At 38.7% G+C, this 67,073-nt stretch overlaps 1 protein-coding gene and 2 pseudogenes across 1 annotated transcript; 2 read left to right on the top strand and 1 right to left on the bottom strand.

Annotated features, from left to right (window-relative positions):
- On the top strand, nucleotides 1-86 carry LOC116890357 (annotated as a pseudogene).
- A 6,632-nt stretch (nucleotides 87-6,718) lies between these two features.
- On the bottom strand, nucleotides 6,719-25,173 carry LOC116890264 (zinc finger protein 25-like). The gene is made up of 5 exons (XM_032890985.1): nucleotides 25,095-25,173; nucleotides 20,954-21,158; nucleotides 20,425-20,636; nucleotides 8,871-8,996; nucleotides 6,719-7,982 (listed from the first exon to the last, which is right to left on the bottom strand). The coding sequence occupies exons 1-5, from the start codon at nucleotides 25,171-25,173 to the stop codon at nucleotides 6,784-6,786; spliced, it is 1,821 nt and encodes a 606-aa protein (XP_032746876.1). The 3' UTR covers nucleotides 6,719-6,783.
- An 8,576-nt stretch (nucleotides 25,174-33,749) lies between these two features.
- On the top strand, nucleotides 33,750-44,303 carry LOC116892990 (annotated as a pseudogene).
- Nucleotides 44,304-67,073: the final 22,770 nt, after the last annotated feature.

The following is a 67,073-nucleotide window of genomic DNA, read 5'->3' as shown; positions in this document are numbered from 1 at the left end:
ATCCTAAAATTGGAACTATACAGAGAAGATTAACATGGCCCCTGCACAAGGATAACATGCAAATTCATGAAGCATTAAATATTTTGAAGCCCTTAAAGAGGAAACACAGAAATCCCTTAAAAATTACAGGAAAACACAGCCAAACAGGTGAAGGAATTGAACAAACCTATCCAAGATCTAAAAATGGAAATATAAACAACAAATAAATCACAAAGGGATACAACCCTGGAGATAGAAAACCTAGGAAACAGATCAGGAGTCATACACACAAGCATCTGCAACAGAATACAGGAAATAGAAAAGAGAATCTCAGAGGCAGAAGATATCATAGAAACACTAACACATCTGTCACAGAAATTGTAAAACGCAAAAAGATCCTATCCCAAAACATCCAGAATATCCAAAACATTATGAGAAGATCAAACATAAGGAAATGGGATATAGAAGAGGTGAAGATTTCAACTTAAAGGGTCAACAACCATTCTTTAACAAAAATTATAGAAGGAAACTTCAACCAAAAGAGAGAGATGCCCAGAAACACGTAAGAAGCCTACAGAGCTCTGAATAGATTAGACTAGAAAAGAAATTCTACCCATCATATAGTAGTCAAAATACCAAATGCACAGAAGAAAGAAAGAATATTAAAAACAGTAAGGGAAAACGGTCCATTAACATATAAGGGCAGACCTATCAGAATTACACCAGACTTCTCACCAGAGACTATGAAAGCCAGAAGACCCATGTCATACAGCCATGAAGAGAACACAAATGCCAGCCCAGGCTACTATATTCAGCAAAACTCTCAATTAACATAAATGGAGAAACAAAGATATTCCATAACTAAAACCAAGGTTACACAATATATTTCCACAAATCCAGCCCAACAAAGGATAAAAATGGAAGACTGCAACACAAGGAGGGAAACGATACCCTCAAAAAAGCAAGAAAGTAATCTTGCCATCATCCCAAATAGAGACACACAAGCATAATTCCATCACTAACAACAAAAACAACAGGAAACAGCAATCAATATTCCTTAATATCTCTTAACATCCTTAATTGAGGACTCATTCCCCAATAAAGAGACATAGAAGAACTGACTGAATACATAAAGAGGACTCAGCATTTTGCTGCACACAGGAAACATACCTCAGTGACAAAGACACAATAACTCACAATAAAAGGTTGGAAAAAAATGATCCAAGCAAATGGTCCGAAGAATCAAGCTGGAGTTGCCATTATAATTTCAGGAGCCTGATTTAGCTGTCCCCTGAGAGTATCTGCCAGAGCATGATAAATGCAGAGGCAAATGCTAGTAGCCAACCTTAGAACTGAAAACAGGGTCCTCATTGGAGGAGTTAGAGAAAGGATTGAAGGAGCTGAAGGGGCTTGAAACCCCATAAGAACTACAATAACAACCAATCAGTTCTCCTAAGGACTAAACCATTGCCCAAAGACTACCATGGACAGACCCATGGCTCCAGCTGCATATGTACCAGAGAATGGTCTTGTTGGGAACCCTGGGAGAGGCCCTTGGTCTGGCCAAAGCTGTACCCACCAATGTAGGTGAATCTCAGGGAGGGGAGGTAGGAAGGGATGAGTGGTTGGGTGGCAGAACACACTCATTAAAGAAAGGTTATGGGATATGGGGTTTATGGAAGGGAAACCAGGAAAGGGGATAACATTTGAATAAAATGTAAATGAATAAAAATAAATATAATTAAAAAACAAAAAGAAAAACATTTTCAATAAAAATACTTTTAAGAGAAAAACAAATCTCATTCGATGCCAAAAACATGTTTGATAGAATCCAACCCCCTTTATCATAACTCTTGGAGAGAAAAGGGATGCAAGGGGCATACCTAAATAAAATATTGGCAACATACTGCAAGCCAATACCCAAAATCAAATTAAATGGAGAGAAACTTAAAGAACTTTCCATAAAATCAGGGACAAGGCAAGGGTGTCCACTCTCCCCATAATTCTTCAAAACAGTACTAGAAATTCTAGCTCAAGTAATAAGGCAACTAAAGGAAATTAAAGGGATATAAATTGGAAAGGAAGAAGTAAACTTATCACTATTCGCAGATGATATGATAGTATATACAAGTGAAATCAAAAATTCTACCAGAAAACTACAGTTGATAAAAAATTTTAGCTAAGTGGCTGGATAAAAAATTGACATGAAAAAAATCAATAGCTCTCCTCTATAAATTCAATAAACAGACTGAGAAAGAATTTATGGAAACAGAACCCTTCACAAGTGACACAAAAAAAATGAAATACCTTAATTTACCTCTCACCAAGCAAGTGAAAACTTGTCTGACAAGAACTTAAAGTATTTGCAAAAAGAAAAAATAACTGAGATGTCAGAGGCAGAAAGATCTACCTTGCTCATGTAACCTGAGGATTAACATAATAAAAATGTCCATCTTACCAAAAAGAAACCTAGATTCAGTGCAATTTCCATCAAAATTTCAACACAGTTCTTCACATATTTTGAAAAAATAAAACCTCCATCTCATTATCAAAATAAATAAATAAACAAAAAATAAACACAGGATAGATAAAATGATTCTGTACCATAAAAAAACTTACTGAGGTGTCAATATCATTGACTTTAATAAACACAGGATAGATAAAATGATCCTGTATCATAAAAAAACTTACAGAGGTGTCAATATCATTGACTTTAAGCAATAGTGCTGAACAATAGTAATAAAACTTGCTTGTATTGGTATAGATACTGAGAAGTGGTTCAATTCAATACAGCTGTAGATCCAAAAATAAATCCATGTACCAATGTACACTTGATTTGTTGAAAAAGAAGCTAAAACCATACAATGGAAAGGAGAGACTATCTTATATGAATGAGGCTGGTATAACTAGATGTCTTCATGAAGAAGAATGCAGATATTTATCACCCTGCAAAATACTCAATATTTTGATCCAAATGGATCAATGACCTCTTTACAAATCCAGATGAAATCTAAGAACAGAGAAATTGGAGAATAGCCTTGAAACTATGTGAACAGGAGGAGAGAACTTCCAAAAGAGAACACCAATGGCTCTGGAACTAAGGTCAAGAATTAATAAATCGAAACTTGTGAATGTGAAAAGCTTCTGTAAGTCAAAAGACACCATCTTCAGGATACAAATAGGTGAAGAAAAGATCTTCACTAACTACATCCAATAGACAGGGACTTGTGCTTCTAATGGAAACGGGGTAAAGAATTCAGTTAGGGGTACTGGGAGGAGAGGAAAGGTTGTGTACTTTTATTTTTTTTTAACTTTTTTTTTACTAGATACATTTCTCTTTCCCCCCCATCTTTATAAAATTGGGTACTTCTTACTTACATTTCAAATGTTATTCCCTTTCCCCGTTTCCAGGCCAACATCCTCATAACCACTACACTTGCCGATCAATATGGGTGTTCCCCTCCCCATCCTCCCGCTATTACTGCCCTCCCCCCAACAATCCCGTTCACTGGGGGTCCAGCCTTGGCAGGACCATGGGCTTCCCCTTCCACTGGTGCCCTTACTAGGCTTCTCATTGTTACCTATGCACTTGGAGCACATGGCCAGTCCATGTATAGTCTTTGGGTAGTTGCTTAGTCCCTGAAATCTCTGGTTGGTAGGCATTGTTGTTCATATAGGGTCTCAAGTGCCTTCAGCTCTTTGAGTCCTTTCTCTGATTCCTTCAACAGGGGGCCCATTCTTAGTTCAGTGGTTTGCTGTTGGCATTCACCTATGTATTTGCCGAATTATGGCTGTGTCTCTCAGGAGAGATCTATGTCCAGTTCCTGTCAGCCTGAACTTCTTTGCTTCATCCATCTTATCTAGTTTGGTGGCTGTATATGTATGGGCCACATGTAGGGCAGGCTCTGAATTGGCGTTCCTTCAGCCAATGTTCTAAACTTTGCATCCCTTTCCCCTCCTAAGGGTATTCTTGTCCCCCTTTCAAAGAAGGAGTGAAGCATCTGCATTTTGGTCATCCTTCTTGAATTTCACGTATTCTGTGTGTCTTGGGTAATTTGAGCATTTGGGCTAATATCCACTTACCAATGAGTGCATACCATGTGTGTTTTTCTGTGATTGGGTTATCTCACTCTAGATGATATTTTCCAGTTGCATCTATTTGCCTATGATTTTGATAGTCACTGTTTTTGATAGCTGAGTAATAGTCCATTGTGTAGATGTACCACATTTTCTGTATCCATTCCTCTGTTGAAGGGCATCTGGGTTCTTTCCAGCTTCTGGCTATTAGAAATAAGGCTGCTATGAACATAGTGGAGCACGTGTCTTTGTTATATGTTGGAACATCTTTTGGGTATATGCCCAAGAAAGGTATAGCTGGGTCCTCAGGTAGTGCAATGTCCAATTTTATGAGGAACCTCCAGACTGATTTCCAGAATGGTTGTACCAGTCTACAATCCCAAGAACAATGGAGGAGTGTTCCTCTTTCTCCACATCCTCGCTAGCATCTGCTGTCACCTGAGTTTTTGGTCTTATCCATTCTCACTGGTGTGTGGTGGAATCTAAGGGTTGTTTTGATTTGCATTTTCCTTCTGACTAAAGATGTTGAACATTTCTGTAGGTGCTTCTCAGCCACTCAACATTCCTCAGCTGCTAATTCATTGTTTAGCTCTGAACCTCATTTTTTCATAGGGTTGTCACACTGCAGTTTAATTTCATGAGTTCTTTGTATATTTTGGATATAAGTCCTCTATCTGTTGTAGGAGTGAGAAAGATCTTTTCCCAATCTGTTGGTTGCTGTTTTGTCCTAACAACAGTGTCCTTTGCCTTACAGAAGCTTTGTAGTTTTATGAGATCCCATTTGTCGATTCTTGATCTTAGAGCAGAAGCCATTGGTATTTTGTTCAGGAAATTTTTTCCAGTGCCCATGTGTTCAAGATGCTTCCCCACGTTTTCTTCTATTAGTTTGAGTGTATCTAATTTGATGTGGAGGTCCTTGATCCACTTGGACTTAAGCTTTGTACAGGGTGGTAAGAATGGGTCGATTTGCATTCTTCTACATGCTGACCTCAAGTTGAACGAGAAGCACTTGTTGAAAATGCTATCTTTTTCCATTGGATGGTCTTGGCTCCAAAAATCAAGTGACCATAGGTGTGTGGGTTCATTTCTGGTTCTTCAATTCTATTCCACTGGTCTATCTGCCTGTCTCTGTACCAATACCATGCAGTTTTTATCAGTATACCTCTGCAATAGTGCTTGAGGTCAGGGATGGTGATTTTCCCGGAAGTTCTTTTATTGTTGAGGATAGTTTTAGGTATCCTGGGTTTTTTGTTATTACAGATGAATTTGCGAATTGTTCTTTCTAAGTCTATGAAGAATTGGATTGGAATTTTGATGGGGATTGCATTGAATCTGTAGACTGCTTTTGGTAAAAAGCCCATATTTTCTATATTAATCCTACCAATTCATGAGCATGGAAGACCTATGCATCTTCTGAGATCTTCAATTTCTTTCATCAGAGACTTGAAGTTTTTATCATACAGATCTTTCACTTGCTTGGTTAAAATCACAACGAGGTGTTTTTTATTATTTGAAACTATTATGAAGGGTATCGTTTCCCTAATTTCTTTTTCAGCCTGTTTACCTTTTGTGCAGAGGAAGGCTACTGATTTGAGTTAATATTATACCCTGACACTTTGCTGACATTGTTTATCAGTCTTAGTAGTTCTCTGGTGGAACTTTTGGGGTAATGTACATATACTACATATCATCTGCAAATAGTGATATTTTGACTTCTTCTTTTCCGATCTGTATATCCTTGACCTCCTTTTGTTGTCTGATTGCTCTGGCTAGAGCTTCAAGAACTATATTGAATAAGTAGGGAGAGAGTGGGCAACCTTGTCTAGTCCCTGATTTTAGTGGGATTGCTTCAAGTTTCTCTCCATTTACTTTAATATTAGCGACTGGTTTGCTGTATATGGCTTTTACTATGTTTAGGTATGGGCCTTGAATTCCAATTCTTTCCAGGACTTTTATCATGAAGGGGTGTTGAATTTTGTCAAATGCTTTCTCAGCATCTAATGAAATGATCATGTGATTTTTATATTTGAGGTTTTTTCTATCGAGGATTATCTTGATGGTTTTCCATATATTGAACCATACCTGCATCCCTGGGATGTAGCGTACTTGATCATGGTGGATGATCGTTTTGATGTGTTCTTGGATTCGGTTTGCAAGAGTTTTATTGAGTATTTTTCATCAATATTCATAAGGGAATTTGGTCTGAAGTTCTCTTTCTTTGTTGGATCTTTGTGTGGTTTAGGTATAAGAGTAATTGTGATTTCATAGAAGGAATTTGGTACTGCTCCATCTGTTTAAATTTTGTGGAATAATTTGGACAGTATTGGTATGAAGTCTTCTATGAAGGTCTGATAGAATTCTGCACTTAACCCATCTGGACCTGGGCTCTTTTTGGTTGGGAGACTTTTAAGGTCTACTTCTATTGCTTTAGGAGTTATGGGGTTCTTTAAATGGTTTATTCGTTCCTGATTTAACTTTGGTACCTGGTATCTGTTTAGGAAATTTGTCCTCCCGATTTTTAAGTTTTGTTGAATATAGTCTTTTTTATTAGGATCTGGTGATTTTTTGAAATTCCTCTGATTCTGTTGGTATGTCTACCTTTTCATTTCTGATATTTGTTAATTTGGCCACAGTCTCTGTGTCCTGTGATTATTCTGGCTAATGGTTTATCTAATTTGTTGATTTTCTCAAAGCACCAGCTTTCAGTTCTGTTGATCTTTGTTTCTTTCAAGTATGAATTCTCTGATGAATTCTCAGACTACTTTTGTAGCCAAAGCATTTGTCACATTCATTGCATTTGTAACGTTTATCTCCTGTATGTACTCTCTGGTGAATACTACGATGGCATTGTAGGCGAAAACATTTGTCACATTCACTGCATTTATAAGGTTTCTCTCCTGTATGAATTCTCATATGGCTTCTCACAGTGCCTTTCTGAGTAAAGCATTTGTCGCATTGACTGCATTTGAAAGGTTTCTCTCCTGTATGAATTCTCTGATGATTACTAAGATGGGATTTGTGGCCAAAGCATTTGTCACATTCACCACATTTGTAAGGTTTCTCTCCTGTATGTATTCTCTGATGAAATCTCAGAGTGCCTTTTTCAGTAAAGCATTTGTTACATTCACTGCATTTGTAAGGTTTCTCTCCTGTATGAATTCTCTGATGAATCCTAAAATTACATTTGTCAGTAAAGTATTTTTCACATTCACTGCATTTGTAAGGTTTCTCTCCAGTATGAATTCTCTGATGAATATTAAAATGGGATTGTAGGCGAAAGCATTTGTCACATTCACTGCATTTGTAAGGTTTCTCTCCTGTATGAATTCTCATATGTCTTTTCAGAGTGCCTTTTTCAGTAAAGCATTTGTCACATTCACTGCATTTGTAAGGTTTCTCTCCGGTATGAATTCTCTGATGATGCCTAAGATAGGATTCTCGGGCAAAGGATTTGTCACATTTACTACATTTGTAACGTTTCTTTCCTGTATGAATTCTCTGATGCAAATGAAGGTCCCTTGTTTTGGTAAAGCATTTCTCACATTCACTACATTGGTGAAGGTTCTTACCATTAATGTTTTGTTTCAGTGTCAGTTTATCTTCATGGACAAAATCCTTATCAAATTCTTTATTTTTGTGTTCTTTGTTCTCTATGTGGATTCTGGAATTTACACCAACGATAGCACATTCATTTGAAAACTGTACACAGTCTCTATATTTGTAAACTTCTCTGGTTTTCCATGCTTTATGTCTTTTCAGGTTTGAGGACTGAAGAGAGGGATCTCGGAGATGAGTCTTATAAGGTGTACTTTGGGTGGATTCAAGCGTCAGTATGCTAATTTCTTCCCATTTACAAAACTTCTCTTGGATATTCACATGCTCACGGACAATGCACTTCCCACGTTTTTCACATATCACATGATTTTCTGAAAAATACAAGTGCAATTAGGGATGACAAGGGTTACTCCACTGGGCAGAAAGAGATTCAATAATGGGTGTCTGCTGAATTATCTGGTAAACTAGACCATCTCAAAAATTTATTTTTCTCAAAATTGGTTTTCTTTCTTTTCATAATCATTCTTGATCCTCAGAAAACACCCCAATTCTGGATCTATATCAACTGAAAGGAATGAAAATATTTAATATTGTCTTAAAAACTATACCTTGCAGAAGCTAAGAAAAATAAGTCATCAATCAATATTGAACATACACAAAGTAGATCTCTAAATAACATCTCTAATTTTTTTATTACATTTTGATTCAGAGTGACATTGTATACATGTACTCAGCTACAAATTCATAATGATAAATGAATCCTATACATATGCTTATGTCAGTATCCAAAATACTGAAAATAAAGAACATGCTGTCTGAATATAAAACTCAGAGACCACATCTCAAAATGCAAAAGAAATAGTCAAAATTAAAATTCTCCAAACCAACAGCTCTATATTTACTTAAACCTTTTGAATTCTTAAAAATCGTAATTAAAGAGATTAATGTAATAATAAAATGAATGCTCCAATTATTATGTGTCAAGAAATACAATTCCTTGTTCTGAACATTATATATTTTTAACCAGAAGTTTCCATTTAAAGCTAGATAAGAGGTATTGGAAAGATCTTGGAGAATATAACGCTGGTTATTCCTCCAAAGAAAGTGCAGAAATGTAAAGGAAATGCCATGGAAAAATTATCATGCTAAGAGGAGCTCCCTTATCCTAGTGCTTTCCAGACATTTCAGAGAGTTACATAAAAACACAATGGAAAATTCAAAGTAAGATTCAGGAATTCTACAAAAAAGTGCATTCTTACCCACAGACAGTAGATTGTTGTAATTCTCCAAAATCACATCCATGTACAGTGTCCGCTGAGCAAAACTGAGACTTTCCCATTCCTCTAGTGTGAACTCTGGAACCACATCTTGAAAGTTAAGAAACCCTGTAATAGAAAAGTACCTATGTACTTTTACAGAATCCTAATGTCAGATCACAGATGGTCAAGTTATGATGAGGAAAAATATGCTATCAATTCTACAATATCTACAACCATACAATATGGACAATAGCTCAATCTTTGTGTGCAGTGGGCCTCACATGCCTGTATTATAACATATATATTTGACATTCTGAAGTCTAGCTACAATGCAAGAAACTTTCCATAAGGAAGAAGTAGAGTATTAAATGGAGAATTAATGGATGAGTCAAAAGTTAGAGTTTTTCTTTAAACAGAAAATGAGTGCATCAGGACATATATTAAACATTCCAAGTGACACACAGAATCAAATACTTAGGGCAATTATTTTATGTAAGTATCTTCATAACCAAGAGAAAAATGTTATAGGAATTAAATTATTTAAAGTTCTATAAAGCTAGCACAAGCAATATATATAACACAGATTTCATAAGTTCCATATGATATTTCACAAAAGAATACTTAGATATATGTATGTTAAAATGAATGCTGTACATGACAATGCACTTCAATGAACTAGAATAATTTTCTTTTGATTAAATCTTTTTTAATGATAGGATAATTATCCTAATTTTTCATAAATATGGAATACATTATTCTCATGTGATTGACTTAATTGAAAACTTCAATGTTGTAAATTTTAGCTTTATCTTTTTCTCTTTGCAATATAATCTCATTTGAGTATCAGAATGGACATGTGTGCAGATAAGTGTGATGTACAATTCTTTCTCTTTTTAAAAAAATTATAATACTCAGGTTATATATTATTTCTACTACAAATGGGCACCAGATATATAAACCTGTGGCATGAGAAAATGACTAAGAGATAAAGATATTTGCTGTGACGTCAATCTCAAGGGTTTGGTGCTGAACTCAGGGACATAGAGGAATAATTTATCATTCAGTGCATCTAAAAATATGCAGATCGGGGTTGGGATTTGGCTCAGTGGCAGAGTGCTTGCCTAGGAAGCAAGGCCCTGGGTTGGTCCCCAGCTCGAAAAAAAAGAATTAAAAAAAATATGCAGATCAACACTTACATACTTAAAGAGAAAAATATTAGAAAGAAATAAACATGGTCAAAACCCTTCAGTTTTTTCCTATGTATAACATCATTTCAGGTAAGAGGAAAGAGAGCAGTGAACCATTCTTCCTGCTAAAGAAAAGAAGAAAACAAAATGGGGGAAAAAATTCCAAGCAAATAGTCTCATGAAACAAGCTAGAGTAGCAACACTAATATCAAATAAAACTGACTTTCATCCAAAAGTTATCAAAAAATATGAGGAAGGACACTCATCAAAGAAAATAAAAATCCTAGATGAACTGTCGTTTCTGAACATATATGGTCAGAAAGGGCACATTGATAAAAGAAATGGTACTGAAGCGGAAAGCACACATTGATCCTCACACAATAATACTAGGAGACTACAACACCCACTCTCACCAATGGACAGATCATGGAAACAGAAACTAAACAGAGACAGAGTGAACCTAACAGAGCTTATGAATCACATAGATTTAACAGATATTATAGAGTATTTTATCCTAAAACAAAATAATATACCTTCTTCTCAGCAATTCACAGTACCTTTACTAAAACTGACCATATAATCAGACATGAAACAAGTCTAAATCAATACAAAAAGACTGAAATAATTCCATATATTCTATCACATCACCACCGACTAAGGATGGTCTTCAATAAAAGCAAACAGCCCACAGACATATGGAAGCTGAATGATTCTCTACTCAAGTGGTCAGGGAAAAATGTAAAAAAATTGAGGATTTTTAGAATTTCATGAAAATGAAAAACAACATACCCAAACTTATAGGACATCATGAAAGCACTGCTAACAGAAAAATTCAGAGATCTGAGTGCCTCAATAAAGAAATTGGTGAGATCATACACTAGCAGCATAACAGTGTATCTGATAGTTCTAGAACAGAGAGACGCAAATACACCTAAGAGGAGTAGCCTGTAGGAAATAATCAAATTCAGGGAAAATATTAACTGAGAAGAAACAAAGGAAACTATCCAAAACCAACAAAACCAAGAGATGCTTCTTTGAGAAAAATAACAAGATGGATATACCCTTAGCCAGACTAACCAGAGGACACAGAGGCAGTATCCAAATTAAAATCAGAACTGAAAATACAGACATAAAAATAAAAACTGAAGAAACTCAAAAAATTATGAGATCCTACAACACAAGCCTATACTCTAGAAAACTGAAAAATCTAGATGAAATGGATGATTTTTCTAGACAGATGCCAGGTACCAGAGGAATCACGATCAGATAAACCATATACACAGCCCCATAACCCCTAAAAAATAGAATAAGTCATTAAAAGACTCCCCACAAAAATAACCAAGGACCAGATGGACATAATACCTGCAAAGTTTAACTAATACCAATGCACTTCAAAATAGTCAACAAATAGAATCACAATTAACACTACCCAATTCATTCTATGAAGGCACAGTTATGCTCATACCTAAACCACCAGAAGAAACAAAAAAGAAAGCTAACATCAGACTAATTTCCTCAATTAATATCAGTGAAAAATATTCAAATTGAATCCAAAAGCAAATCAAAAATCATCATTCGTCATGATCAAGTAGGCTTCTTCCCAGGGAAGCACAGGTGGTTCAATATACCAGAAACCACTAGCATAATCCACTATATAAACAAACTCAAAGAAAAAAAAACACATGATCAACTCAGTGGGTGTTCAAGAAGCCTTTGACAAAGCACTCCTTCATGTTAAAAACATTGGAAAGATCAGGAACTCAATGTGCATATCAAAATATAATTAAAGCAATAAACACTAAACCAATAGCCAATATCAAACTAAATGGAGGGAAACATGAAACAATCCTACTAAAATCAAGAAATAGATAAGGATGCCCACTTTCCCCTACCTATTCAACACAGTATTCAAAGTTCTAGCCAGAATAATTAGAATAAAGAGGAGACAAATTACACAAAGGTACACAAATTAGAAAGGCAGAAGTCAAAATAACACTATTTGCGATTGATATGGGAATATACCTTGTGACCACAAAAAATCAATCAGAGAACTCCTAGAACTGGTAAATAACTTAAGCAAAATATCTGGGTGTGTAAAATTAACTTCAAAAAATTAGTAGCATCCCTCTACTCAAAAGAAAGAAGGGTGGGAAAGAAATTGGAGAAATGACACCCTTCAAAATAGTCACAAACATTCATAAATACGTTTGTGTGACCCTAACCAATAAGTGAAAGATCTATTTGACAAGAATTTCAAATTTCTGAATAAAGAATTACAAGACTGCAGAAAATGTAAAGATATCCCAGGCTTGGGGATCAGCAGGATTAACAGAGGAAAAATGGCCATCTTATCAAAAGCAGTCTACGGGCTCAATGCAATACCCATTAAAATTCCAATGCAATTTTTTAGAGGGAAAGAACAATTCTCAAATTCATCTGGAATAACAAAAAACCCAGCATAGCGAAAATTATTCTTGAAAATATAAGGATTTCAGGGGTAATCACCATCCCTGACCTCAAGCTCTACTACAGAGCAACAGTAGTAAAAAAGAAAAGTATGGTATTGGTAAAGACACATGCAGGTAGATTAATGAGCTAGAATTGAAGAAGCAGAAATAAACCCATACACCTACAGTCATGTGATCTTTAACTAAGATGCCAAACTATCCAGTGGAAAACAAACAAGATATTCAACAAATGGTACTGGTTCAAGTGGCAGTCTCCATTTAGAATGATGCAAATTGATCCATTCTTTTTTTTTTCTTACACAAAGCTCAATTGCAAATGCATCTAGAACTTCCACATAAGAAGAGATACATAAATCTGATAGAAGAGAAATGGGAAAAATCCTCAAATACACCAGCAATTGGGGAAATTTCCTTAACAGAACACCAACGGTTCAGGCTCTAAGATCAACTATTGACAAATGGGACCTCATACAATTGAACATTTTCTGTAAGGCAGAGAGAGTTAATAAGACAAAACAGCAACCTATAGACTGGGAAAGATCTCTACCAAGCCATATCTGATAGAGAGTTAATATCCAATGTATACAAAGAATTTAGAAAGCTAGACTACAGAGAATCAGATAACCTTATTTAAAAAATGGGGTACAAAGCTAAACAAGGAATTCTCAACTGAGAGATCTGGAATAGCTGAGAAGCACCTATAGACATGTTCACATCCTTAGTCAACAGGGAAACACAAATTAACAAACTTTAGATTCCACCTCACAGGAGTCAGAATGGCTAGGATCAAAAACTCAGGTGACAGCATATGATTGCTGCGATGTGGAAAAAGGGGAACACTCTTCTGTTGCTGGTACAATTGCAAGCTGCTACAACCACTCTGGAAAAGTATGGTCGTTCCTCGGAAAAGTGGATATAATTTTACCTGAGGACCCAGCTATACCACTCCTGGGCGTATGACTAAACAATGGTCAAAGGTAAATGTTCCACTATGTTCATAGGAGACTTATTTATAATAGGCAGAATCTATAAACAATCTAGGTGTCCCTCTGATGTAGAATAGGTAAAGAAAACATGGTATATTTACACAATGGAATATGAATCAGTTATTAAGAATGAGGACATGATGAGCTTAGAAGGCAAATGAATGGAATGAGAAAATATCATCCTGAGTGAGGTAACCATTCACACAAGGACACACAAGGTATGAACTCATGGAAGAGTAGATATTAGAACAAAAGGTTTATGTACCCATGATAAAACTCAGAGACCACATGAAGCCAGACAGGAAGCCCAAACCATGAATGCCTTTGCCCAAACCATGGATGTTTAAGTCCTACTTCAAAGGAGTAACAGAAAATCACAGGAGGGAAAAAGGAAGGAGGGACCTAGGAGGGAGAGAGGATGGAAGGGCAGGATCTGGTGCGGGAGGAGATAGGGAGATGTACAGAGGGTAGGAAATTTAACAGATGTGTGTGGCAGTAGAGGTGGGAAACTGGAGGTAGCTATTACAAAGTTCCAGATACCTGAAAAGCAAAGGGTTCCCAGGACAAAACACAGATGTTGTTAGCTGAAATATACAACAAAGCGGGAAGAGAACCTGTAGTAACCATATCCACTGGATAGGATCAGCTCCCAGTTCAAGGATGGCATTAACTACCCATCTCTAAAATATCAACCCAGATTAGTTCTTGTCAAATGAAAAGCAAGGATAAAGAGTGGAACAGACACTGAAGAAAAGGCCATTCAGAGACTACTCACCTAGGGATCCATCCCATCTCTAGGCATCAAACCCAAACAGTATTGCTGATGCTAAGAAGCCCTTGCTGTGAGGAACCTGGCACAGCTATGCACTGAGAGGCTCTGACAGTGTCTGACCAATGCAGATGTGGATATGATGCTCACCGCCAACTATTGGACTGAGCAAGGAGACCCAAATGGAAGAGTTACCCGAAGGACTGAATAGTTAAAGGAGAATGCAACCCATAAGTAGAACAACAGTATCAACTAACCAGATACCCTGAGCTCCCAGGAACTAAACTAGCAATGAAATAGTATAACTAGAGGGACCCAAGTCCCCAGCAGCAAGTGTAGCAGAAGATTTTCCTGTCTGGCTTCAAAGTGAGTTGAAGACCATGAGGAGGCTCAATGTTACAGCGTAGGAGGATGCAAGGGTATTCAGGCAGCAATGGTTCCAGGACTGGAGGACTATCCTCATACATGAAGGGGTAAGGGAGCAGGGGATAGGAGATTTGAAGAAAGGGAACTGGTAATTGGGAGAACATTTCGAATGTAAATAAATACAATAACCAATCAATAAAGCAATGTAGAACCATCCTCACATCCCTTCAGTATGTCACTATGTGAAACATAGTTCGTAGAACAGGAAACAAAGAGTAGATAAAGCATTCTACCTTCTAAAGAAAAGAAGAAAACAAATTAGAAAGGACATTTATTTAGGATTGAAAATTTATATATCATGTACAACACCATGCTATATGCCCCAGAAAATTTTTACTAATATACTAAATTGGGAAAAAAATAGAATATAGGACTTATACTACTTTGAAACGCAGAACAAAAGACAAAGGGAAGTAACAATTTCTATATTGAGAATTTACCACACAGCACCATACTGGGCAGTATGTGTCTTGGAATCTCTATGGAACAAAAAGATTTCATGTCTATACACACTCATAATCTCCATGTGACATAAAATGCCAAGAAAATTTGCATACTGAATTCTGCATTTCCTCACAAACACATCTATTATGCTACTGCAAAATAAAGACACATATAGCTCCCTGTGCCTCTAAAGAGCTAATATATTTACTATTGGGATTCAAGACAGTGAATCCCTTATAATTTTATTCTTCTCCAAATTCTTCTCTTCCATATATTGCTTAGTGATATCAGAGTCCACATAATTCCATATCCACATTCACAAGCTTTTTTCTGGAACAGTGACCATCTCTGAAATGCACCTTCTATGACACATGTGACCTTCTTTCCACACTAATATAATAGCACACAAATCCATCCAATGTACAAAGTAGCCATCACTATACTTTTTGAGAACATTTACAATAGTTTCGTTTTAAGACCTGCATGTATATAGTCCTTGAAAACTGTATGTCCTCACAGTAGAAAACCCAGTAAAAATGTAATGGTATCATATATGTGAAAGACCTAAATATTAAATTTTCATTATTCCAGAAGAAAATGAAATTATAGAAAACAAGCCCCCTTTTTCTGCAACAAGCGACCTACCTGGCGGACTCAGGACACCCAGAGGCAAAATTCCTCTGCGACCGGAAACTTCTGGTTTTTAGCTGGAGCCCAAACCTTGCTGATCCTGGCCCACAGCTCCCTGCTCCCAAACCCCTTGGGAGAGAGAGCTCACTGCCCGGACAGGTGGGCACTCTGAGACTGCAGAGCGGGAGAGACCACCAGTACTGCGCACCCCCTCCCACATCCCTGGCCCAAGAGGAAACTGCATAAGGCCTCTGGGAACCAGAAGATAGGGCCACTGGAAAGGGAGGACCCCCCCCCCCCCCGCAGTCCAGACACCAACCAGACCTGAAGGGAGTCAACAGTTCTCTGCACACAAATCCCTTGGGAGGGACAGCTAAACCTTCAGAGGGGCAGACATGCCTGGGAAGCGAGAAGACACTACACTCTGCCCACATTTCTGACTCCAGAGGAAAACACCTAAGGCCAAATTTGGAGCCCCCTGCATGAGGGCTCCAGGAAAAGGCAGCTCAGGCCTTCCTGGTTTCCGCCCTCACAGAGAGCTCAAAAGCAGCCCCCCACGAGCAACTTGAGCCCTGGGACCACAGGTAAGAACAACTTTTCTGCTCCAAGCGACCTGCCTGGTGGACTCAGGACAAAGGCCCACAGAAACAGTTGAAGACCAGTAGACAGGAAAGACTACACGCCCGAAAGCAGAACACTCTGTTCCCATAACTGGCTGAAAGAAAACAAGAAAACAGGTCTACAGCACTCCAGACACACAGGCATGTAGGGTGGTCTAGCAACTGTCAGAAATAGCAGAACAAGGTAATACCAGAGACAACCTGATGGCGAGAGGCAAGTGCAGGAACCCAAGACTACATGGAATCATCAGAGCTCAATTCTCCCACCAAAGCAAACATGGTATATCAAAACACACTAGAAAAGCATGTTCTACACTTAAAATAACATTTGATCACGACGCTGGAGGGCTTCAAGAAAGACATGAAGAACTCCCTTAAAGAAACATAGGAAAACATAAATAAACAAGTAGAAGCCTATAGAGAGGAATCACAAAAATCCCTGAAAGAATTCCAGGAAAACATAATCAAACAGGTGAAGGAATTAAACATGGAAATAGAAGCAATAAAGAAAGGACACAGGGAAACAACCCTGGATATAGAAAACCAAAGGAAGAGACAAGGAGCAGTAGATACAAGCTTCACAAACACAATACAAGAGATAGAAGAGAGAATCTCTGGGGCAGAAGATTCCATAGGAATCATCAACACAACTGTCAAAGATAATGTAAAACGGAAAAAGCTACTGGTCCAAAACATACAGGAAATCCAGGACTCAATGAGAAGATCAAACCTAACCATAATAGATATAGAAGAGAGTGAAGACTCCCAGCTCAAAGGACCAGTAAATATCTTCAACAAAATCATAGAAGAAAACTTCCCTAACCCAAAGAAAGAGATGCCCATAAACATACAAGAAGCCTACAGAACTCCAAATAGATTGGACCAGAAAAGAAACTCCTCCCGTCACATAACAGTCAAAACACCAAATGCACAAAACAAAGAAAGAATATTAAAAGCAGTAAGGGAAAAAGGTCAAGGAACATATACAGGCAGACCTATCAGAATCACACCAGACTTCTCACCAAAGACAATGAAAGCCAGAAGATCTTGGACAGATGACATACAGACCATAAGAGAACACAAATGCCAGACCAGGTTACCTTATCCAGGAAAACTCTCAATTAACATAGATGGAGAAACCAAGATATTCCATGACAAAACCAAATTTACACAATGTCTTTCTACAAATCCAGCCCTACAAAGGATAATAAATGGTAAAGCCCAACATAAGTAGGCAAGCTACACCCTAGAAAAAGCAAGAAAACAATCGTCTTGGCAAAAAAACAAAGAGAAGGAAAGCACACAAACATAATCTCGCATACAAATATGACTATATCAGGAAGCAATAATCACTATTCCTTAATATCTCTCAACATCAATGGTCTCAACTCCCCAATAAAAAGACATAGATTAAGAAACTGAATACGCAATAAGGACCCAGCATTCTGCTGATTACAGGAAACATACCTCAGAGACAAAGACAGACACTACCTCAGAGTGAAAGGCTGGAAAAAAACTTTCCAAGCAAATGGTCTGAAGAAGCAAGCTGGAATAGCCATTCTAATATCGAAAAAAATCGATTTTCAACCAAAAGGCATCAAAAAAGATAAGGAAGGACACTTCAAATTCATCGAAGGAAAAATCCACCAAGATGAACCCTCAATCCTAAATATCTATGCTCCAAATACAAGGGCACCTACATACATAAAAGAAACCTTACTAAAGCTCAAAACACACATTGCACCTCACACAATAATAGTAGGAGATTTCAACACCCCACTCTCATCAATGGACAGAACATGGAAACAGAAATTAAACAGAGACATAGACAGACTAAGAGAAGTCATGAACCAACTAGACTGAACAGATATTAATAGAACATTCTATCCTAAAACAAAAGGATATACCTTCTTCTCACCACCTTATAGTATTTTCTCCAAAACTGACCATATAATAGGTCATAAAACAGGCCTCAACAGATATAGAAAGATAGAAATAATCCATAGAGTCCTATCAGACCACCACGGGCTAATGCTATGAACTCTCTTCTTAGCTCTGCTTTCTTATTGTCTCAAAAGTCTGGTTGTGCTATGTCCACATTTACATTGAATTCTAGAAAGTCTTCAATGTCTATCTTTATTTCTTTCCTGACCCAATCAGTGATCACCTGAGATTCTCTCTTCCATCTCCTGAATTCTCTTTGTGATGCTTACTACTGTAGCTCTTGTTCTCTTTCCTAGGTTTTCCATTTCTAGCATTGCCGCAGTAACATTTCTTTATTGCTTCCATTTCCCTTTCAGGCCTTGGACCGTTTCATCATAGCCTTCTCCTGTTTGTGTTTTTCTTTGCATCGTTACATTTGTTTGTGTCATCTCTTAATGTGGCTATCTGTTTTCTGTGCTTAATGATAGGAGCCCAGTATAGCTGTGCTCTGAGAGGCTCTATCAGTCCCAGAAAAATACAGATGGGGATATACACAGCCAAATATTGGAACAAGAATTGGGATCCCAATGTGGAAGTTAGGACAAGGACTGTAGGAGCTGATAGGGGTTGCAACCTCAAAGGAAGAACAAGAATATCAACCAAGCAGACCCCCCAAATCTTTCAGGACTTAAACCACCAACTAAAGTGTACAGAGGGGGTACCCATGGTTCCAGCTGGATATGTAACAGAGGATTGCCTTATTTGGTATCACATACTAAGGAGCCCTTTGGTCCTTTAGTGGTTTGATGACACAGGATAGAAGAATGCTAGGCCACTGAGGTAGGAGTGTGTGGACAAGAGGGGGAGCAAGTCATGTGGATGGGGGAAGGGAGTAAGGTATAGGGGGCTTATAGAGGGAAAACTGGGAAGGGGGATAATATGTGAAATGTAAATAAAATAATTAATAAAAATAAATGCATCTGAGGAAATGGTTTTATTTCTTTCCTTAACTAGTCTCAGATGAATTATTAATGACTATTATGTTTAATGTATTCACATATGCAGAATCAGTTAGCTGTGGAAGTTATTTTGTTGTATACCAGCCTTATGTGGGAAAGAATAAAACTCACCACAACGGAAAACATGTAGCTCTGCCCTTTCACATGTGTCCATGGGCTCAGAACCCTGTAATTTAAGGACAGACACCCGAGTCTGTGGTTGTGTTTCTGAGCTCTCTCTCCTATGCTTAGCTGGAATCCATTTTAACTTGCCATAATCATCACAACAGTTTTTGAATGACAGGAGACTTCTGAGAATCCTAGAACTCATTATAATCATGAAAAGTGTTGATTTCTTAGCTATATTCCCTAAAGAGACTTGGGTAATTCTGGAGTCTCCTTTCCCCAGCATATGCAAATGTGGACGGGTGTATATAATGAATTGTAGGGACCAATCTAGAAAGTATCTATGACCAAATGGCTAAAGAATGCCATATGTTTTATAGTTCTATTTCTATCTTCCTTCTCACTTTCCTTTTTGACAAAAATTTAGACAGTTTTCAAAAGGAATTTCTCTTTTTCACCTCACCCATCAAGCAGTAAATAATATTGTACCTTAACCTAACGTCATTTTAATTCTTCATTTTCTCTGACTGAGGCGTCCAGCTCCTCCAACTTTTCTTCAAGTCTGATAATCTGTCTCCAGTGCTTCTCTATGCGTTATTGTTATTTTTCCTATTGCATTTTCCTTTTAGGGTCTTATGTTTGGTTTTTGTAACCTCCTATTGAACTTAATTTTCATATCCTGTGTTGCTGTCCTCATTTCCTTCAGACATCTGCTATTATTTTCTTGCCCACGAATCATTTTGTTCCTGTCCTCTTTGAGTTGAGTTTCTCGGTTTACAAGCCTTGACTCTGGGTATTCAATTCATTATATTGGATATCACGTAAATCACCTTCATTTCGAAGTTCATATAAGGTTTGTGGTTTTTCCCAAGGGCATTTTAATTTCGTCTTAGTTTTTGGGGCTATTTGTTCTGAGCATCAGAATTCAGAGGGATTGCTATCTTTTGTGTATCTTAAGCCCAGCGCACTAGACTCACAATGTGAGCTGTTAGGCAGACGACCTTGGGTGTAATTGGTCAGAACCCAGGCGCAGTGTCCTACTACATCCACTTCTGGTCTAGACTGGCAGCAAGCTTGATGCGAAGCTGTGCAGAGAAGGTCCTGCGCTCCTGACAGCTGCAGTGGTGTGGAAGGCAGCCTGCAACAGAGCTGGGGGAGTGGTTCCGACCGGGAGGACGTGCACACCTGCCTGATCGGATGAGATTAAGAAAAAGACAAAATAAAAACAAAGGAAAAATCAAGGAAGCAAGCAAGCAAAAATCCAAACCGATAAAAAAAAAATCTGTGAAGAATTTGGACGGGAAATAATTAAAATGTTCCGAAGTAGGTGAGCTTAGAAGATTTGCGTAACAGGAAGCTGCTGAATGTTGGGCGGGTCCAGAAGGAGTTGCTGCGAGAAACCCACAGAAGTGACAGGAAGTTCCGCCCTTCCAGCTCTCTCCGTGTCTTGGCTTCCTCACGTTCAGGAAGTCCTGGTGGGAGACTCGTCCCGAGTCCTAGAGGTACCTGAAAACTTCTTTAAGCTGCAGTTGCGGTGGTGGCTTCCTAGGACATTCAGCAGCTGGTCCTGTCACCTGCCAGGTCAGAGGAGCTGCTGCGACCGGGAAACAGGCAGGAGCGGGGCAGCGCTGTGGAGCGGGGGTGCATTTTCTGCCGCCACTCTTATAATTCTGTCGTGGATATCTTAGCGTTGTCAGGAAGTTTGAGATCTCTGAATTGGGGTTTTAAGTGGTGCTTTAATTAATTTGGTGGTGGCCAGAATATTTTTCTAAAATAACCTCGTAGATTCTTGGCTGCATCTGTAGTTTGAACAGCAGGGTTTTCTTTCAAAAAGCCTTAGTAAAGTTCTTCGAGTTCAAAATCTTGGATGCTTTCTTAACTCCCCTGTTCCTCCGTTTGCCGTTCCATTTCCCTTTCTCTAGCGGACTGAAGGTATTCCAAGAGAGCTTTGTAGATCTTTGACATATGAGGAACCAGTGCAGATTTGATTGAATTAGAAAATATTTGTTAAAAAGCCCCATAATGTGACTGTAAATATTAACATTTCTTGAGTAAAGTTATACTCTCCATTAATTTTACACTGAGGTATATGCAGGCTGTGATGTAAACACAGCATTCAGAAGTGTGAATTCATCGACTTAGTTATTAATATTAAACCTTAGGGGGCTGGAGAGTTGGCTCAGAGGTTAAGAGCACTGACTGCTCTTCCAAAGGTCCTGAGTTCAATTCTCAGCAACCACATGGTGGCTCACAACCATCTATAATGGGATCTGGGGTCATCTTCTGGCCTGCAGGCATGCATGCAGACAGAAAGCTATATGATGTATACATAAAAAACAAAACAAAACAAAACAAAACAAAAATACCTTAGGTTTGTATGAAAAATGAGGACAGGATTGTAGCAAGGTATGGCTGAAGAGAAGACATATAGTAGGTTCGGTTAACCCTGAGTATTGCCAGAGAAAATCCAATTCCACCGTGCGGACAAGTTTTCTTAAATATTACATCCTGACCAAGTGATGGACTTTGGTCACATGCTACAGGGGGTTGTATAGCCCATTGTAATTTCTGACCAGGCTTTATTTTCCCAAGACATGCAACATATAGCAGTGCAAGAAGATACCTGGGTCTTGGGTAGTGGTGAGGTCAATTTTTGACTTTTTAAGATTGAGGGAGAAAGCAGTCAGAGTTTTGTGGTTGGGTCCAGACCGAACAATACCTTGACATTGGGTGGTGGGAGAGTTGTTGAGGATTAGAAGGGAGGATAGAGGGGTTGGCCCAGAGAGAACCAAGAACCAAGAAAGCACCTAGGGAACAATGTGTGCATTGATATGTTAATAGGCATCACAGTTGTCTATTCCTCCCGAATTTCTTTGAATCCTTCCAAGGTTCAGTCCAGGGAGAGGATGCTATCAGGAGAAGGTATGTTTATAAGTGGAAAATTTACTGTAGATTGAGACAGAATTAGACAGCACCTTTTGAATAATTATAATTCCTCACTTAAGTTAAATGTCCCCTTGGTTTATGAAAAGCTCTCTGACCATGCACATTCATGGTTTGTTGAGTTCTGCAATGTTCACTTCTTGCAGGTGTGGGAATGCTTAGTCCCTGCCCTCAGGGCTTTTTTCAGAGCCCTCTCCTTGGAGGAGTTCAACAGTCTGGATTCTGTGGGCCACAATAGTTTTCTGGCAGTGTTTCTTTCTCTTCCTCAATGTTGCTTGGAAAAGGACTCTGAGTGAATGTTAACTGTGACTACCTGTTACATCTCATAGGGAAAACTGAAATCCTCAGAGAAAAGAGGCATTTTCATGATATCTTCTCTTTCCTTCATACTTATACTTTTGCTACTTGTTCCCATCTTTCATGTTTGTCCCATGAAAAGTTCCAGGTTCTTTCTCAACAATATTTTCCCATTTTCAGGTCTTCATATGTTCAGCAAATCTGCATAATTGTAAATCAAAACCAAGAGCCCTGGACGGTAAAGGCCAAAGAAACTTCTAACAAAGGATCCAGGTATCACCACAGAATACACTGTCAGTTTTTATGTCACCAATTTATGCTGCAGAATTTCTTCTTCCTGAACTGAAAACCAAGATTCACAAAAAATATGCTTCATTATGTAGATACCGTTTTCATCTGTTCTCACTTCCAGCAAGGATTTTATTGTGAATTTCTTTGAAGATTGTTCAATGAAATTTTGCTGGTTGTGAGGTTGTGTTCCTTAGGACTTTTAATTTGGAAGGTTTTGCTGGCCTTGTGAGTAGGAACTTACGGTTCACATTGTTCTCCATTCCTAGTGTGGGTTAGAGCTTTACTGTGTTGTTCATGAGGAATCATTCCTAGTTTTCAGGTACTCATTCATTCTTCACAAGAAAAGTTTTATTTCCTATGACCTCATGAAAAATGTATGTAGTATTCTTTTGTGCATGTTTTATTCAGTTTATTGTCTATGTAGGATTTTGATTAAAAAACATGTCTTAATGAATAATGACATTCAGCTGTACCTTATCTATTGTCAATACTTGTAGCTACTTTTCTGAATTCAACACTACAATTGCCAATTATTTTTCTCAGAACCAGAAAAATATTATTCCATGCTCTCCTGATTTTAATCTATGCATAACTTTTGATTACTGTATGCTATTATAACGTCCCCTCTTTTGATGTTAAGGGATAGGACAACTGGAAAGAGATATACATTGTTACAGCTCTTAGATATGATAATAGCCAGATACATCTGGGAGTAGAGGAAGTCAATCTCTTTAATATTTTCCTAGGGATGCTAGGCTAGAATGCTATAGTCTTAAGAGTCCCAGTATCTGAACACTACACATTGCTATTTGAGTTTATCTACTGTAAAAAGACTGTGGTGAAACAAGTGACAGTAAACTTTGACTGAAAGGCTCGAAAGTACAGAATTATGTCTTTTAAAGAATCAGGTGTGTATTTGAGGAAAAGTCAGTTCCAAGGTTTAAAGTTGAAGCCCTAGTGTTGATGATGACTTCATGATGGAAGCATGCAAAACCATGGGGCTATCCTTCCCATCCTAGAATGAGCTCTTGCTCTGTCTCCATGAAATGGAAAATGTACTTTTCCTGTTTTACACATAGACAAAATAGTTCCATGACACACATTCATTTTCTGTATTTACTATTGTTGGAGCTAAAGCCCAGCGTCTATCACTGGACCAGGAATTTATGATCTATTGCTGTTAGAAATGAAAACCATGCTCAGCCTGTGTCACAGGCACAAATCATAAAGTAACATGCTTTGCAAAAATTCCCTGATTACTCCATGGAAATTCATGTATTCCTCTGCCCACCTTTTATTACCCACTCGATGCTGTCCTCAAATGCCTGGGGCATCAAGTCTTACATATTTTAAATTTATGACAGCATTATATTTTTCCCTGCATCTCCATTTTCTGTGGTACATAAATTCCTGTTGTCAGTAACTTTGCTATCATATAAACTAGGGATTAGGTTCATTTTTTCATGCATATTACAATTGTTAGAATATTTAGAGAGAAACAATCTGGTAGTGTATTTGCATTATCTGTTTTCTTTGCTATTGTTGGTATTCAGAGCTCTTAGAGTTTACTTTAATCTGTGTTGTCTAAATCCCCTAGTATTTGCATTTTTGGAGGAATGGCCTTTGCATCCAAGGTGCCCTAGTGCACTTCCACAATTAGCCTGTCTTCATTCTCTGTCCCATCTCTTGTTATTCATGTTTTCATTATATCCTTGTGTTCCATGTATGTTTTGAGGCAGGTTTTGGATGGGTATCCACACTGTCATATATTCATAATTCCATCTTCCATGGTAATGACAGTGTGTGTTCCCACACCTCCACTTCCTCCATCTTTTTCAGCCTTACCTTTCCCCCAGTGCATGCTGTTTACTCAGCACTGTCTGAACTGCCATCTTCCATTTACCAACCACATGTGTCTGAAAGCATCACGATGCTGTGGTGTAGACAGAATGATATAAATGATTTCCTAGCATTTCTACAGATAGCCAGTGTGTCAGGTATAAATTCACTTTTGGGCCTGTGGATCTTTAGAGTGACTTTTGACAGCTTCCAGTGCCATGTGTGTATTTCCTTATTAGGCTGACTCTGTTCAAACAGGAAAGTTTCTGTTACCTACTTGGTCCGTTACACTGGCAGTCATCCACTGTCAGAGAGGTTGGTGTTTCACCAAAAGGGTCAGCACTTGGGAGAGCCATTCATGACTCTTTTTTTTCTTATTTGAGTTTTTTATTTGTGTGTAAATTCCCTTCTATGGTTTCATTTCTTCTTTTTTCCCCTACTTTATTAAATTGGATATATCTTATGTACATTTCAAATGTTATGCCCTTTCCCAGTTTCTAGACCAACATCCTCCTAACCCCTCCTCCTCCCCTTCTTTATGGGTGTTCCCCTTCCCATCCTTCCCCCATTACCGCCCTCCCTCCAAAAATTTCGTTCACTGGAGGTCCAGCCATGGCAGGATCAAGGGCTTCCCCTTCCACTGGTGCCCCTACTAGACTATTCATTGCTACCTATGAATTTGGAGCCCAGGGTCAGTCCATGTGTAGACTTTGGATAGTGGCTTAGGCCCTGGAAGCTTTGTTTGGTTGGCATTGCTGTTCATATGGGGTCTCAAGCCCATTGAGCTCTTTCATTCCTTTCTCTGGTTCCTTCAGTGGGGGTCCCGTTCTTGGTTCTGTGGTTTGTTGCTGGCATTCGCCTATGTATTTGCCATATTCTGGCTGTGTCTCTCAGGAGAGATCTACATCCAGTTCCTGTCAGCCTGCACCACTTAGCTTCATCTTATCTAGTTTGGTGGCTGTGTATGTATGGGCCACATGTGGGTCAGGCTTTGAATGGTCGTTACTTCAGTCTCTGTTTTAAACTCTGCCTCCCAGGCTGGAGAGATGGCTCAGCTGTTAAAGGCTAGGCTCACAACCAAATATATAAACTCTGCCTCCCTATCCCCTCCTGAGGGTATTCTCGTTCCCCTTTTGAAAAAGGAGTGAAGCATTTGCATTTTGGTCATCCTTCTTGAGTTTCATGTGTTCTGTTCATCTAGGGTAATTCAAGAATTACAGTAATATCCACTTATCAATGAGTGCATACCATGTGTGTTTTTCTGTAATTGCGTTACCTCACTCAGGATGATATTTTCCAGTTCCATCCATTTGCATAGGAATTTCATAAAGTCATTGTTTTTGATAGCTGAGTAATATTCCATTGTGTAGATGTACCACATTTTCTGTATCCATTCCTCTGTTGAAGGGCATCTTGGGTTCTTTCCATCTTCTGGCTATTAAAAATAAGGCTGCTATGAACATAGTGGAGCATGTGTCTTTGTTATATGTTGGGGCATCTTTTGGGTATATGCCCAAGAGCGGTCTAGGTTGGTCCTCAGGTAATGCAATGTCCAATTTTCTGAGGAACCTGCAGACTGATTTCCAGAATGGTTGTATCAGTCTGTAATCCCACCAACAATGGAGGAGTGTTCCTCTTTTCCCACATCCTCTCCTTCATTTGCTGTCACCTGACTTTTTGATCTTAGCCATTCTGACTGTTGTGAGGTGGAATCTAAGGGTTGTTTTGATTTGCATTTCCCTTATGACTAAAGATGTTAAACATTTCTTTAGGTCCTTCTCAGCCGTTAGATATTCCTCTGCTATGAATTCTTTGTTTATCTCTGTACCACATTTTTAATAGGGTTATTTGTCTCTCTGCAGTCTAACTTTGTGAGTTCTTCATATATTTTGGATAGAAGTCCTTTATCAGTTGTAGGATTAGTAACGATCTTTTCCCAATCTGTTGGCTCCCATTTTGTCCTAACAACAGTGTCCTTTGCCCTACAGAAGCTTTGTAGCTTTAGGAGATCCGCTTTGTCAATCCTTGATCTTAGAGCAGAAGCCATTGGTGTTTTGTTCAGGAAATTTTCTCCAGTGCCCATGTGTTCGAGATTCTTCTCCACATTTTCTTCTATTAGATTGAGTATATCTGGTTGATGTGGAGGTCCTTGATCCACTTGGACTTAAGCCTTGTACAGGGTGATAAGCATGGATCGATCTGCATTCTTCTACATGCTGGCCTCCAGTTGAACCAGCATCATTTGCTGAAAATGCTATCATTTTTCCACTGGATGGTTTTAGCTCCTTTGTCAAAAATCAAGTGACCATAGGTGTATGGGTTCATTTCTGGGTCTTCAATTCTATTCCACTGGTCTATCTGCCCGCCTCTGTACCAATATCATACAGTTCGTAATCACTATTGCTCTGTAATACTGCTTGAGTTCAGGGATAGTGATTCCCCTGGAAGTCCTTTTATTGTTGAGGATAGTTTTACCTATCCCGGGTTTTTTGTTATTCTAGATGAATCTACAAATTGTTCTGTCTAGCTCTGCGAAGAATTGGATTGGAATTTTGATGGGGATTGCATTGAATCTGTAGATCACTTTTGGTAAAATGGCCACTTTTACTATATTAATCCTGCCAGTCCATGAGCATGGAAGGTCTTTCCATCTTCTGAGATCTTCAATTTCTTTCTTCAGAGAATCAAAGTTCTTATCATATAGATCTTTCTTTCATGTGCTTGATTAAAGTCACACCGAGATATTTTATATTATTTGGGACTCTTATGGAGGGTATCATTTCCCTAATTTCCTTCTCAGCTTTTTTCTCTTTTGTGTAGAGGAAGGATACTGAGTTATTTGGGTTAATTTTATACCCAGCCATTTTGCTGGAGGTGTTTATCAGGTTTAGTAGTTCTCTGGTGCAACTTTTGGGGTCACTTAAATATACTATCATATCATCTGTAAGTAGTGATATTTTCACTTTTTCCTTTCCAATCTGTATCCCTTTGATCCTCTTTTGTTTTCTGGTTGCTCTGGCTAGTACTTCGAGAACTATATCGAATAAGTAGGGAAAGAGTGGGCAGCCTTGTCTAGTCCCTGATTTTTTTTTTTTTTTTTTTTTTTTTCGGAGCTGGGGACCAACAGGGCCTTGGCGCTTCCTAGGCAGGCGCTCTACCACTGAGCTAAATCCCCAACCCCCTAGTCCCTGATTTTAGTGAGATTGCTTTAAGTTTCTCTCCATTTAGGATAATGTTAGCTACTGGTTTGCTGTATATGGCTTTTACTATGTTTAGGTATGGGCCTTGAATTCCACTTTTTTCCAGGACTTTTATCATGAAGGGGTGTTGAATTTTGTCAAATGCTTTCTCAGCATCTAATGATTTGATCCTGTGGTTTTTATCTTTCAGTTTGTTTATATAGTCGATTATGTTGATGGTTTTCTGTATAGTAAATCATCCTTGCATTCCTCGAATGAAGCCTACTTGATCACGATCGATGATTGTTTTGATGTGCTCTTGTTTTCGGTTTGCAAGAATTTCATTGTATATTTTTGCGTCAATATTCAGAAGGGAAATTGGTCTGGAGTTCTCTTTCTTTGTTGAGTCTTTCTGTGGTTTTAGTATAAGAGTAATTTTGGCTCCATAGAATGAATTTGGTAGTGCTCTTTTATTTCAAATTTGTGGAATAGTTTGGATAGTATTGGTATGAGGTCTTCTATGAAGGTCTGATAGAATTCTGCACTGAACCCATCTGGACCTGGTACCATGAGGTGGTGAGAAGAGGGTGTATCCTTTTGTTTGAGGATAGAATGTCCTATAAATATCTGTTAAGTCCATTTGGTTCATGACTTCTCTAAGTCTGTCTCTGTTTAATATCTGTTTCCATGATCTGTCTCTTGATGAGAGTGGGGTGTTGAAATCTCCTACTATTATTGTGTGAGGTGCAATATGTGCTTTGAGCTTTAGTAAGGTTTCTTTTATGTATGTAGGTGCCCTAGTATTTAGAGTATAAATATTTAGGATTGAGAGTTCAACTTGGTGGATTTTTCCTTTGATGAGTATGAAGTGTCCTTCCTTATGTTTTTTGATTCCTTTTGGTTGAAAATTGATTTTATTCGATATTAGAATGGATACTCCAGCTTACTTCTCCAGACCATTTGGTTGGAAAGTTATTTTCCAGCCTTTTACTTTGAGGTAGTGTCTGTTTTGTCTCTGAGGTGTGTTTCCTGTAAGCAGCAAAATGTTGAGTCCTCATTTTGTATCCAGTTTGTTAATCTGTGTCTTTTTATTGGGGAATTAAGTCCATTGATGTTGAGAGATATTAAGGATAGTGATTGTTGTTTCCTCTTATCTTAGTATTTGGAGGTGAGATTATGTTTGTGTGCTTCTCTTTATTTTGGTGTAAAGAGGTCAGTTTCTTGCCTTTTCTAGGGTGTAGCTTGTTTCCTTGTGTTGGGCTTTACCGTTTCTTATCCTTTGTAGGGCTGAATTAGTAGAAAGATGCTGTGTAAATTAAGTTTTGTCATGCAATATCTTGGTTTCTCCATCTCTGTTAATTGAGAGTTTTGCTGGATACAGTAACATGTGCTGGCATTTGTATCCTATTACAGTCTGTATGACATCTGCCCATGATCTTCTGGCTTTCATACTGTCTGGTGAGAAGTCTGGTGTAATTCTGATAGGTCTGTCTTTATATGTTACTTGACCTTTTTCCCTTACTGCTTTTAATATTCTTTCTTTGTTTTGTGCATTTGTTGTTTTGACTATTATGTGACGGGAGGAGTTTCTTTTCTGGTCCAATCTATTTGCAGTTCTGTAGGCTTCTTGTTTGTTTATGGGCATCTCTTTCTTTAGGTTAGGAAAGTTTTCTTCTATGATTTTGTTGAAGATATTTACTGGTCTTTTGAGTTGGGAGTCTTCACTCTCTTGTATTCCTACTATCCTTAGGTTTGATCTTCTTATTGTGTCCTGGATTTCCTGTATGTTTTGGGATAGTAGCTTTTTTCATTTTACATGATCTTTGACAGCTGTGTAGATGATTTCTTTGGAATCTTCTGCTCGTGAGATTCTCTCTTCAATCTCTTGTATTCTGTTGGTATGCTGGCATCTGTGACTCCTGATCTCTTTCCTAGGTTTTGTATCTCCAGGATTGTCTCCCTTTGTGCTTTCTTTATTGTTTCTCTTTCCATTTTTTACTCCTGGATGGTTTTGTTCATTTCCTTCTCCTGCTTTGTTGTTTTTTCCAGTAGGTCTTTAAGGGATTTTTGTGTTTCCTCTTTAAGGGCTTCTTGTTGTTTACTTGTGTTGTCCTGTATTTCCTTAAGGGAGTTATTTATGATCTTCTTAAAGTCCTCCATCTTCATGATAAAATGTGATTTTAAATCTAGGTCTTGCTGTTTTGGTGTGTTTGGATTTTCAGTGTTTACTTTGGTGGGAGACCTGGACTCTGATGATGCCATTTAGTCTTGATTTCTGTTGCTTGGGTTCCTGTGGTTGCCTCCTGCCATCAGGTTGTCTCTGGTGTTAGCCTTGTTTTGCTATTTCTGACAGTGGCTTGAGTGTCTTATAGGCCTATGTCTCAGGAATGTTGTAGACCTGTTTACTTTCAGCCAGTTATGGGAACAGAGCGTACTGCTCTCAGGCTTGTAGTTGTTCATTTCCACTGGCTTTCATCTGTCCCTGTGGGCGGGAACCAGAAGGTTCTGCCCCTACTTCTCCTGGGTTCCTGGGTTTTGGAGCAGGGAACGGTGGGCCAGGATCAGTGAGGTTCAGGTGCCAGCTAGAAACCGGAAGTGTCCGGTCCCAAAGGAATTTTTGCCTTTGGGTGTCCTGAGTCCACCAGGCAAGTCACTTGGAGCAGAAAAGTTGATCTTACCTCTGGTATAGGGCCTGAAGTCGCTTCTCATTGCTGGCTTTCAGCTCTCCGTGAGGGCAGCAACCAGAAGGGCCTGCCCCTACTTCTCCTGGGTCCCTATGTGCAGGGGGCCCAGAAGGCGCTAGGCATTTTCCTCTAGAGTCAGAAATGTGGGCAAAGTAGTCTCCTCTGGTTTCCCTGGCGTGTCTGCCCCTCTGAAGGTGTAGCTCTCCCTCCCACCGGACTTGTGTGCAAGGAGCTGTTTGACCAGATCTGTTCAGATCCGGGCGCAGTCTGGACCGCAGGGCTCCTGCAGCTTGACTGCTCCTATCTTCCTGTTCTATATTTTCTTGTATTTTTTCTATAGATTATCAAATGAATTATCAGATTGGTACATTTTCTTGGGATATTTGGAGCTCCTGAGATGAAGACTTCTGTTTCTTGTAATTTGAGAAAACTTGCCTTCCTCATATCATTGTTGAAAATACTGTCTTACTTGCCCTTTGTAAGCACTGCTGTTCTGTGAAAGGTTAGTGTGGAGGCTTTACACTTCCTTGTCTCTTTCTTTTTTTAAGATTTATTTATTTATTATTATTTCTAAGTACACTGTAGCTATATTTAAACACAACAGAAGAGAGCATAAGATCTCATCAAGGAAGGTTGTGAGCCACTATGTGGCTGCTGGAATTGAATTCAGGACCTCTGGAAGAGCAGTCAGTGCTCTTTACCACTGAGCCATCTCCCCAAGTCCCCTGTTTCTCTTCTGAGTAGAGTTATTCTAATGACAACTAACTTCAGTTTATGTAATGATAGATTTTGGATGTTGGTTATTATCTTCATTAGTCTGAGGGATGCTCCTTCTGTTCCACATTCTTCAGAACTTTCGTAGTGATCTACTGTGATATTTTGCCTTAGGCCTTTCTTAGATCTATTGAGAAGGCTGTGAGCCTTCTCTCGCTGAGTGTATGTAGCTTGTACCGTGGGTTGTGTGGTTTGTTCTGGTTGAAACTGTCTTACATATCTGTCATGAAATCAAGTCCAGTTCACTTTTTGCATCCATTAGTGAGAAACATTTTTTTCAATGTACACTGGTGTACTTGGACTGCTATTATTTTCTTTGTGCATATTTTTATGTTCATTTGCATTTGGATCCAGGTAAAGTCAGCTTTGTGTGATGACTGTACCATATTCTCTTTCTTTCTGTAGTCTTCAATATTCACTGTGCAAGATTATTGTGAGATTTTCTAAAGAAATGTGTGAATTCAGTGCTGCATCTATATACTCCTCAGATAGTGTTAGAAGGAACACTGAGGGCCTGGGTTTCTGAACTTGATTATTGCTTGGCCTAGTATGATGATATAGAATGTTTACTTGTTTATTGTTCCTTAGGAAATGACTATTTTCTTCATCAATTCTTATTAATTATATATGATTTTCATAATACTCCATCATCTGCATTTTCCCGGTGTCACTCTAATCTTCTGAGGCAGGGGCATCGAAAGAGGCCATTCATATATCCCTTACATGCCAGGAGAGATATCTGACATGAAAGATATAATGTCAAAGTCATATATATAGAAAATGCTGAATATTTGCTGAATCTAGGGTCACGAAAAATTTGTGTACTAATAGTGTCTTGACATTAAGGATGAGTTCTTATGTTTTTATCTATGCCTAAACATATGTATGTATATATGCATGTATGTGTATGTATATGTATTGGTATATATGCCAGAAGACCCATGTCACACTCTTCAACCTACAAGAGTGTTTGCCAGAAAGGAAAGCCTTAACAGCACGACTCCAAGAGGTTCACTGTATTCATATTTATTAGTGATTGGGAACCTGAGAACTGCCTGGAACAGTTGCACAATGTAGATATATGCATGTTCAGGAAGGTATTCCAACAGTGATAGTATTTTAGCAGATTTGATATAATGAGGGAGTCATTCCAAAAGCATGCCCTAAAATGGTTCATTTTATCCCTGTATATATATATATATTTTCATTCCCTGGAAGCCATCATACCTCCTTCTTGATCTTGTTTTGACATTGCCTAGAACCCTTGTTCTTAAGCCTTGAGTTGTGACCTCTTTGTGGTCCATTCACACTTTCACAGGGTTTGTCAAAGACTGACCATCATAAAACCCATATTTTTTGTGGTCTTGGGAACTCATACACCACTCCTGCTATCAATCTGCATGTGGGTCTGAAACATGTAGATACAGCAACTTATGAGTTTCTGGAACTATACTAAAGGTTTACCACACCATTAGAAAATTGGAGAACAAATGGCCTAAAGTTTTAGAATAATAAATTTTATTTGAAGACATTTCTGGCTTTAATTATAATATTGCACATATTAATGCATTCATGGTGATGTCAAGGGATCAGGATCAATGCATACAAATGTGTCATGCGAATTAGCAAACAGGGCCATATTGAAAGGAGAAGTAAGTTGGAAGTAGAAGTTTCATGTCATGAACTATTGTAAGACTTCGTAGATGCTGATGAAAATGGCTATAACTAGATATGAAGACAACTTACTCTTTTGCAGAACCCATAATATTTGGTAGATAGAATCTTTGTACTCCAAGACAATAGGATACACATGGAAAATAGATATGCTCTATCTGCTTGGTAGAAAGAAGTTGAATTTCACCTAAGTGTTAGATAGTATATTTGATTGTGATGGCTAATGAACACCATTCAAGTCTAGGTCATCAATCAGGGTAGCCACTAGCCATTTGTCCTTGACTGTAGACCCAGGTAGATAAGTTCTCAGTAATAACCCTGAGTAATCGTGTTTTACAGTAGGTATTCATGTGCTCTGTGTTTGTGCCTGGTGTCTGCTGAAGTTAAAATAGACCTCAGATTATACTCATATCCCTACACACTAAATATGTGACTCCATGCTCACATTTCTGTAGAAATGTTGACAACATTCTTCATATTTTGTTTTTAATATCCTTTTATGTGGTTTAGCATTGTCCATAACTAAGTTGTATTAATTTCAGCTTTGTAGTTTTCAAACCTGGTTATGAAATTTCAAGAACACTTCCAGTAGTTGAATCTGGGAGAAGAACAACAAAAAGAATGAGTGTGGCTCTGGGAAACATTCTACAGGTCAGTGTGCTGTCCACATTTCTTTGAAAAATCCCCTTTTTATTCTAACCATTTAATAATTTTATTATCTATATGTTGTAATATTATCTAAAGGACTTATTTTGTATAATCTTCATTTTCTTCTGGGATAATGAAAATTTAATGTTTAGGTCTTTCACATATATAAAACCATTAAATATTTATTGGGTTTTCGACTGTGAGTACATAGAAATTTTCAAAGACTGAAGACATGCAGGTCTCAAAGAGAATCTAGTGTAAATGATTCTCAAAAACTGTATCGATGCTTAATTTCTACATTAGATGGATTTGTGTGCTATTATATTATTGTGGAAAGAATGTCTCATGTGTCACCTAAGTTGCATTTCAGAGATGGTCAGGGTTCCAGACAAAAGCTTGTGAATTATGTGGAGGCTGATATCACTGAGCAATGTATGGAAGAGAAGAATTTGGAGAATGATAAAATTATAAGGAATTCACTGTTTTGAGCCCCAATAGTAAATGTATTAGCTCCTTAGAAGCACTGGTGATGGGAGGAATGTATCTTTCCTTTTTTGTGAGCAAATGCAGAATTCAGTATGCAATTTTTTTTGGAATTTTATGTCAAATAATGATTATGGGTGTGTTTAGACATGAAATCTGTTTGTTCCAAGAAACATTCCAAGAGACATACTGCCCAGTGTGGTGCTGTGTGGTAAATTCTCAATGTAGAAATTGTTATTTTTCTTTGTCTTTTGTTCCATGTTTATAAGTAGTATAAGTCCTGTGTTCTCCACCTTTTTATTTCTTCACAGGAATTATACTAATAAAAATATCCTGAAGTATATAGCCTTGGTGTTGTACATAATGTATAAATTTTCAATCCTAAATAAATGTCCTTTCTAACTTGTTTTCTTTCTTTATAAGGAAGAATGATTTATCTTCTCTTTGTTTCCTTTTCTACCAAACTCTGTGTTACATAGGGACATCATGAAGGGTTGTGATACTGTTTCTACATTTCTTTATTTATTGTTTATATATTTATTTACATTCTAAATGTTCTCCCAATTCCCAGTTCCCTATTCCTTTCTTCTATGGGGATGCTCCCCCAGTCTCAGAACCATTCCTGGCTGACTGCCATAGCATCCTCCTATGCTGGGACATCCAACCTATAATGAACCTCCTCCCCTCTTATTGATGATAGATAGGAAAATCTTCTGCTACATATGCTGCTGGGGACTTGGGCCCCTCCATATGTACTATTTGGTTGCTAGTTTAGTCCTTGGGAGCTCTGGGTTATCTGGTAGTTGATACTATTGTCCTACCTACAAGATTGCAATCCCCTTCAGCTATTTCAGTCCTTCAGCTATCTGTTCCATTGCGCTCTCCTTGCTCTGTCCAGTGGTTAGCTGTGAGCATCAGATCCACATCTGTACTGATCAAACTCTGCCATACCCTCTCGGTGGATAGCTGTTCCAACTTTCTTACATCAAAGGTTTCTTGGCATCAGCAATACTGTTTGGACTTGATGTCTAGAGATGGGATGGCCTTGAGTCTCTGTTCCACTCTTTGTCCTTGCTTTTCATTTAGACAGGAAACATTGTGGGTTAATATTTTTGAGATGGGTGGTTGACCGCATCCTTGAAATGCGAGCTGTGGCTATCCAGTGCATATGGTTACTATAGGTTCTCTCTCCCTTTTTTTGATTATTTCAACTAAAATCATCCCTGTTGTGTCCTGGGAACTCTTGCTTACCAGGTATCTGGATTTTATAATGGCTACCTCCAGTTTCCCATCGTCCACTGTCTCACACATCTGTTAAATATCCTACCCTCTCTCTGTACATCTCCCCTTTCTCCTCCCACACTTGATCCTACTCTCCCGTTTTCCTCACCCTCCTCTCTCCCTTCTTGGTCCCTCCTTCCTTTTCCGCTCTGTGCTTTTTCTTTTAGTCCCTTTAAGTAGGACTGAAGCATCCATGGTCTGGGCAGAGACATCTATGGTTTGGGATTCCTGTTGAGCTTCATGTGGTCTGTGAGTTTTGTCATGGGTATTCACAACTTTCGGTCTAATATGCACTTATCACTGAGTTCATACCTTGTGTGTCCTTGTGTGAATGGTTATCTCACTCAAGATGATATTTTCTCATTCCATCCATTTGCCGTCTAACCTCATGAAGTCCTCCTTCTTAATAGCTAAGTCATATTCCATTGTGTAAATGAACCATATTTCCCTTATCCATTCCACCTCAGAAGGACATCTCGATTGTTTACAGCTTCTGCCTATGATAAATAAGGCTGCTACGAGCACAGTACATATATCTTTGCTATATGTTGGACCATCTTTTAGGCATATGCCCAGGTGTGGTATAGCTGGGTCCTCAGGTAGGAGTATGTCCACTTTTCTGAGGAGCCACCATACTTTTCCAGAGTGTTAGCAGCTTGCATTTGCACCAGCAATGGAGGAGTGTTCCCCTCTGTCCACATCCCAGCAATCATATGCTTCTCCTGAGTTTTTCATCCTAGCCATTCTGACTCCTGTGAGGTGCAATTTAAAGTTCGTCAATTTGTGTTTCCCTGATGACTAAGGATGTGAACATGTCATTAGATGCTTCTCAGCTATTCCAGATCTCTCAGTTGAGAATTCTTTCTTTAGTTTTTTTTTACCCCGATTTTAATAATTTCATCTGATTCTCTGTAGTCTTAACTTTTTGAATTCTTTTATATATTGGATATTTGCTCTCTATCAGATATAGGCTTGGTAGAGATCTTTCCCAGTAGGTTGACTGTTTCTTCCTATTAACAGCATCCTTTTCCTTACAGAAAATGTTCAATTGTATGAGGTCCTGTTTGTCAACAGTTGATCTTAGAGCCTGAGCCATTGGTATTCTGTTCAGGAAATTTTCCCATTTGCTGGAGTATTTTAGGATTTTTTTTCCCACTTTCCCTTCTGTTAGATTCAATGTATCTGGTCTTATGTAGAAGTCCAAATACATTTGCACTTGAGCTATGTATAAACAAGAAAGAATGGATCAATTTGCATATTCTAAAGGGAGACTGCCACTTGAACTGAAATATGCCCGCTTAACATTAGTGCACCCATTTCTTAAAAATAAAAAATTTTAAGTTGGCCTCTGCTTAGCCTCTAGACGTTAGACCAGAAAGTACAGAAAGCACATTCCCACCCACTCTCCAGGAAGCAACCCGGGCACAAGAACAGATGATATAGCTGTGGCCTTGTCCTGGGAACTCCAGGAGGGGAACCATCTGCCAAGTCAGATATCCTTGGTCCTTGTCCTGGAAACTCCAGGACGGGAAAACATTTGTCAAGTCAGATGTCCTTGATACTGGAAGATCTGCACTGATATGGTTGCGGCCTTGTCCCGGGAACTCCAGGACAAGAAACAACTGCCTAGTCAGATATCCTTGCCCCCGAAATAGCTGAGGAAATGAAGCTGTGTGACCTTGTGGTGACTATATAGACTGTATATTCCTGCTGTTCGGGGCTGTTCACATCCCTCCTGCGTGAGGACCATGTCGAGCCCCAGTGCACTGGTATCCCAAGTAAACCTCTTGCTTTTGCATCAAAATCTACCTCCATGTGTCTTTAGCAAAACCATACATTTCTTTTTTACTACTATTGCTCTGTAGTAGAACTTGTGGTGATTAATGCAGAAATCCTCATATTGTTGAGAATACTTTTTGCTATGCTGGGGTTTTTGCTATTCCAGATGAATTTGAAAATTACTCTTTCTGTCCCTCTGAAAAAATTGCATTGGAATTTTGATGGGTATTCATTGAGCCTGTAGACTGCTTTTGATAAGATGGCCATTTTTCCTGTTAATCCTGTTGTTCCCCAAGCTTGGACTTGGAATATCGTTCCATCTTCTGCAGTCTTCTTGTAATTCTTTATTCAGAAATTTGAAGTTATTGTCAAAAAGATCTTTCCGTTGTGGGTTAGTCACACTAAGATATTTATGAATATTTATGACTATCTTGAATGCTGTCATTTCTCCAATTCCTTTCCCATCCTCCTATCTTTTGAATAGAGGAATGCTACTGATTTTTTGGAGTTAATTTCACACCCAGATATTTTGCTTAAGTTATTTTCCAGCTGTAGGAGTTCTGATGGATGTTTTGGGTCACCTAGGTATACTACCACATCAATGGCAAATAGTGATATTTTGACTTCTTCCTTCTAGTTTGTATTCCTTAAACCTCCTCTTTGTTCTAATTATTCTGGCTAGAACTTTGAGTGCTATATTGAATAGATAGGGGAAAGTGGGCATCCTTAGCTATTTGTTGATTTTAATAGGATTGCTTCATGTTTCCCTCCATTTAGTTTGATACTGGCTATTTGTTTAGTGTTTATTGCTTTTATTATATTTTGGTATGCTCATTGAATTCATGATCTTTCCAGTGTTTTTAAGATGGAGTGTTATATTTTGTCAAAGTCTTCTTGAACATCCAATGAGGTGATTATGTAGTTTTTTCTTTGAGTTTGTTTATATAGTGGATTTTGTTGAATGTTTCCCATATATTGAACCATCCGTGCTTCCCTGGGATGAAACCTACTTGATCATGGTGAATGATCATTTTGATGTGCTTTTGGATTCAGTTTGCTATAATTATATTGAATATTTTTCATTGATATTAGTAGGGGAAATTAGTCTGAAGTTAGCTTTCTTTGTTGGGTCTTTTGGTGGTTTAGGTATGAACATAACTCTGCCTTCATAGAATGAATTAGGTAGTGTTCCTTGTGATTCTATTTGTTCAATATTTTGAAGTGTATTGGTATTAGCTAATCTTTGAAGGTCTGATAGAATTCTGCACTATGACCATCTTGTCCTTGATTCTTTTTTCGTGGGGAGTCTTTTAATTACTTATTCTATTTCTTTAGGGATTTTGGAACTAGATTTTCCAGTTTTGTAGAGTATCGGCTTGTGCTGTAGGATCTCATAATTTTTTTAATTTCCTCTGTTTCTATTGTTATGTTTCCATTTTCAATTCTGATTTCAATTTGGGTACTGCCTCTGTGTCCCCTGGTTAGTCTGGCTTAGGATATATCCATCTTGTTATTTTTCTCAAAAATGCAACTCTTGGTTTTGTTGATTGTTTGTATAGTTCTCTTTGTTTCTTCTGGGTTAATTTTTTCCCTGAAGTTGATAACTTATTGCAGACTACTCTTCTTAGGTATACTTGCCCCTCTCTGTCTAGAAATATAAGATATACTGTTATGCTGCTAGTTTATGATCTCACCAATTTCATTATGGAGGCACTCAGAGCTCTGAATGTTTTTGTTAGCAGTGTTATTTTTTTATTAGATAAATTTCTTTACTTACATTTCAAATGTTATTCCCTTTCCCGGTTTCCTGCCCATAATCCCCCATCCCTTACCCCTCCCCCATTGGGTTTTCCCCCATCCATCTCCTTTAATGGCCCCTCACCCCCCATATTCCACTGCACTGGGGACCAAGGGCTTCCCTTTCCACTGGTGCCCCAACAAGGCTATTCTCTGCTACATAGGCAGTTGGATCCCTGGGTCAGTCCATGTATATTCTTTCGGTAGGGGTTTAGTCCCTGGAAGCTCTGGTTCGTTGGCATTGTTGTTCTTATGGGGTTGCAAGCTCCTTCAACTCTTTCAATCCTTCCTCTAATTCCCCCCAAGTGGGTACTGTTCTCACTTCAGTGGTCTGCTGCTATCATTGACCTTTCTGTATTGGACATCCTCTGGATGGGTCTCTCAGGAGAGATCTATATCCTGTCCCTTTCAGCATCCATTTTTTAGCTTCATCAATCTTATCTAGTTTTGGTGGCTGTATATATATATATATATATGGGCCACATGTGGGGCAGGCTCTGAATGACCGTTCCTTGAGTTGCTGCTCTAAACTTTGCTTCCATATCCTATGGATTTTTTTCCCCCTTTTAAGAAGGAATGGGGACATATGCATTTTGGTCATTCTTCTTTTTGAGCTCCCTGTGGTTTGTCGATTGCATCTTGGGTAATTCGAGCTTTGTGGCTACTATCCACTTATCAATGAGTGTACACCAAGTGCATTTTTCTGTGATTGGGTTACCTCACTCAGAAAGATATTTTCTAGTTCATTCAATTTGCCTATGAATTTCATGAAGTCATTGTTTTTGATAGTTGTGTAGTACTCCATTGTGTAGGTGTACCACATTTTCTGTATCCATTCCTCTGTTGAAGGGCATCTGGGTTCTTTCCAGCATCTGGCTATTATAAATAAGGCTGCTATGAACATAGTGCAGCATGTGTGTTTGTTGTATGTTGGAGCATCTTTTTGGTATATGCCCAGGAGAGGTCTAGCTGGGTCCTCAGGTAGTGGAAGGTCCAATTTTCTGAGGAACCTCCAGACTGATTTCCAGAGTGGTTGTACCACTTTGCAATCCCACCAACAATGGAGGAGTGTTCCTCTTTCTCCACATCTTCGCCAGCAACTGCTGTCACCTGAGTTTTTGAGTTTTAGTCTTACCTATTCTGACTTGTGTGAGGCAGAACTTCAGTGTTGTTTTGATTTGCATTTCCCTGATGACTAAGGATGTAGAACATTTTTAGGTGCTGTTTGACCATTCAATATTCCTCAGCTGAGAATATTTTGTTTAGCTCTGTACCCCATTTTTAATAGAGTTATTTGCTCTCTGGAGTCTGACTTCTTGAATTCTTTGTATATTTTAGACATTAGCCCTGTGTCAGATGTAGTATTAGTAAAGATTTTTTCCTAATCTGTTGGTTGCTGTTTTGTCCTAATCACAGTGTCTTTTGCCTTACAGAAGCTTTGCAGTTTTAGGTCCCATTTGTTGATTCTTGTCTTAGAGCAAAAGCCATTGTTGTTTTCTTCAGGAAATTTTGCCGAGTGCCCGTGTGTTCGACATGCTTCCCCACTTTTTCTTCTATTAGTTTGAGTGTATCTGGTCTGATGTGCAGGTCCTTGATCCACTTGGACTTAAGCTTTGTACAGGGTGATAAAGAATGAATCGATTTGCATTCTTCTACATGTTGACCTCTAGTTGAACCATTTGTTGAAAATGCTATCTTTCTTCCATTGGATGGTTTTGGCTCTTTTTATCAAAGATCAAGTGACCATAGGTGTGTGGGTTCATTTCTGGGTCTTCAGTTCTGTTCCACTGATCTATCTGCCTGTCTCTGTACCAATACCGTACAGTTTTTATGACACTGCTCTGTAATACTGCTTGAAGTCAGGGATGGTGATTCCCCCAGAAGTTCTTTTATTGTTTAGTGTATTTTTCACTATCCTGGGTTTTATTCTATATGAATTTGCAAATTTCTCTTTCTATAAAGAATTGAGTAGGAATTGCATTGAATCTGTAGATTGCTTTTGGCAAAATGGCCATCTATTCTATATTAATCCTGCCAATCCATGAGCATGGGAGATCTTTCCTTCTTCTGAGATCTCACTCAATTTCTTTCTTCAGAGACTTGAAGTTCTTGTCATACAGATCTTTCACTTGCTTGGTTAAAATCACACCAAGATAGTTTGAATATATATATATATATATATATATATATATATATATATATATTTTTTTTTTTTTTTCAGGGCCTTGCGCTTGCTAGGCAAGAGCTCTCCCACTGAGCTAAATCCCCAACCCTTTGAACTTATATTTAATATCTTTTGTATAATGTAAGTTGGTAACATTTGTCTGAAATTATACATATGTGTTGTATATTCCTCCTGCCAGAAGTCTTCTGCAGAGATTATTGGATTTTAAAGAAATGGATATAAAAATCCATTTTGTAATACCATGGGGTTGCAGTTAAACAAATTTCATCATTGAGGGCTTTAAAAGATATCCAATCCATACTGCCCAAACAAATTCAAATATACTGATGGTGGCAAATCTTTCTTTTGCTGCTAAAGTCTCAGAAAATCACAGAAAATTCATAAATTTCAGAGCCTTCATAACTGAGAGCATTTTTGGAACTCATTCTGCAGATTGTCTGTGGGATAACAGCAGTACATAACTTTACATTCATATCCATGAAACTTTTGAGAAAATATTTGTCTTTCAATATTTCCCTTTCCTAATCTGTATTACAAAGATTCTCCAATTAATTAGCACTGTTTTTTAATTTAGGAAAGCAATTTTGTAAAATAACACATCGGTACTTTTCTATTACAGGGTTTCTTAACTTTCAAGGATGTGGTTCCAGAGTTCACACTAGAGGAATGGGAAAGTCTCAATTATGCTCAGCGGGCACTGTACATGGATGTGATTTTGGAGACATACAACAATCTATTGTCTGTGGGTAAGAATGCACTTTTGGTAGAATTCCTGAATCTTATTTTGAATTTTCCTGCATTGTGTCTATGTAAACTCTCTGAAATGTCTGGAAAGCACTAGGATAAGGGGAGTTCCTCTTAGCATGATAATTTTTCCATGGCATTTCCTTTACATTTCTGCACTTTCTTGAGGTATAACTAGTGTTATATTCTCCAGGATCTTTCCAGTGCCTCTTATCTAGCTTTAAATGGAAACTTCTGAGTTAAAAAATATATAATGTTCAGAACAAGGAATTGTATTTCTTGATACATAATAATTGGAGCACATTCATTTTATTACTACATTAATTTCTTTACTTCTGATTTTTAATAATGTAAAATGTTTTATGTAGATATAGAGATGTTGGTTTGGAGAATTTTAATTTTACCAATTTCTTTGATATTATCTCTTGAGTTTAGTACTCATACACCATGTTCTTTATCTGCAGTATTTTGGATGCTGACAGAAGCATATGTATAGTATATGTATGAATTTGTAGCTGACCACAGCTATACAATGTCACTTTGAATCAAATTGTAATCACAAATTAGAGATATGTTATTCAGAGATCTACTTTGTGTATGTTCAATATTGATTGATGACTTAATTTTTCCTAGCTTCTGCAAGGTACAATTTTTAAGATAATATTTTGAAGTCTATTATCATTCCTTTCAGTTGATATAGATCAGAGTTGAGGTACTTCTGATGATCCAAGTAATGATTATGAAAAGAGTAAAACCAATTTGGAGGGCATAAATCCTTGAGAAGGTCTGAGTTTACCAGATAATTCAGCAAACACCCATTATTGAATCTCTTTCTCCCCAGTGCAGTAACCCTTGTCATCCCTAATTGCACTTTTATTTTTCAGAAAATCATCTGATACGTGGAAAACATGGGAAGGTCTTGGAACAAGACACAGAGTGCATTGTCCATGAGCTTGTGAATATCCAAGAGAAGTTTTGTAAATGGGATGAAATTAGCAAAATGACTCTTGAATCCACCCAAAATACACCTTATAAAACTAATGTCCGAGATTCCTCCTTTCAATCCTCAAACCTGGAAAGACATAGAGCTGGGAAAACGAGAGAAGTTTACAAACATAAAGACTGTGTACAGATTTCTAATGAATGTGCTATCATTAATGTAAGTTCTAGAATGCGCACAGACAACAAAGAACACAAAAATACAGAATTTGATAAGGATTATGTCTATAAATGTAAACTGATGCTGAAACAAAACATTAATGGTAAGAACCTTTATCAATGTAGTGAGTGTAAGAAATGCTTTACCAGAAAAGGGAATCTTCATTCCCATCAGAGAATTCATACAGGACAGAAACCTTACAAATGCAGTGAATGTGACAAATGCTTTGGCCAAAAATCCTATCTTACTATTCATCAGAAAATTCATACTGGAGAGAAACCTTACAAATGTACTCAATGTGACAAATATTTTGCCCGAGAATCCTGTCGTAGGCGTCATCAGAGAATTCATACAGGAGAAAAACCTTATAAATGCAGTGAATGTGACAAATGCTTTGGCCACAAAATTAGTCTGAATGTACATCAGACAATTCATACAGGAAAGAAACCATACAAATGCAGTGAATGTGACAAATGCTTTGGCCACAAATGTTCTCTGAGAATTCATCAGAGAATTCATACAGCAGACAAACCTTACAAATGTGATGAATGTGACAAATGCTTTGGCCAACCATCCTATCTTAGTATTCATCGGATAGTTCATTCAGGAGAGAAACCTTACAAATGTAGTGAATGTGACAAATGCTTTGGCTACAGTTTTAATTTGAGAATTCATCAGAGAATTCATACAGGAGAGAAACCATACAAATGTGGTTAATATGACAAATGCTTTACCCAAAAATGTAGTGTTCGTTTACATCAGAGACTTCATACAGGAGGGAAACCTTACAAATGCAATGAATGTGACAAATGCTTTACCCAAATGTTCATCTGAGACGACATCAGAGATTTCATAGATGTGATAAAACTTGCAAGTGTCATGAACATGAAAAATGCATTAACTACAATGTCAGTCTGACAGATTACATACAGTAGAGAAACATATAAATTTAGTCAACGATACAATTCTTTACTAATGAATATCATCTTAAAATTCATTAGATAATACTTAAAGGATAAAAACTTTCAAATGTATTAGAGTTGTGAACCTTTTCTTTTGGCCTAGCTCTTAGAATGAACAAAATACGTACATGTGACAATCTGAGGAAATATATATTTGGAAATATCTTTGACTTCATTTCAGGTCAGATAAAGCATTTTAAATTTTTTGTGGGGAAACTATCTTGCAACGATTGAGTTTCCACACGAGCGAATTTGTATGATTATGAAAACTTCAGAAATCTTCATGCAGTATTCAAATCAACTATTTATGCTGAGAAAATCTCTGAAAATATAACAATGTAGAACAGTTTTTATTAAACTTTTACTTGTTCACCCTCAAATATTCCAAGATGAAGACATGTGGGGAAGCCAGAATAATATAGTATTGTGTAACACTTTCATGGTAACAGAAATTATCTGTTTCAAAGGAACTTCACCTCTCAAAATATCTAATAAAACTGGCAGCATTCTGTATATTCAAGTGGTCAAACAGACAAATTATACTTAAAAAGGTTTATTTGACAAACTGAGATACCAAAACTGCTTGTTCTTGATCCTATAAATATGTCTACAGATGTGAAGTCTCCTTTGACAGTCCAGTATTCATAATTCTTATTAAATGCTGGTTTCATGTTTGAGGATAACAACTGATTGTGAGTCCTTGGGATGTGTGGTCGACAACTCCTTCCCCATTGTCCTGTAAATAAATGCGAATGAGTCCCCATTTTTGATTTGGTTGTTTTAAGTTTATCTTTGGGATCCTTAGATGAATATATGTTGCATCTTCCTAGGAAATGTCTCTCATAAAATATATGCTGAAGTAATGAATATTTTCTACAATCCTGTAACATAAACTTTATAGTAGTGATTTTCAGTGGGTAGGTATCAAAGGGGTTGCTTAGGACCATAGAAAACATATACTTACAATGGTCTTAGAACTGAGAAATCATTCTTTCAACTGCAAGTTAGTCTGTCCACATTAGAATTATTTGAATTGTTTGTCAGTGTTTAGTATCAGAAAAGTTAGAAACACTATAAGAGATTATGATTTGTGTTAACTAAAGTAGGGATGATTCTGTTCAATGTCCAGGCTTACTGCTGTAGTAGTACTAGGTTAAATGAAAAAGGCTTGAAACAGAAAACATGTAGAGGCTTTCAGAGACTCAGCAATTAGTCTGCACTCTTTCCTGAATACAAGAAAATATGAGAGAAGAGTCAAACAGAAAATTAATGAAAATATGACTTTATCATTTTCAAGTCCAGCCATCTAGACTGTGATCTGTCTCTTCATGTCTCTCAAGTCATTAATACCCCTTAATTTAGTAAAACTCCAGTAACTTTCAGAACAATGCTACCCATTGACATATATTACAGATCCTGTCCTGTTGTGCCTGAATATTCCACTGTACGAAAAGGAACAAATTAGATTTCCATTTTAAATAATTTATAGAATTCTAACATTTTACACATCTAAGATTGTACATTCTGAAGAAAACACTCCCTATTAAGATATTATTTTTATTTTTGAGTCCATTTATACAAAAATCATGAATCTGTAAATCTTTAAAGAAATATCTTTTGTATAGTACATGAGGCAGATGTTAATGCATAGTTTAGAAACCCAAGCATCCTAGAAATACATTGGGAAATAATGGAGAAAGATGAAAAATATTTCTACTCCAAGGTAAATCATTACTTTTAGAATATACCAAATTCAGGAAGGCTCAGAAACTTCTAAGACAAAATCATATATTACTATGATCAAATCTGTATGTGTACATATTTTGTTCTTCATTTAGAAAGTAAGGATATTGTTCAACTTGGGAGAAACGAATGAATATTGGAGTTTGCAGAAAGAGGTCATCATTGACAGTAGAATATAACTACTTGTAGAAGCAGTAGAGCCCATTGCTTTCAAATGATCATAGGTGGTTTCTCTCAATTACTGCATCAGGGAGGGATGTTGAAGCTCACACACTAGGCAATTAGTAGGTGTCTGGAATATCCCTAACATTCTGGAAATTGCAACCACTTGGAGAGTCTCTGTTGATTCCAAGTTCACATATTCAATATATCTAGGCCCACTGCTTGATGACTTAGAAATTATTATCCCAAATATTCAGCGATCTCCAGTGTCATGGAAAAAATTTAAATTGTGCACAATGAAAACCCATCTTACCATTTACCCCTCCCATATTATAATTTACTTCATTTTCAATCATCTATACACACACTTCTTTTCTATGGTACAGCAAGCATATTGTGAGGGTGGATAAAATAGGTCCAGGTGTACTCATTGTTGGGGTTATTGGGGAGAAAGCACATGCAGCTTGAGAAATCTTGCACTTTCTATTGAGAGAGTAAAAAGGCGATTTACTTGCTACTTCGATGATGTAGGAAGAGATGCTAAGTGCCAGAGAGTGCAGTTTCTGGGTTGTAAGAAATAGAGGAGTCAGGTCATCTACAGTGGCACAGTAATTTAGACTTAGATTAGTAAACATTTATCATGACACAGCAACCCTTAAATATCTCTTAAGACAATGCCTTACCCAATATCCCATATGAAGAAGTCGTATACTTAGCTGACACTTCCTCCTCTGATTCTTTGAGAAGAACCAACAAGAAAGAAGACCCCACTAAGGCTAGCTCCTAGCACTTATCCTTTCAAGAATTTAATGTCCACATTATTTACTTTTATATAAGAATTAATATTGGAGCTATTATAATTTAGTTTACTGTGTATGGCAATAAGGTCACCATTCTGTTCATAACTGTGTATGTTAATAGAAGTATTAAATAATTTTTATTAATTGTGTATTGTAAAATTAGGAAAATTCATGTTTCTAGATTTCTTTGTCAAAAACTATTTGGAGAATTCTTTAGACACTCTCCTTTATGTGGTACCAGCGATATCAGCATTCTTTTCTTTTTTTCTTTTCATCTCCATTAACTTGGATATTTCTTCTTTACATTTCGATTGTTATTACCTTTCCCGGTTTCTGGGCCAACATCCCCCTCCCCTTCTCTATGGGTGTTCCCCTCCCCATCCTCCCCCCATTACCGCCCTTCCCCCAACAATCATGTTCACTAGGGGTTCAGTCTTGGCAGGACCAAGGACTACCCCTTCCACTAATGCTCTTACTAGGCTATTGGTTGCTACCTATGAGGTTGGAGCCCAGGGTCAGTCCATGTATAGTCTTTGGGTAGTGGCTTATTCCCGGGAAGCTCTGGTTGGTTGGCATTGTTGTTCATATGGGGTCTCAGTCCCCTTCAAGCTCTTTTAGTCCTTTCAAGTTTCCTTCAACGGGGGTCCTGTTCTCAGTTCAGTGGTTTAATGATGGCATTCGCCTATGTATTTGCTGTATTCTGACTGTGTCTCTCAGGAGAGATCTACATCTGGTTCCTATCGGCCGGCACTTCTTTGCTTCATCCATCTTATCTAGTGTGGTGGCTGTATATATATGGGCCACATGTGAGGCAGGCTCTGAATGGGTGTTCCTTCTGCCTCTGCTCTAAACTTTGCAGCCCTATTCCCTCCAAAGGGTATTCTTGTTCCCCTTTTAGAGAAGGAGTGAAGCATTCACATTTTGGTCGTCCTTTTGAGATTCATGTGTTCTGTGCATCTAGGGTAATTCGAGCATTTGGGCTAATATACATTTATCAATGAGTGCACACCATGTGTGGTGTTCTGTGTTTGGGTTACCTCATTCAGGATGATATTTTCCCGTCCCATCCATTTGCCTATGAATTTCATGAAGTCAATGTTTTTGATAGCTGAGTAATATTCCATTGTGTGGATGTACCACATTTTCTGTATCCATTCCTCTGTTGAAGGGCATCTGGGTTCTTTCCAGCTTCTGGCAATTATAAACAAGGCTGTTATGAATATAGTGGAGCATGTGTCTTTGTTATATGTTGGGGCATATTTTGGGTATATGCCCAAGAGAGGTATAACTGGGTCTTCAGGTAGTTCAATGTCCAATTTTATGAGGAACCTCCAGACTGATTTCCAGAATCTTTGTACCAGTATGCAATCCTACCAACAATGGAGGAGTTTTCCTCTTTCTCCACATCCTCGCCAGCATTTGCTGTCACCTGAGTGATCTTAGCCATTCTCACTGGTGTGAGGTGAAATCTCAGGGTTCTTTTGATTTGCATTTCCCTTATGACTAAAGATGTGGAACATTTCTTTAGGTGTTTCTCAGCCTTTCGGCATTCCTCAGCTGTCAATTCTTTGTTTAGCTCTGAACCCAATTTTTAATAGGTTTATTTGTTTCCCTGCAGTCTAACTTCTTGAATTCTTTGTATCTTTTGGATATAACCCCTCTATCAGTTGTAGGATTGATAAAGATCTTTTCCCAATCTGTTGGTTGCTGCTTTGTCCTAACAACAGTGTCCTTTGCCTTACAGAAGCTTTGCAGTTTTATGAGATCCCATTTGTCGATTCTTGATCTTAGAACATAAGCCTTTGGTGTTTTGTTCAGGAAATTTTCTCCAGTGCCCATGTGTTCGAGATGCTTCCTCACTTTTTCTTCTATTAGTTTGAGTGTGTCTGGTTTGATGTGGAGTTCCTTGATCCACTTGGACTTAAGCTTTGTACAGGGTGATAAGCATGGATCGATATGCATTCTTCTACATACTGACACTCCAGTTGAACCAGCACCATTTGCTGAAAATGGTATCTTTGTTCCATTGGATGGTTTTGGTTCCTTTGTCAAAAATCAAGTGACCATAGGTATGTGGGTTCATTTCTGGGTCTTCAATTCTATTCCACTGGCCTATCTGTCTGTCTCTGTACCAATACCATGCAGTTTTTATCACTATTGCTCTGTAATACTGCTTAAGTTCAGGGATAGCGATATGGACATTCTTACATGTCCTGTTTCTATTCTGTTTTCTATGTAAGTGAATGTCTTTTTTTTTTCATGTGTATCATCTTGATTGAAATTATTCATATTAGAACACTTTATCAGCTCTTCTTTTCTCCTAGTACTCATAACTGAATTCTTTACCCCATTTCCCTTAGAATTACAAGTTCTGTCTATCGGATATAGTGAGTGAAGATCTTTTCTTGACCTGTTGGCATCATGAAGATAGTGTCTTTTGACTCACAGAAGCCTTTCACATTCACATGGTTCTATTTATTAATTCTTGACCTTAGTGACAGAGACATTGGTGTTCTGTTTTGGAAGTTGTCTCCTCCTGTTCCAATAGGTTCAAGGCTATTCCCCAATTTCTATTTTCTTAGATTTTGTCTGGATTTGTAAAGAGGTCTTTGATCCATTTGGATCAAAATATTGAGTATTTTGCAGGTTGATATATATTTTCATTCTTCTTCACTAAGACATCCAGTTACACCAGTCTCATTTGTATAAATTACTTTCCCCTTTCCATTGTATGGTTTTACCTTCTTTTTCAACAAATCAAGTATATATTGATACATGGGTTTATTTTTGTATCTTTAAGCTGTATTCAATTGAATCACCTGTCTGTTTCTATACCAATATAAGCAAGTTTTTATTACTATTTCAGGAGTATTGCTTAAAGTCATTGACTTGATAAGACCAGAAGTTCTTTCATGGTTCATGATCATTTTCTCTATCCTGTGATTTATTTATTATTTGTTTATTTTTCTATATGAGGTACAGGAAGTTTTATTTTTTCAAGATATGTAAAAATTTGTGTTGGAATTTTGATGAAAATTACACTGAATATGTAAAGTGCTTTTTGGCAAGATGGACATTTTTATTTTGTTAATCCTCCTGATATATGAGCAAGGGAGGTCTTTCCCCTTCTGATACCTTCTCAGTATTTTTTTTCTTGCAAATATTGAAGTTCTTGTCAGACAAGTTTTCACTTGCTTGGTGAGAGGTAAATGAAGGTGCTTCATTTTGTTTGTTGCTATTGAGAAGAGTTCTGTTTCCATAACTTCTTTCTCAGTCTGTTTGTTGAATTTGTAGAGGGGAGCTATTGATTTCTTCAAGACAGTTGTGTATCCAGCCAGTTAACTAAAATGTTTATCGACGGTATTTTTCTGGTAGAATTTTTAAGCTCACTTATATATACTATCATGTCATTTGTAAATTGTGGTATTTTGACTTCTTCCTTTCCAAATTGTATTCCCTTGATCTCCTTTATTTGCCTTATTGCTTGAGCTAGGATTTATAGTACTGTTTGAAGAGATATGGGGAGAGTGGACAGCCTTGCCTTGTCCTTGATTTTAGTGGAATTTCTTTAAGTTTCTCTCCATTTAATTTGTTTTTGGGTTTTGGCTTGCTGTAAGTTGCCAATATTTTATTTATGTATGTCCCTGTGTCCCTTTCTCTCCAAGAGTTATCATAAGGAGAATTTGGAGTTTATCAGATACTTTTTTTGGCATCCAATGAGATTTGTTTTTCTTTTAAAAGTCTTTTTGTTGAAAATAATTTTATTTTCCTTTTTGTTTTTTAATTAGATTTATTTTTATTTAATTACATTTCAAATGTTATCCCCTTTCAGGGTTTCCCTTCCATAAACCCCATATCCCATACCCCATGCCCCTTCTTTAATGAGGGTTTTCTGCCACTCAACCCCCCACCACTCCTTCCTACCTTCCCACCCTGAGATTCATCTACATTGAGGGGTACAGCTTTTTCCAGACCAAGGGCTTCTCCTCCTATTGATTCCCAACAGGGACTTCCTCTGGTACATATGCAGCTGGAGCCATGGGTCTGTCCATGGTAGACTTTGGGCAGTGGTTTAGTCCTTGGGAAAGCTGGTTGGTTGGTATTGTTGTTCTTATGGGCTTGTAAGCCCCTTCAGCTCCTTCAATCCTTTCTCTAACTCCTCCAATGGGGACCCTGTTTTCATTTCTAAGGCTAGCTACTAACATTTGCCTCTATATTTGTCATGCTCTGACAGAGCCTCTCAGGAGACAGCTAAATTAGGCTCCTGATATTATAATGGCTATTCCAGCTTGATTCTTTGGACCATTTGCTTGGGAAATTGTTTTCCAGGCTTTTATTGTGAGATATTATGTCTTTGTCACTGAGGGGTGTTTCCTGTATGCAGCAAAATGCTGGGTTCTCTTTATGAATCTAGTCTGTTAGTCTATGTCTTTTTATTGGGGAATTGAATCCCCAATTAAGGATGTTAAGAGATATTAAGGAATAGTGATTGTTATTGCCTGTAATTTTTGTTGTTACAGGTGGAATTATACTTGTGTGTCTCTTTTCATTTAGGTTGGGAGCAAGATTACTTTCAGCTCTTTCAGCTCTTTATATTTTTGGTTGTGAACCTTTAACGGCTGAGCCATCTAAGAACAACAAAGCCAACCAGCCAGAGCTTCCAGGGACTAAACCACTACTGAAAGACTATACATGGACTGACCCAGGGCTCCAACTGCATACGTAGCAGAGCATAGCCTTGTTGGGGCAACACTGGAAGGGGAAGCCCTTAGTCCTGCTGAGGTTGGACCCCCATTGTAGGGGAATGTGGCTGGGGTGGGCAATAAAGGAGTTCGATGGGGGAACACACGTATGGAGGAGGGATAGGGAATGGAGGCTTATGGACAGGAAACCAGAAGAGGGAATATTTGACATGTAAGTAAAAAATATATCTAATAAAAATTTAAAAAAGGAAAAATAACAAAAAAGACTACTTTCTTGCTTTTTTGCTGTTATCATTTCCCTCCTTTTGTGACTGATTATATGGTCAATTATGGAGAAGGTACCATGAAGTGCTGAGAAGAAGGTATATTATTTTATGATGGAATGCTCTAAAATATCTGTTAAATCCATTTGGTTCATAACTTCTGTTAGTTTCTCTATGTCTCTGTTCAGTTTCACTTCCATGATCTGTCCATTGATGATAGTGGGCTGTGGAACTTTCCCACTACTGTTGGGTGAGGTGCAAAGTGTGCTTTGAGATTTACTAATGTTTCTTTTATTAAGGTAGATGAGTCAGTCCATTGATGTTAAGAGATATTGAGGGTTAGTGATTGTTTTTCCCTGTTATTTTTGTTGTTAAAGGTGAAATTATGTTTGTGTAATTCTTTTTGTTTCATTGTAAGGAGATTACTTTCTTGCTTTTTTTAGGGTGTCATTTCTCTCCTTGTTTTGGAGTTTCCCATTTATTATCCTTAGTAGGGCTGGATTGGTAGAAACAAATTGTTTAAATTTGTTTTTTATGAAATATCTTGGTTTCTTCATCTATGTTAATTGAGACTTTTCCTGGATATAGTATCCGAGGCTGTTATTTGTGTTCTCCTAGGGTCTGTATGACATCTGCCCTGAATCTTCTTGTTTTCATAATCTCTGGTGGGAAGTCTGGAGTAATTCTGATAGGACTGCTTTTACATGTTACTTGATCTTTTTCTCTTACTGCTTTCAATATTCTTTGTTTTGTGCATTTGGTGTTTTGACTATTATTCGACAGGACAAATTTCCTTTCTTTTCCAGTCTATTTGTAATTCTGTCGGTTCTTATATGTTTATGTGCATCTCTTTCTTTAGGGTAGGAAATTTTTCTTCTATAATTTGTTGAGGATATTTCCTGGCCCTTTAAGTTGGGAGTCTTTGCTCCCTCCTATACCTATTATCCTTAGGTTTGATGTTCTCATTGTGTCCTGGATTTCCTGTATGTTTTGGGTTAGGAGCTTTTTGCCTTTTATATTTTCTCTGATGGTTGTGTCAACATTTTCTATGGTATCGTCTTCCCCTGAGATTCTCTCTTGTATTCTGTTTGTGATGCTTGCATCTATGACTCCTGATCTCTTTCTGGGTTTTCAATCTCCAGGGTTGTTACTCTTTGTCCTTTCTTCATTGTTTCTATGTCCATTTTTAAATCCTGGATGCTTTTGTTCAATTCCTTCACCTGTTTGGTGGTGTTTACCTGTAATTCTTTAAGGGATTTTTGTGTTTTCTGTTTAAATTCTTCTACTTACTTACCTGTGTTGTCCTGTATTTCTTTAAGGGAGTTAGTTATGTCCTCCTTAAAGTCCTCTATTATCATCATGAGATATGATTTTAAATGCAAATCTTGCTTTTCAGGTTTGTTTGGATATCCACTATTTGCTTTGGTAGGAGAACTGGCCTCTGATGATGCCAAGTATTCCTGATTTCTGCTGCTTATGTTCCTGTACTTGTTTCTAGGCATCAGTGGGTCTCAGGTGCAAGCTTGTCTTGCATCTCTAACAGGGAGTTGACCTTCCTACAAGCCTGTGTCGGCACCTCTGAAGACCTACTATCCTTCAGCTGGATCTGGGTTCAGGGAGCTGCCCCTGGGTTTGTGTGTTCTGAAATCTCCAGGTGGGTTTCTGAGAGCAGAGGAGTTGGTCTTACCTCTGCTCTCAGCTATGTCAGCACTCCACTTGACTGGCTTTAGGCTCTCAGTGCAGGCAGAAACTGGAAGGGTGCTGCCCCCGACAGCTCATAGGTTACTGTATCCAGAGGTCACTAGGCAGGTACCTCTTGGGCCATGATTGAGCAGAAGTAGTAGTCTCCCCTGAGTTCTCAAGATTATCTGCACTTCTAAGAGGCCAGCTCTCTCACGCGGATGTCTACCTTTTAAGAGTGTGGGACATTGAAATGTACCCTGGTTCTTGGTTGAGGAGGTGTGATACCCTGGTGTCCCTGAAAGGGACAATAGGCATTTCTTCTGACTCCCAGGAAACCAGGCCTGTCACCAGCCCACAGCCCTCCACAGACTTATGGCAATCAGTCTCATAAGGGCAATATCCCAAGCCTCTCCACAGGTAGAGGACATGGTCACAGGTCATGTAGGCTCAAGAGAGATATCCATTATATTGAGGTACCTATAGTCCTGAAAGGTTAGCCAATGAAACTTTCCTTCACAGACACTCCTTCCTACAAAAAGTATTTAATCTCAGGCCCAACTGAGAATTGTGTTACAATTTTACTCATCTCAATTCCACCATGACAATAAATACCTTAAAGCCATGGACTGTCTCTTTTCATCAAGATCCACTGTGGGGAGTCTCAGAAATGGCCTTCGCCTACAGAGCCAGTCTAATCTCATTTACAAGGTCTCCCTGCACTCCCAGCCACCTCTGCCACTAAGCCTGCAGCCTGCCACCATCACGCCAAGGATTATCCACCACAGGACCAGCTGGGGCCCCGACGTTTCCCCTCAGCCCCAGGCTTCATCCATCCCTGCAGATGCCCATTCCATTCTCAGTTATTCTGTGGCATCCCAGCAGCACTTAGATGCACAAGAGCCTGAGAATCTGATATCCCTGGTCTCCTTGCAGGCCCCAGGAATCCTGAGCCAGTTGTTGCTTTGTCCTACTACCAGACCATATTTCTCCACTCCCAGAGCTGTATACCCTAGCCCTGACATCCACCAGGCGGTGACATGGGGTAAGCAAGGTCAAACATCCCACATTTTGCCTGAACTAGTGGCCCAAGTCCTTTGGTGGAGCTGAATGGGGACCCATGAACCCAGAATACAGAAGTGGCCAACTTGCAAGCCAAGATTTTGGAGAGATACTGGTGACATTGTTTCCATTGTCACCCATTCCTTCAATCTCGATATTATTCACTTGTATTCTTTGTTTTTCCTTTGATCATCTCTAGAGTTTGCCAAAATATTTGGTTTTGATCCCCTTTTAGGTTTTTTGAATTGTCTGTAGAATTTGCCTCAGCCTTGTCATCTGGTCTCAAAATACCTGTTTTTAGAGCAGTGACGTTTAATTGTCCCGAGGAAGAGAACTCTACCTGCCTGGCTTTGCAACCTGTAGGATGTCTCCGAAGGAGATTTTTGCTAAGGTATTGCCCCATTTGTCTATTGTTGGTCTACATTCCCTAGCCAAATGTCAGTCTTTTCCAAATCTTTGACATATTCGAAATGCCTAGGCCCACTTTTGGGATTAATTTGGTTTTTCCTGCAGTTATTCTGGGATAACGTTTCTCGCCACAATTAAGACATTTGAAATCTTGGACTGTATCTAGGTCTGTAGTGGCCACTTCTCCTATTAAGGTCATATCATGTGAATGAGGTCTAACATCAGCCGTATATCTAATCCACTCACCTATTGATGCTGACCTTGCCCTCAGTGGTCTGCTTATTTCCTTTCATTTGCAATGCTCATTTTTAAAGGCTAAAGAGTCAATTATTGCCGTTGTTGCTACTGGATCTGTTACACTCCTTTCCACAGCTGAGGTCAACTTTAGCAAGAAGTATGGGAAGGTTTCCTTTTTAATTTACATGATTTGAGAAAATGGTTCAAGTCTTTTCCCTGAATCTACACCTTTGTCCCTGGCATTCAGACGGCAAATTGACACAATGCCAAGTTTCCTCATCATATACAGTCTGCACCTCTATTTCAGCAAAGCAGCCCTCACCAGGCAGATGACCTTTGCAAGTCTCTCTACCACTGGCTACATTTTCTCATGCTATTTCCTTCGCCTCTTCTCTCCACCATGACAAATATTGTAAATGTGATGCAGATCCTAGTGTTGTCTTTGCCAAATCCTTCCAGGCTTGGGAGATTATAATATTTTTAATAGTCCAAGAAGTCAGGATTTGTTGTTCAAATGGTGAATGCATTCTAAAATTTAGGACACTTTCCTCAAATTTTCTTAGTTCTAACACATCCATTCGAATTCCTGGTAAACGTGGATGATCATCTTCTGGATATTTTTGTTGTGTACTGAAAGATATACTGAATTTTCTTTTCTAATTACTTTAGTTGGCTTTCTTTCGTCTATACCTGAATATTTTCCTTAATTGAAAATTTAATTTCCTCCTTAAGTTTGTGTCCATGCTTCATATCTCTACTTTTTCAATCTTGCTCCTCGAATTCCTGTGTTCTCTGTTTGAGGTTCTGCCTCCACATTTTAAATTGTTCTTTATATATTAATCCTGATATTCTGCTGTCAATTTCATTTTAATTGATTAAGTTTAATAAGTTAATCATCAAGTTTTTCTTGCAATCTGTCTTTACCTGTCTTATTCTGAACTATAATTTCCTTTGTTTTCAATTCTAATATTTCCACTTGTTCATGATACCATGTCTTAAATTTCTCTTTCTGTTGTTCATGCTGCCCTATAAATTCCTATACCTCCTCTTCTAAGCCGTGCTTCCATAATATTAGCTTCCCTTTACATTGTAATTCTAATATTGTAGCATGTACCTTATTTTGATTTGCTAGCTTTAGTAAATTTTCCTCTAGATTTTGCTTCCAAATTTTATCTCTATCTTCTTGATATTCAGTCTGATCTCTGAATTATTGAATCCCTTCCTATAGTTTGTCTACCAGCTCCTGTCTACAGCCTTCATTCTCCTCTTTCTGTTGCCAATCTTGACTGATAAAATCCTCAACCTTCAGCTCAAGGGTTTCTTCTAGACCATGTTGCCAAGTCTTATGTTTATGTTTTATGCTGTATCATTTATGAATTTCTCGAATGTTTCCTCTAATCTCTTTTCAATGGCATCCTGTTATTTCTTGTCTAGGGCTCTGTGTTTTGAGAAGACAATAAATCAAGAGGACAAATATTGCAGTAGCAGTGAATGACAATGTGTGTATTTCCTTTAAATCCTTCCCTTTCCAACAGTTCAAAATCTCATCCCATAGCACTCAGAAGGTAGTTATTGTTTCTCATCTTTAAGTATCAAAAATCACACACACACACACACACACACACACAGAGGCAGGTGCTGAGTGTAGAAAGATCAGCAGCTTCTGTGTTTCTTAGCTGCCTCTCTGTTTGGGTTGCAGATGGCAGTGTGTGCTTGTGTGCTGCTCTCAGAAGCCCTGTAGCATAAGCATTTGGGGGAGACGGTCTGTCCCATGTCCTGTGTAGACTTGGTGGATAGGATGAGAGTGAAGTGCTCTTTCAGGCATACATGCCCAGGTTAGCTCACTGTACTGACCGGCAAACAGTCCTCCCTAGCAGTTGGGATCTAAGGAACCCTATGGCTCCCAGGGAATCTTACTAAGTGCTGTCCAAGTCCACCCACAGACTGGGTTGCTAACTCAGGCTGGAGCTGCTGTCTGAGCCTCTCTGTAGCTCTCTATTTGCCCCACACACCCAGTCAGCTTCAATTCAAAGTGTGCTACAGCTTTAGAACACTGATTCAGCTGTGTATTTGGGACTGGGGGAAGGACGGTGGATTTTTATCTGAGGTTAGATGGATTATAATTGATACTTTGGGTGCCAATTTGTTACAGTAAATTTCCAACACAAAAAAGCTCCTGCAAATAACACAAAACTCAGATACAATATTTACAAGCCTTGATTGGGCAGAGTTCCCACTGCAGTCCTCTATTCACCAGCTAGGAGATCCCTTGCTGCTTGCAGCTTCTCCAGGCCATGTGATTCTGCTCCATCTTCCTCTGTCTCCTCCATCTCCTTTTCTCCCACTTCTCCTTCCTCTCCTCTCCCTCTCTAAAACCTCCAGTCCCACCATTAACTTGTACTGCCAAATTACAGGCTGGAGCTTTATTTGACCAATTAAAATGGGGAAAAATTCACATGAATCACCAGAGTTCATGATCTACTCCATGTCAGTGCAGCCCCTCGGGAGGAAGCAGAATTGGCATCAAAATACAAACATAACTAGAGCAATCCACAACAAAGACATTCTTCCCACCACCCCAATGTCCTTCATCCACTGGAGCTACCAGATGGGCATACATCTGTGGCCTAACAACCATGGAAGTCCCCCCTAAGCACAAGACACTTGAGTCCAACACACTTTTCTCCTTCCTCAATTTTTCCCTTACTTGTTAATTTACACCTGTGTTTCCTCTGGCCGTTGGTAGCCTCTCCTCTCAAGGCGTGGATCCCCAAATAAGATCTTTTCCCCAGGGTCGTGAATGTCAAGTTCTCAGATCTGGAAACCTTCCAGACTGAGGCTGCAGTTCTAGCCCCATGCACCCCTCTGAGAACATGTAGGAATCTGATATATGGATGAAGGTTTTCTTTCAGACCCAGAAATGTGTGTTGAATTCTTGGATAGTTCCCCCCACCTCTTTTGCTTTGATTCTTCTTGGCATTATAACTAGTCTAATATCTTTTTCCCCAGAGGAAGTTATTGCCACTCACAATGAACAAAGTCAGAAAAATGGGAGCATGAACACATCCATAATTGCTTTTCTCTTCATCCTTCTTTGTCTTGGCTGTTCCTTAAGATGGTCACGAGGAGGAGGCATCTGAATTCCTGGTACTAACAGCAAGCCTCCACTCCACAGTTCCCATGTTATGAATCTAGTGCCAGGCAAGCTACTGCCCTACTTCTCCCATACTTACAAGCCTCTCTCACATTTGCATCATGACCTGGGAATGGCTTATGTGTTCCTGAGCCATCCCATCATTTTCATATGGCCATTACTGTTATGTTTATTTTCCAATTGGCAGAAATATCGCATGGTTTTTCCCAGAGTTCAAGGCTGGTGGACTGTCTCTGAGGACAAATGCCTAAATGGAGTCAAAAAAGCAAAATGGAGTTTTTCTGCTACCTCAGTCCTTTCACACATGGACCAGCAGGTTTACAATCTATCTACGGTCATTCTCAGTCCCCGCAGATAAGACTCTCATAGTTCAGCAGTTCTGCCCTTTCTTGTCTGCGGACCATGGCTCCCAAATTCATCATGGTATGGCTTGAAGACTTCCTCATAGTTCCCTACAGTTGCTTCAGAGTTCACCTAGACAGAACAGTGAAGCAAACCGGTGCTCCCCATTGCTAGTCCTGTCCAGAGTCCCTCAGTGGCTTCTACCATGAAGCTAGATCATAGGATACAGCATCTACTCTGCTTGGGCGAATCAGGTATGAAATGCCGCATACAGTTGGAACATTTCTTGCTCTGCTCTGCTACCTTAGTCTGTGAAATGTGTATTTTAGGTGATCTTTTGGTCTTCCAGAACATTTCCTGTTCCTGTTCCTATTCCTAAGCACAGGATAGCTTGTGTGCACATTCTATTACACATTTGATGCCCACTTCAGCAATCTCTACCTCATAGTTGAAAGTCTTGAATGAAAACTTCAGTCAGTGTGGAATGGTAACAACTAAAGCAAAAAGGAGCTATAAATTTGAAAGTATTGTGCAGTTAATAGGAGGTGAATGAAAAAATGAACAAAAAGGAAAGTATATGTCTCCTCCTAGGTTTCAAAGTTTCTTATGGATAAAAAGAGAGCATAGCCAGACACAGGAGAGTCCACAGTGGACATGACCATGAGCCACATGAGGAGAGAGAGGAGGCAGAGCCAGACAAAGAGGTCAGGAGTGTAAATGATCAATTAAAAAAAAACAAGTGGTCAAAATGTTTGCATTACATGAGGAATGACAGCTGGAAGGACATATTCCTTTCCCCTGGGCAAGTGGTCTGGGAATGAGAGCAATACCATGTAACAGGTAGGTATGGGGGGATGTTGGGAAAGTCTGGGATCCAGGAATTCATTGATTTATTAATTAGGCACCTTGGTCTTTGTCCCAGGGTTTAAGATTTACCAGTATGGAGGATCAAAAAGATTGAAATGATTTAAATGTAAGCTTAAAATTTAAACTAGTTTTTTGTTTCTTCCCTTGACTAAGTTATCAATGGAAGCCACAAGAAAGAGGGGTATAGATGGGAGATGGGAGGAGCAGGGGGAAAGCCGAGCAGGATCAGATATGGGGGGGAGAATAGAGAGCCTAGAGGTTCAGGAGAATGAATGGAAATATGGAACCATAGAGGTAGGTATTGGAGGGAAACATCTAGTAGGTCGTATAAATCTTGGTTGTGAGAGACCATCCTTCATGCTGCCATGCTCTCACATTGATTACAATGGACCAAATCTCTGAACCTATAAGCTTTCAATATTTAAATGTTGTTAGTATAAGAGTTGTCTTGGTCACCTGGCTGTTCATAACACTAATACCTTACCTAAGACAGCAAGTCTTAGTTACAGAGGAGGAGGAACATCTGAGATACTTGAGATGTTGCTCTACACAGAAAGAAACATGAAAGCAGTTGAGCAAAGGAATGAAATTCTTCATGACTGGAAAACTTTGGGAATAGAAACGAGTAAGAGATTGGAGCTGGAATGCTTAAAGAAAACAGTTTTAAGAGCAGTACCAATAGAAATTACATAATTTGAAAAAACCCCAAGGAATACCAAATTTGTTGTGGTAGACTGTTTTAACTTAAGAATTCGTGAGGTTTAATCAAGGGATAAAGCAAGGTCATTATCCAAGGGTACAACAGATTGGCATCAAGATGACCCAAGACAGCACAGCTTTTCTCAGAAACATTTTTTCTAATGGAATTCCTTTTGTAAAAGCCTGAAAAAGGAACTATCCTAGAATTAATATGCCTTCCCTGAGAGAAATCACTCCACAGAAGAGTAAAAGTTGAATTAAGAAAAATCAGTTTAGTGATCACATGCATTCGTCTCAGGCTAATTATCAGAGTATTCAGCCTAGTATAAATTTTGCATTCAACACATGCAGTCATCCTTAAGTCTCTTAGGTTCGGGCCACAGGTTATGCTTTGACCAATTTAAATAGGGACTGGAGATTGCAAGTCTAGACACTTAGACAGATAAAAGATTCACATAGTACATATCTTGGGAGACTCATTTCTTACATAACCATTGTCCTGAAAGAGAAGCTTGTTCTACCTGGCTGATTCAACTCAGCTGTACAGGATCAAACTCCTCTCCATGATGGCATTCAATCTGGCTTCTCTCAGATTCTCTTCCATTGCTCTGTTTGATCTCTGGCAATACGTTTCAATCTTCTATCTCCTTATCATTCTCTGGATTGTTCAGTCTTCACCTGTGTCTACCTTGTCCTCAGTCCAATCTGTCTCTGTAAACTCCTCCTGAGAAAACTGCCCCTTTCTCTACACTGTTCTCTATGAAGAAATTCCATTTCCTCTGTCCTTTTGGGACAATTGGGCATATTTAGTTCGGAAATATCTCTGATTTGTCACTTTATCTGACATTGAATTAAATATCACTTTCAAATTTTGGTACATTTTTTTACATATTCACTTGACATTCCTTGTGTCAAGGGCATATCAACCTGGTTCAGTTGATTCCAATGGCCTTTTCTACGTGTATCCTCCATCTTTTCTGGTTATTATACTTTTTTTCTCTCATGGGGTTTCCTGGCCTGTTTGTGGGTCGTTTTGATAGGGAAATCCTATTACAGCTCTATGTTCCAAGCACTCTGAATTTACCAATAGGTGTTAGAATTCTTTCCCTTCTGAATAAGGAGAAAGATTCTCTGATGATGATTGAATAAGGCACTGGTCTATGAGTATTAGATAATATAATTGGGAATCACATTATTGATGCATTTTTTCTAGATTGGTAATGTCTTGTTTCCACCTGAATCTTTTCTCTATTTAGTATCTGGGTATTAGTTACCCAAGCAGGATTGGATATGAGTTCCATATTTCAGAATAGGACATCAATCAAATGAGATATTGGTTCGCCTCTTATAACCTTTGTTTCACCATTGCTCTAGCATATCTGGCAAGTGGGAAAATTGTTAGACATATGTTTTGTGGCTAGATTGGTTTTCACATTTTCTCTTTTCTTAGTCTGCTAAGTAACTTCTACTACAAAAGGCCATGGTATATAGGCAGGAAGGTTCAACTTCTCCCCGTTCAATGGGTTCTGTTGGTGATACTCTCGTCAATGGAGCCCTGCTCTCAATTTTGTCAGAGCAAAGAGTTATTGTAGCAACACAATGGGTTGCTTGTGGATTTCAAAGCGGTCAATTCAACTCAATTGATTGAAACTCAGTCAGTGTACTGTAAGGTTTATTTGAAGTAAATACAGGATCAGTTTGGACTTCTTCACTCTCATTAGTCGGATACTGAGTTTGGATTGCCCTTCTCTTATTTAGGGAATGTACACAACAGTAGTTTTCCCTATCATCCTCAAATGCTCTCTCAATTCCACTCTCAATTCTCTCATCATATTTGGCCTCAAACTTAACTCCCCTCCACTGTCTAACTCATTCTCCCATTCACATTTCCACCTTCCTCCAGTCCATCCATGAACTCTATTTTATTGTCCTCTCCTAGAGAATCTGTGTGCCACCTTGCACAACCCAGTCACCTTTTCTACTCATAACTGCTCTGGCTATAATGGTTTGTGAGGTGATTATTTTAGTATTGGTTGATATCCACACATAAGTAAATATATTGCTTATTTATCTTTCTGTGTCTCTGACAACATAGTGGATTATTTTTTCTAGGTATATCATTTTGCCTTCATGTTTTTTGAACTATCTATTCATCTATCTATCTATCTATCTATCTATCTATCTATCTATCTATCTATCTATCTATCTATCTCTATCATCTATATAATGTATATGTATATATGATGGGCATTTTGAATTTCAATTGTTGCTGTACAGAAATTTCCTTCAGTTACAACCTCAACTGCAAAGTCTGTGAATGTTCCAAAGCTTCTCCCTCTTGTGTTCAGGAAGTGTCCTGCTGAAGCTGCAATGATGATACTTTCTTTTCTCCATCTGATTTGGATTAGTGAGTGAAGTGTCCAGAGGACTGGTATGCCAACCCAGAGCATAACTACTGGATCCAGAAACCTGTGACTTCTCTGGCTTATGGAGACCCCCTGAGAATGTCTCCTGCCTGTATGCCTCTAGGTTTCACTGCATTCAGAGGTCTGATTCTTGGAGGTTTTGTGAATCATCAAACCTGTCCTATTTGGAAAGCCAAAAAGCACAATCTCATATAAATACTCTTCATCTTCATAAACTTCTTATTCCTTGGCTCTTTTCTATTCACTCCACATTCAAATTTCGACAATTTTATATAAACTGGTCCCCCCAACCCCACCCAGTTTTTGCCAAAATGACCATGTTTCTGGATTTCAAGATGATCTTCTTTTCCTGATATTGCAGCAGTCTATGAATACTAGCATTCATATTTGATGTGCAGACATTAGTATATGGTCCCAGATATTTTAGTCTTAAATTTCTGGTGTGTTTTTCTGCAATTTTCTGTGAAAAATTGTGAATTTTGCGGGGTGATGATAAAGTACATTCTATGTAGATCATTATAAATAAAGACATTTAAAAAGCTACAATTCAAAGGGGAAGAAAGATTATGTTTAACATGGAGTCTATTAGTGAGAATGAAAGACTATGCTTGTTGCTTATTGGCTAGGTGATATAAGTGTGGTGGTCATGGAAAACAATAGGTCTGGTAGAGTAACATTCCATGGGACAATAAACAAATATATTTCAATACCACTCTGTAATCATTTCAGCACTGGTCAATGGTGTATTGTGGGTTACTGCCAATGAAATTCTTACAGCACTCAGGAAAAAAATATCCTAGTGCAAGTGTTACAGCTCTGAAATAAAGGGTCTCCTGGCAGCCAAAATCCAAGATATACCTCAAAGCCCCATGGAAGAACTAACTACACAGGAGATTTACTGGAAAAAAACCCCAAAATTTATTTTACTTCTATTTCTCTTATCAGGTTTTAAACCTAACTTGAGTCATATCTACAGTCATAATTTATCTACTTTCAATTCCATGCTCAGAGTCTGCATGAGTATTACTTGCTGAAAGCATGAAATACAGAGGCTTAAAGCAACCTTCCAAAATGAATATAGAATTATGGGTACTGATTGATCAACAGTGATGCTTATAAATATTTGTTGTCTTAGTCACTTGGAGTCACTTACCTAATCCTTTTTAAAACTCTGTTTGAGATTCCTGTATCCTAAGTCATTCTTTTCTCCATGTGAAGTTTTCCTTGATATTCCATAAACATTTCAAAGCTCTTTCTTAGGGCCGGCTGGGAGGATAAAAATAGACATCAGACAGACACAAGCGGTGTAAACAGGGCATCCAAGAGATGGCAAAGGCATCTGTGCTGATGTGCTGGGGGGGGGGTAGAGGTTCAGCCGTCCCAGATGACATTATGTTGTCTACGATGGCCGCACCCACTCATCTCTGACCTTTATGAAGAGAACTGTTCCTGTCTGTAAACAAAGTAGCCTCGGTTTTCAGCAGGGGTTGATTGGTCAGTCGCAGAAGTCTTCCCTCTACCCATGGGCTTCTGCCAGTACTTGACACTCATGCTGTGGTGGCTCAAGGTCAGGATTGGGCAGCAAGGTGACCGGATTGCCCCCAACAGGTGGAGAATCTGGTTCATGTCAGCTAACCAGTGATCCCATCCTTTGGGACATTTCATTTAAAGGCAAAACATCAGCCACTCTACCACAGTTTAAGTCCTGGATTGGGTGATAATTGTTAGTGTCCTGATGGCAGGAGCAGTGTGTTCCAGGCATAACGGCACTAAGCCACACATCTCCCAGCATCAGGTACTGGTGAACTGAGGCAGGTCTTAAACTCCACATGAACAGTCTATAGATATGCATGCATATGGCCTCACCCAGCCATTTCAGCCCATGCAAGCCAATTTGGAGAGCAAATTTTTGATGAGCAATGGATAGGGGCAGTAAGGGATGACCATGACTAGTGGGTTAGCCGGCCCATGCCAAGGTCCACTATTCATCCGGTAGTCCATGAGTATTGTTTGTTGCCGGTAGCCCTCTGTACCAAAGGTCTTTTGATGGACACTGACCCACTAGGTCATAGGAGCACAGAGTGTTGGGCCACTGTATCCACAAAACACTGGGTGGGCTTCCCCTCTATATTGGGGCAGTCCCTGCCCCAGTGTTCTTTTTCCTTATAATAGGCACACTGATCTTTAGCCAGGAATTCTCTTTTGTTACCAGGTACTGTCTTCTTAGTCTCTCTAACTACTGTGCCCAGAATAAGCTTTTTACACTGTCTTTTATGTCTCTTTAGCTTCTTTTTCTTTTGTCTCTTTTTCCCCTAGCTTTCTGCTCTTTTTGTCTTCTTTCTTTTACCCTGAACTACACTTTAACCTTACTTTCTCTGCAAATTACACTACTCTCTCAGTGACTTAGCTTAACCCTTTAAGTTTCTGCAACTTTTAAAAAAAATATCTTTTCTTTTTTTTTTTTTTTTTTTTGGTTCTTTTTTTCGGAGCTGGGGACCGAACCCAGGGCCTTGCGCTTCCTAGTCAAATTGGTGGGGCATTTTTTTACCCCCTCAGAGACCCACCATTGGAGCCTGGTGAAAGACTTGTAGCATTCCCTACCTTCAGGCATATTGAAGTCAACAGGCAGAAGTTAGGGCCTTCTATCCGTGTCTGGAACATTTTTTCTGGCCTCTAGTAGGATTCTGTATTTCCTCGGTGGTAAAGAGGACCTGTAACATCTACTAACGAGTATCTCAAGTGGGATGGTGAGAAAACAAAAAGAGAGTCCAGAAAATAGAGGTTGGCCGAAGAGGACAAACAGCATTCAATCACACAGAAAGACAATCAAAAGATTAAGAGACAAAAACAGAAGTGCACACAAGAACAAAAAGCACGCGGCCGAGAGCACCACAAAACTGAACTGATTCAGACAGGAGCTTCCATGTGCTCACCAAAGCCAGATGAAGGGGAACAGATTCCATATCATTCCTCCTTCCCAATGGGACACCAAAGACAGATGGAGAAAAGCAGATTCTACAAAAATGATGGTTAAGTCAAAGGTGCCCTCGGGAGGCCAGCTGACATCGAACATTTGCCACTTTGAGGAGCAAAAATTCTGCTGTGGTCCCTTAATCTCAACTGACAAGTTGTGTGCTCTAGCCCTAACTTCAGTCCAGTGGTCTAAAGTCAAACTCAGAGGAGTCCCATTGTCAAAGTCACAAATAACACAAAACAGAGACCTAAGACCCACAGACAAAGACCACTCTGGAAATACAGATGGCTGGGTGGGCGGGTCTCTTCTCCTCCAGGAGAATCACTGAATCTTCACCAGCATCCAGATAGCCAGGACGGTGGGTTCTTCTCCAATTCATGAGTATAGCCGAATCCTCACCTGCACCCAGACGGGAATCTCCCAGGCGTCCCTGGGGTCCCTCCTCAGTTCCCGGGACAGCACAGTCAGTGAGCCCCTGTCATGTCTACCAATACTCACACTCTCCCATCTCCTCCTGAGGCATGAGCCTCCATCTCTATCTGACACATGAGAGACTGCAAATACCAGTACTCACAAGAAACTACAGACCCAGAGTTCAGCTGACAAGGATACACAAAGAAACAACACAAAAACACAGACACTATCTCACCTCCTAGTGGGTCTTCAGAGACAAGGGTGGTCACCAATCCTGGATGAGCCCCCAAATGAAAGACCCCCGTTGTGAGGAGACACTCACACAAGTCTCCGGATAACACAACCCCTCAAGAACTCATGTAAGACCATTCTTGCTGTAATCACACGAGGTTTATTGATAGGAACCAGTGCACTGGGGTCGAGACTCATATCCCACACAGGGGTAGAGGAGTTTGACCCCAAGTAGCTAAGAGAAGGGGTATTTAAAGGAAGAAGCTACAACCCAAGGGGCAGGGATGGCGTCACTGAAAAATGTCTAGAATACCAGTGAAAAAATCACAAGGAGAAGCTCCTGTTTCACAAGATTATTCTTTCAGATTTTAATCTAACTTTATGGTCAGCTAATTCCTGGAGCAGAGTCAGTGAACTGTCTAACCTACATTTTTGTCTCTACTCTGTTTGCTAGGGGGTCTGAATTTTTCCTGGTCCCTCAGGACAAAGTGGTAACCAAAAGTTTGGGAAAAGATCTTTACCAATCCTACATCCAATAGAGGGCTAATATCCACAATATGCAAAGAACTTGAAAAGTTAGACTCTAGAGAACCAAATAACCCTATTGGAAAATGAGATATAGAGCTAAACAAAGAATTCTCAACTGAGGAATGGATACAACACAAATGGTACCTTTACACTATGGAGTACTACTCAGCTATTTAAAGCAATGATTTCATGAAATTAGCAGGCAAATGGATAG

The sequence above is a fragment of the Rattus rattus genome, chromosome 1 (genome assembly GCF_011064425.1).
Source record: "Rattus rattus isolate New Zealand chromosome 1, Rrattus_CSIRO_v1, whole genome shotgun sequence".
NCBI classification, from domain to species: domain Eukaryota; kingdom Metazoa; phylum Chordata; class Mammalia; order Rodentia; family Muridae; genus Rattus; species Rattus rattus.
This window is presented reverse-complemented; position numbering and strand designations above follow the sequence as displayed.

What these genes read in the sequence shown, in the direction of transcription:
- LOC116890264 (XM_032890985.1), bottom strand. Translation starts at nt 25,173, where the DNA reads ATGGCTCTCCCAAGTGCTGACCCTTTTGGTGAAACACCAACCTCTCTG. An exon ending in CAGCTTAAAGAAGTTTTCAG is followed by an intron (nt 20,637 to 20,953) that starts GTACCTCTAGGA and finishes TCATCCGATCAG; the next exon opens with GCAGGTGTGCACGTCCTCCC. An exon ending in CAACAATCTACTGTCTGTGG is followed by an intron (nt 7,983 to 8,870) that starts GTAAGAATGCAC and finishes TGTATTTTTCAG; the next exon opens with AAAATCATGTGATATGTGAA.